The sequence below is a fragment of the Tuber melanosporum genome (genome assembly GCF_000151645.1).
Source record: "Tuber melanosporum whole genome shotgun sequence assembly, scaffold_4, strain Mel28".
Lineage (NCBI taxonomy): Eukaryota > Fungi > Ascomycota > Pezizomycetes > Pezizales > Tuberaceae > Tuber > Tuber melanosporum.
In genome coordinates this window covers 408,420-480,508 of record NW_003299084.1, presented here as the reverse complement: position 1 = coordinate 480,508, position 72,089 = coordinate 408,420, and the positions used below count along the sequence as shown (strand labels likewise).

The window sequence follows — 72,089 nt, the reverse complement described above, 5'->3', positions numbered from 1 at the left end:
CACCAATGGGGTATGATAGTGGGTAGACTTGAGATCTGGGCGCTTGGCTAGGTTTGTTTTCCGCGTTCGCAGCATGGCCGGCGCAATTAGGGAAATTGGCTTCAGTATTCCGACTAACCACTTCTACCTATTTGCGGGTTTTGGTTATATACAGTATCTCTTGTACGACGGGTAACTTGTACCTATTGTTTGCGATGCAGTAGCTATAATCCGGATCCTCAAACCATACTAGTACAATTTCAGCGAGTACAGTACTAAGATCCTCTCAGGATGCTCACGCTCTCGTGACCTATTAGCACCCAGCGACCCCATACACCACCCTCATCAATTCAGTAAGCCCATTCCCTATAATGTTTCTGGATATGGACCATGCCCTCTCTGCCAGTATTTCTTTTGACCCTCCATCTAGTATATAACTCCCCAAATCCAGAATTTAGATAATACTTGTAGGCATCTATCTGCTGAATGACCCAATATATGTGTTATACCGGTATTGCACTACACCATTTACACAAAAAAACCGACGAGGCTACCTTCCCGGTGACCCGCTGTACCCAAAGACCTCCGGAATGAAAGTACCACCCTTCAAGGACTGATTCCCAGGCTTACCAATAGGTGGCCTGAATTAATCCCAGTTGATGCGAGCGAGCTGCGAGATAGTGATGAATAGAGCAAGCTGAGGAGCGACCTTGGTGGACTTCCTTGCTTTTGGTTACGTAGAGTTTTTCACATCGTATTTACGTTTAGTTTAGTCTTTACCGTTTTATTTGGTATCGCCCTGCCTCCGTTAGCTGTCGCTTTCTAAAAGAAACCTGTACATTGCCAAGTATATCATACCATTTGACCACCAGCTTTTATTCCCTTCTATTTTTTTATTTTTTTTTCTTTCTTAATTACCCCTCAGGTGAGAAACGTACCGTATCATAAGCTTATTATGTTAACTTAGACCCCCCTTCTCTGGGTTCCCGAACAATCAGTGACTCAAGGTTTAATTAAACAAGGCGACTCACTAAATGAGCCAACACCTCCATTGCAAATAGGGTGCCTCCCACACTACCGGTAGTCACCCAGCCTGTCATGCCATATCTGAACCCATGAAGGCCGAGCCCCTGTTTGTCCGACATAATACACCCCACATAATGCACCGTGCCCAGGAAGCCCGAGACGCGCGATTCTCAGAAATCAAGGGGCTAACTAGAGCCAGCACTATACCTAATGACGATGAAACGACATGGCGGTGGCTAAATACGCTGTTAAAACTCTGCACAACCAAGGGCGGGGAAGTTTACCAAGGTCGCTTCGCAACTCGCTCTATTCAACGACTCACTCTCACTTGCTCCACTGCTCCACGACTAACTAAAATAACTAAACTAACTGACAGGAACAGACAGGAGTATAAATGAAAGACGGGAATCTCCTATCCTATCCCTCCTGCGATCACCGCATACCGGTATCTCTAACGTCTCCCATACCCATTTCTATTTCTCCTGTGCGCACCCATGCTATCAATCAAGCTAAGAAAAGAGAGAACAAACAATAGACTCCATAAAAGTTCTCCAATTGCATTCCGCACTCCCATTGCCTTACATGCTCCAGTGCTAACAAAAGAAATACAGGAACAAAGACTCTCGACAGTCTATAACTCCCTTGTAGTTAATATCCTTCTCCATCACAAGCGCTTTTCCCAAGCACACAATGAGAAACTCCACACTAGCAAAGCAAATGCGCCAAAACAACAAACAACTGGCGGGACGGGAGCGAACATGCAGGAACGGACAAGCGAACAGGGGGGAACGGACAAACAGCCAGCTCTGGGAACGTACAGCAAATATATAGACGGGTAATAAACGAACGGGTAGAGATGCCGACGGACGGATATGCCGGCGGACACGGGAACAAACTCATGAGCATGCAGAGCAGCCCACATGATTTCCAATAGAGCTATCCATAGTTTGAATCACATCCTTCATATTGCCTTGCACATCTTAGTCTTGCATTCACAGAATATATCTAGCAGTCGGTGGACCTGCGAAGATCAAATAAAATAAATAAAAATAAAACTTATAGTATATCAACTATGAAAATACTCCAAAACATCCCCTAAATTCCTCAAACAGCGACCCGCCTGCAATACCCCCCCGGCCGTCTCTCTCTCTCATCCTGGCTCATCTTCAATTCAAGAGCTAATAACTTAGACCTTAACTCCCCTCAACTCCAAATCCTCCGCGATCCCATGCATCTCATCGTACATCGGCTCCAGTATCCGATCGAGCTCTGCGCTGAGTGCGGAGATGGCATTCGGGGTCAGTCTAGGGTCCGCTACAGCATTGCTGTGAGCTTCTAGGAGATCATTGATCTTCTTTCTGAGTTGGCTGTGAGCGGTTTTGAGTTCTTGGATTCGGGGATCTTGCATTTTGTTTGTTAGAATTGATTAATAGGTTGGAGGTGTGATTATATAGGTGATGATAATGATGATGATAGCTATGGTAGTGATGGTAGATGTTTGGTTGGTAGATGTAGAAGGTGGATGAGGAGGAGGAGGGGGAGTGATGGCTGTGCTTGTAATAACCGTTTATATACTACTCCTTGCACGATGGACTAGTACCTAAAAAAATTGAAATTGTAAGATATAATGTTTTGCAATTGAGGTGTAAGACAGTAAACATTCAAGATCACTGCCCTGCAATATATTGCTCTTTATAATGTCTTACACAGTAGTCCTTTTGTGGTTTCGTTGGTGAGGTACCAGCTCGTGGCTTAATCATGATGTATCACATCGTAACGAAACCAACTTTCTGCTTCGACATGGGTGACCAAGCAAAGCACAACTACTTGCCCGAGACTAAGAATACTTGAGGTTTGTGTGTGCAATGTATTCATAGTCTTCTGGCTCGCGGGGGGGGGGGTGCATAACATGTCTGGAAATTCTAGATATGGGAGCAATGTCCAGATTTGGTATATACAACTTGTAGGCGCGGTTAGGCTTAAGGCTCAGGTTGTAGCTGTGGTAGTGCTGGCACATCATAATAACGCACCTGCTTTCCACTCTCCTCCTTACCGCTTGAGGGATACACTATTCGATGTTTCAAGTTCGAACCTACTTCTTACTCATGCGTCATCACTCGGTATAAAACCACTGAAATTTGAATAAACTTGGGAAACTCAGGCTCTGCCTAATAAAAAGCGCGCATAGACCAAGGTAGTACAATAATGTAGTCTTTGGGAGGCTGCTATACAAGAACGCACATGGTCCTAGCTAGAAAGTCTGTTTCCTATTTCTATACAACAGCCACAAGGAAGTGGTGAAACTTGTCCTGCACTGGAAAAACCTGGACCCGAACCGGCTGGACGAGGAAGGTTCATCCCCGATCGCGCTATCCGTGCAGCAAATTAGGGGCGAAATCTTCCAGCATCTCATGAGCCGCGAAGACCTCATTCCCGACCTGCCCGACCTACTAAGTCAAAACCCGCTCATCTGGGCCGCCATGGATGTGGGCAAACAGATGGCGAGACTCCTATTCTCATGCGAAGACGTCGACCAAAGCGCTCTCAACCACAACGGTCAAGTGGCTATCAGCTGGGCAGCCAATTACCGCAACGCCGGCGTCATGAGGGTGCTGCTCGTGATGAAGGGGATAATGCCGGACCAACCGGATAGGCACAGGATAACGCCCCTAGCTTTTGCATGTCAGATTGGAGATCAAGAGGCGGTGGGGATGTTACTCGAGCGGGATGATGTGAACTCCGATTCGGTGGTGTCGGAAACTATGTTGCAGAAGTTGACTCGATGAACGATAATATGCTCGTAGTTATTTTTATTGAAGAGAAGAAAGGAGACAAAAGGGAAAGAACTGAACCAAAGGATCAGAAGGAGGTATAAGGGAATTGCCATTCCTCAGACAACCCCGGCCAGTGCTGCAGTGAGCGTGTAATTATCGATGCATATATCCCACAGATGTAGATATCCCATCGAGTATGTAAGAGACACCATACTCCCCAGTATAGTCCCAAGTCCAAACACACTCACAATCCCAATTTCAAAAGCCTATCAACTCTTCTAACAGGTGGGGTAACAAGTGGGGTATCGCCGGCCAGCGCCGTTGGACTGGGCTGCTATATATATACACGAGGAGGTTGTTAACACGCTCCTGGGGACTGGGGTAGTCCAACCGGGGATGGTGAATTCTACGGGTCAGGCGGCGATCGATTGGGCGAGTCACTATGTGCATTTCGGTGTGGTAAAGTTATTGGATCGATATGGTGACAAAACGAGAAAGGCACCGACAGGGTGTGATACTGGGTAGACTTGCTTTCTGCGCGCATGGCTGGTTTTGTTTTCCACGTTCGCCCCATGGCTGGCGCGATTAGGGACATCGGCTTCAGTATCCCCACTCACCACTTCTATTTGAGGGTTTTGGTTGTTGAAAATCACGAAGCTTCCATAGTTTGGAGGATCAGGCGAAGGTTGTTTGGCAATGGTTTGGAAACGCAATGGGGGAACAAGCTAAGGAAAGGGTCAGCGTAAAGTAAGGGCGTATGAGAACCAGCAGTTAGTGCAAGGAGAAGTGTTTGAAAGGTTTCGGGAATTAGCACTAGGGATACCGGAGGTAACAGGTTATGTTCCGGAGGTCTTGAGACAATCAGGTGTCGTACTATAAGAGTTAGGAAACCGGAGAAGAAGAAGCACAAAGGTATCAGGACTGTCAGGAACAGCTATAGTTTAGGGGAAACATTTTGGGGGAAGTTGGAAAGAGTTGAGCTAAAGGAATGGTATGGCATTATAATGGAAATGCGATATGGAACTCTGCGAGGTTGATGGACAAGGAAGAAGTTTGCAAAGGAACAGTTCGTGTATATATAGGACACTTCCGGCAGCATGGAAAGAACAAGAACCGCAGACACTCTCTACCTATCATAGCCTTAGTATTTGATTGGCTATATATCTGCTGTACGATGGGTAACTTTTGCCTATTGTTTGCGATGTAGTAGGTATACCCTGGATCCTGAAAATATACTAGTACAATTTCAGCCAGTACAGTACTAAGATCCGAGCAGGATTCTCAAGTGACCCATTTGCACCCAGAGACCCCATCCACCACCCCCTTCAATTCAGTAAGCCCAATCCCTAAAAGGTTTCTGAATCTGGATCATGCCCTCTCTTCCGCTATTTCTTTCGACCCTCCGTCCAATATACAACTCCCCAGGTCCAGAATTCAGATAATACAGGAGGCATCAATCTACTGAATGACCCACCACATGTGTTATACCGTTATCGTACAATACCCTTCACACAACAGGACCAACAAGGCTACATCCTCGGTGACCCGCTGTACCCAAAGATCTCCGGAATGAAAGTACCACCCTTCAAGGACTGATTTCTAGGTTTACCAATAGTTAGTTTGAATTAACCCCTGTTGATACACCATTATCAAGCATCGTAACCAAGGCCTTTCTAATACTACAACCGCCATCACAGGCGCCAAATACAGATATCCCCCAGGCTGCCCACCAGTCGAATCCAATGATATGCTTTCCCGCAGTTAGTATTGATGGAGCTGGGTTGGCTGTACGATGCCAGCCACCATCGTCCGGGTGCTCTAGGAAACTGTCCAGCATCACGAAACCCCCCCCCCACCCTGGCCCCTCGCAATCCCCATAATTAATTCCCTAACCCTAGCCCTATAACCCACAACCACATTAGCTACCGCTCAGCCAGTGCTCCTTGAGTTGTCTACAAATTCTTGTTTTCGCTGCCGTGGCTGCAGCGTTCTATCACCCCCCACTCACTGCGGAGGCGAGCCCAACAGTTCAAACCCCATTGCGCGGGCATCCGAGAAGGATTGCGGCACCGCCCTTGTATGACTAGCAGTTGAGTACTCCCATAAGATAGATACTTAATCGGTCGTGCGTCTTCAATAAATCTAATGTATTATATTGCCCCACAGGACTCTACCGACACGGCGGGTGTTCAGAAGATTGAACCGAGGGAGCCGTGTACGTTTTTTTGTTGGAAATCATGGATGCTGCTCGGCATGCTCATGACATCGTTCTCTTGTCCGTTGGCATATCTGTCCGTCGGCATATCTACCCATCCGTTTACCGACTGTCTCCATATTCGCGGTACTTTCCCGGAGCCAGTCGTTTGTCCATTCCCGCCTGGTCGCTTACCCCCCCGCTACTCGTTGTTTTGGCGTATTATCTTTGTTCGGGCGGAGGTTTTGGTTGTGCGCTTTGGAAAAGCGCTTCCGATGGAGAAGGATATGAACGGAAAGGGAGTTATAGACCGTCAGGAGTCTCTATTCCTATATTTCTTTTGTTAGCGCGAGAGCGTGAAAGGCAGTGCGAGCGCGGAATTTAATGGGAGCACGGAAGGTAATTGCAGAGTCTTTGGGGAGTCTATTGTTTGTTCTTTCTTTTGTTAGTATGATTGATAGCATGTGAACGGACAAAAGGAGATGGAGACGAGTGTGGGAGGCATTAGAGATACCGGTATGTAGTAATGGCAGGAAGGATAGGATAGGCGATCCCCGTCGTTTATTTATACTCCTGTCTTTTCCTGTCAGTTAGTTTAGTTACTCGTGGAGTAGAGTCAGAGAGCGAGCAGAGAGAGAGAGTCGTTGAATAGAGCGAGTTGCGGAACGACCTTGGTAAACAGCGCATTTAGTATCGCCATTACTTGTACGTCGCCATTCGGTATCGCCCCGCCTCCGGTTAGCCGTTGCTTTCTAAAAAATTTCCCGTGTCTGAAATCAAAGCGAGCCGATGACTAGTAAGGATGGTTAGCCAGCGAAATAGTTCGTCCGACCAGTGTATGATACGGAATATGACTGAATTACCCCGCAATCTTGGCAAGCCTCATGTCCTTTTCCCCCAGATTGTCATTTATTAATGCATTTTATATCCAGTTTGATATAGTACTGTGCCGGTCGCCGACCAAATTGCAAAGTTTGTAACCCACTACGCTGCCCAATTGTGTGAGATACTGGCGGTCATAGTCGGCGATGTTCCTTTCCTTAGTAAACAGATCCCCCGTCTTCAAGAGGTGGTCCCCATCGTTCTGACCATTGAGTCCTTCTGTCAGGGCTTGCAGAGGCTGGAATGAGGTCAAAAAAGCTATTGAGGAGGCTATTACTGCTTGTTGGGAACTTCTTGACCCAAAGATTTTTGATTCGCTAGCAGGTTCAATGGTGGATAGGATTGAAGCAATTATTAAGGCAGATGGATGGCACACTAAATATTGATTTCTACTATGTATTTACATTTCTTTAATTTTTTTTGTTATTGTGATGTTGAGGTTGGTGAGGGGGTGGTTATTGTACGATCAAGTTATTTTTCCGTTCGTTGTAGTCGGTTATTTTTGTCAACGAACAATACTTTGTTTGCATTTCTTACCGGCTGAGGTTCACACTAATTTATGAACATATCATACAAGTCCAAATTTAGCTTGAATTAGCTTGTCCTCCCAAGAGTTATTTCGGTATGATACGAGGAGACTGCTGCCTTGGCGGTAAGAGCGCGCCACGTTTATGACATACTCACAGAACTTCCCTATTGGTTTCGGCGAATGTGCTTGACCCCTCAGCCTCAGCCAACTTTTCAAGCAGTCTAACTTCATCCTAATCAACGATATTCATATCCATCGACCTCCTTACCGGAACTCTCTCCCCTGCTATTATTGTATAAGAAATATCGCAGACTCCGTGGGTTTGATCCTCTCTATTGATGTAGATTCCACTCATATCTAATGGGGAGGGTTGGCATGTCGCAGGCTGATTACGTTCCCGGTTCAAGCGAAAACCCGTTAGGAAGATCAGGAGGAGGCGGAGGAGGAAAACGCAACAGTAGAGGTCAAAGAGTGAGTGTACTGACTGAGTAAGTGCAGCCTTTGCACTGAGAGTAATTTCGGGTTTTAGCCGGTGTTCTCGGGAACAATCGATAAAACTAACTCTTTACAGTACCGAACGCTAGTGCTCTAGTAGGAATAATTCCCAATCGCGCCCAAGGCCAATTCAAATACTCCCGAACAGGCCAACTGTGACCCCTAATAGTTGAGGAAGCTCGCTTTTGGGACGACCGTGACGACAAGTTCGGAGTTTGGTTCACTCGTGGCAGTAGAGGGGAGACTTAAGCTGCAAAATCCGCCCACCCAAATAACAGCTTAGGGCGTACTGCGGGATAGAAATTATGCGTCGGCTTATACGTGCAGGCGTGGAGAAGATACGGGGCACGGATCACCCGGATAGCTTAAGGGAAATCAATGACAAAGGTGTAGCACTGAGGCAGCAGGGAAAGTACGAGGAAGCTGAGATTTTGCATCGACGTGCGCTGGCGGGTAGAGAGAAAACGCTCGGGCTAGATCATCGAGATACCCTACAGAGTGTCAACAATCTCGGTTCGGCCCTGCGCAACCAAGGAAAGTACAACGAAGCTGAAATCATAGATCGACGTGCATTGGCGGGCAGGGAGAAAAAGCTCGGGCTAGATCATCGAAATACCTTAGAAAGTGTCAACAATCTCGCTGCGACTCTGGGCAATCAAGGAAGGTATGAGGAAGCTGAGATTTTGCATCGACGTGCATTGGCGGGTAGAGAGAAAACGCTCGGGCTGGATCATCGAGACACCTTGCTGAGTGTCAGCAATCTCGGCGAAACTTGGCGTATTCAAGGAAAGTACGATCAAGCTGAGATCATGGATCGACGTGCATTGGCGGGCAGAGAGAAAATTCTCGGGGTAGACCATCGAGGTACCCTACGGAGTGTCAGCAATCTAGGCGCCACTCTGCATTGTCAAGGAAAGTACGACGAGGCTGAGATTATGCATCGACGTGTATTGGCAGGCAGGGAGAAAACGCTCGGGCTAGACCATCGAGATACCTTACAGAGCGTTCATGATCTAGGTGTGGCACTACATTTTCTGAGAAAGTATAGCGAGGCTGAGGGAATGCATCGACGTGCATTGGCGGGTAGAGAGAAAATACTCCGGCTAGATCATCGAGATACCCTACAGAGTGCCAGCAATCTCGGCGACACTCTGAGTAGTCAAGGAAAGTACGACGAGGCTGAGATTATGCATCGACGTGTATTGGCAGGCAGGGAGAAAACGCTCGGGTTAGACCATCAAGATGCCTTACACAGTGTCAGCGATCTTGGTACGACTCTGCGTAGGCAAGGAAAGTATGCCGAAGCTGAGATCATGTATCGACGTGCACTGGCAGGTAGAGAGAAAACTCTCGGGCCAGATCATCGATATATATTACGGAACGTTCAAGATTTAGGTGTGGCTTTGTACTGCCAGGAAAAATACGACGAAGCAGAGGTTATGCAGCGGCGTGCTTTTGCTTTCCTAGCGACAACCCTAGGAGTGGATCACCGATATAGCTTACAAAGCGCCAGCACTCCAGGTGAGGTGTTGCATGATCAGAAAAACAAAAGGGACGTGGAGATTATGCATCGACCTTTAGCAGAGGGTGGGGGAAGCCCGCATAGATTACGCCACCCGGACGCCCTACTAGGTGTTATTGGACTAGCTGTGACGCTTTTTGCTGAGAGAAAATACGAAGAAGCTGAGATCATGTATCGACAGGCCCTAAGTGCTATGGAAAAGGCTCTGGGGCCAGATCATCCAGAGACCCTTGGCAGTATGAATATTCTCGGAGAAACACTACTTGACCTGGAAAAGTATGACGAAGCGGAGGCTGTGTGTCGACGTGCATTGGCGGGAAGAGAGAAAGCTCTTGGGGTAGATCATCCAGCTACACTTACAAGCGCCGATAACCTTGGTCGGACACTTTATCATCAGAGAAAGTACGAAGAAGCGGAGATGATGTTTCGATCTACACAGGCAGGTAGAGAAAAGGCTCTTGGATTATATCATCCCGACACCGTACTAAGCGCCCTTCGTCTGGGTGTGACGCTGCTTGATCGGAAAAAATACAAAGAAGCTGAGATCATGTATCGACATGCCCTAGGGGTTATGGAGAATGCACTGGGGCCCGATCATCCGGAGGTTCTCGAGAGCATGAATACGTTGGGCGAGACGTTGCTTGATCTGAAAAAATATAGCGAAGCGGAAGTTATGTGTCGACGTGCACTGGCAGGCAGGGAGAAGACGCTTGGACCGGACCATCGGGATACCTTACTAAGTGCCAATAATCTTGGTTTAGCACTGTGCAGGCGGAATAAGCACCACGAAGCGGAGATTAGTTATCGACGTGCAATGGTGGGTGCCGAGAAAAAGTTTGGGCTTGACCACCGAGATACCCTAATGTGCATCTATAATCTGGCTGGGGCGTTGCACAGACAGAGAAAGTATGATGAGGCGGAGATGATGCATCGGCGCGCGCTAGCAGGGCGAGAGAAGATTTTGGGGCTGGGTCATCGACACACCATTCGTAGCCTGATTAAGCTTGGTACAATACTGTACGAGAATGGAAAGTACAAGGAAGCGGAGATTATGTATCGGCGTGCTGTTACTTCGGTAGAAAACGCTAGGACCGGACCGTCCTTCGGCTCCTAAATTTTAACCACCCCTCGGTGTTTCTCCATGTCCGGACGACGAGTGCCTTGGACACTAGTATCTTGGCGAAGATGAAGGGTTTGGGTTTACCCAGGGATCAAATTATGCCGGCTATTTTTGTATGCATCTTAACCCTTTCATTTTATCTTTTTCCCCCAAAAAATTTATAATTCACTTCAGGTTCCTTTTCTACCTCTGGGTTGAGGCGTTGAATGGTTTGGTTTTTCGATTGGAGTTAAGTTATCTTGGTGATTAGGGATCTAGTGATAAATTCTTCTGTTATCAATACCCTTGTTCATTATGGCCGTCCAACCGACTTCCTGGAGCCAATTGCTCCTCCAGTTTCTTTTCAGGGTACATGAGTAAAGCGGCGCCCTCCCACTTAGTTATGAATCTGTGCCAACTATGATATCAACAAGCCTTCTGTGACATCCGATGCTCCTCAAATAGGTCCAGGTATATTCACGATACATTTTCCCATGAAATGGAATAGACTTTCCAGAAAAGTGTACTAGGAGGTCAAGAGCGAACGCAAGTATCGCAATTAAAGTATCAAACCCTACCCGGCGCTCTTTAAGATCCACGACTAAAGCCAGTACCCCGCAAGCACCCCCATAGCCCACAACATGAACTGCTACGAGGAAGGACACACATATTGTAAAATAAATACACCACACGAGACACCCCGTGGGAGAGATATACCCCTTGCATTCCACAGCTAAGCCATAGGACACCATGCGCCCGGGATTGCCGACGCAGTCCACTCCTTTCTATGCACCTGTGATCCCAACCTTCTAAGTTACCGTCTCCTTTAAAACAGGGAGGAAAAGGAAGGAAAAAATCGAATCGTGCTATCTAAGGCCTTAGTCCCGTCGGGCGTCCGGGTAAGCGTACTCGTTCTGTGTATGCATTCCTCGCTTGGGCAAATATAACCGGGATAGGACAATATAGCTTCCCTCCAAACTTCCCATCTCCGTAATCCCCTACACAAAACCAGACGTTATTGGTGTGATCACCGGAGCTCACTCGGGGTTCACTGCCGATGTTTTTCTCCCTTGCGCTTAAGATAAAGTTGTGGCTGGTGCAGCTACTAGGCAGCAGTGTTTGTGATCTAAGACGCGATTGCGGTTGCGTAATGGGGGACCGGGGTGTGTGGAGGATAGTGGGATTGTGTGAGAGCGAAATGGCGGAGCAACACTCTTCAAAAGTATTTCAAAAATCAAGTCACAATTGAGCAGTAGGAACTATCAACTATTCTGCGCAAGGGCTAAATGAGGTGCAAGTCAGCAAATGAGAACTGAGCTGACGGCCCAATGGTACCTGATAGGCGACTTTCACTCCCTGTTTGTGAGTCCAAATCACTATGCCACCGCAGATCTCTCGGACACGACCAAAAAGCACAAGATACGGCAGAAGCCCTTTTTAGAAAGCAATGGGCTGACCGGAGCCAGGGCCGAAATGAAACGGCGACGAAACGGCGATACGAAATAAAACGTTGATGACTAAATCTGCTGTGAAAGCTCTTCACAACCAAAAGCGGGGAAGCTCACATTATCGCTCCACAACTTGCTCTATTCCACGACTCACTCTCTACTCGCTCTCTCCACTTCCACAACTAACTAAGAGGAAAAGGCAGGAGTATAAATAAATGACAAATCACCCCCGGTGCTTCCACCGATCACCGAATATCTCTAACACCTCCCCACGCTCGTCCCTCTTTCCTCTAGGCGCTCTCATGCTATCAATAATGCTAAGAGAGAGAACAAACAATAGACACTATAAAGAACTCTCCAATTGCCTTCTGTGCTCCCATGCTAACAAAAGGGATATAGCAACAAAGACTCACGGCGATCCACAACTCCCACTGCCCTGCCGCTCACATCCTTCTCCGTTGGATGTTCTTTGCCAAAGTGCATAACCAAAACCTCCGTCCCAACAAAGCGAATGCGCCATCACAACAAACGAGTGGTGGTGGGGGGGACGGACGGGTAGGAATGGAAGGGCGGGAACTGACGGGTGGACGGGAATGGAAAAGGAAACGGCTCCGTGAAAGGACAAACGACCAGCTTCGGGATCATACGGCTGATAGAGAGACGGACGGATAGCAATGCCGACGAACGGATAGGAATACGGGAAAGGAAACTGAGTTATGAGCATGCCGAGCAGCATCCATAATTTCCAACAGCCCGGCCTAGCGCCTTTGAAAAGGCATGGCTCGGCTGTCCATGACAAAGATTTCTAAAATTACCACTTTCCAACTTTGCACAACATGAAGAACATCACCATAGATCTCCACTCACGGGATCGACCACGTTTTCAAGTGGCTATGATGTGAGGCTTTGGGAGAGAATGGGTTCAAGATCTGGGACACCAAATAATATTTTCTTATGTGAGCCGGGTTAGGGTTTTTTAATTAAACCCCCATCCGCTTCGGAAAACATCCAGAATGCAAGCCAGCGAGATTTATTTTTATGTATGATATCGTTGAAATTCCGAGAAAAGGTTAGGGTGAAGAATCCGGAGACTGAAATCCGGGACTCCGGGGGCGTGACTGTAATTGTGCGATGTTGCTGATGTCTAGAAGGGTGTGGAGGGGCAGGGGAGATTATCGAGTGGTGGGGGGCTCACATGCCTGGACAAGGAAACCGGTAACCATAATACTGGCCCGATAATTTAGAAAAACGCTCTTCTCGGTTGTCGGTCTTTCCTCTTCTGAATGGTTTTTGGAATTTTTTCTGCCGCACACCCTGTCTTCCTAGATTGACTGACCATTTTGAGGGAAAGAATAAGAATGAAAGTGGATTAATCGGCCCAGATGCTGGCGGAACTCTTATAGGGCGTAAGGAAGGAATAACGATGAACCTCACGGATGCGAATTTTCACCCGGTAGCTTAGGAATGTGAGAAATGTTTCCCCAACACTACCTCGGAGTTCGCTGTAGGTGGTCCACAACCCCTGGGTTCCTGTACAAGTGTCCACAAATCCACACAGTTGGGATACCTCGATTGTGCACAACACGGAATAGCATCGGGTCCAGACACCTCCAGTCCGACAGCCCGAAAAAACCTTCACCAGAAACGAGTGACCATCCATGACACAACTAACGTCGGGGGCAAAAATCAAACTTCATCTCGAGCCACAAGCTATTAAAGCCTATAAATCCTACAAGCTGATAGACTCAAGTCCAACATCCCGCACAATTCCAATCCATTCCCGAGAGAGCACTAATGAAGGAACTAAAGACTCGCTCTAACCACACCGGGAAAAACCAGGGGGTCGGGGGCGGTCATAGATCCGTTGGCGGAGTGATCGGACACCTTACAGGAACTCGCTTGAGTGGTTACGCTTTATATGCTTTTGAGTCTGCTTTCGTTGCTTCGTTTCCGGGGCTCTGCTGCGGCTCTTTTTTGGTGTTCCTGGATCGGGATGGCTTTTTCGGGGATGCCAGGTTGGCTACTTCAGCTCTATTGGCCTTCTACACCTAGTGTTGGCACTTGTTCCTTGTATGGTAGCATACCATTTCCTGAATTTACCTTTATCATTTCGTCAGTTTCTCCGAAGCGTGCATGATAACTAATTGTACCCAATAAGTCACGATATGAGCTAGGATAGGATTTTCAAGTCTATCTTGAATTTCGCTCGTTTCTTCCCCGTCTTCTCCTTTTGCACCGCTTTCCAGGCCCTTACATGTGTGACTGGATGGATTTCGTTTGCGGAAGTGGCGCTTATCAGGTTCTGACTATGGCAAAAGCGTTGTCGGTTCGTGTTATTCGGTGGACCGTGTTGGGTCTTCACCGGGGCGGGTTTTGAAATGTGTGGTCGTGATTACCATCGTATGTTCTACCGCACCGCAGGACCCCCGTACGCTCTCAACTATGTGCGGCAAATAACAGAGTGTTAAAGATTACTCGATATCTCACCAGACCTTCTTTCCTTCTGCCTGCGAACAACAGAACACCCTAGGTATTCTAGACGGATAGAAGGAAATGAGGGAAGAAGGGCTCAAAGGCGCATCAAACCGCCAAGTATCGAACAACCCTCCTCTCGACATCCCCGTGTTACTGACTTGCTGCATGCTCAATACAAGCACTTAAACTCGGATGGAGTCAGCTTGCAAAGATACGATGCAACGGAATCTAAGCTAATGAGGTGAATCTCCCTCACTCGGCACTCGCCCCACGGTGCTTATTATCCTCTTGATCTTTAACTTGATTGAGTTCTTACCCAGCAATAGGGTTGTGAGATGAAAATGAGTACAGTACTGTATACATAGTACCCGGAAGGACGCGTGGTGGGCCGAAGACTGGACAAGCCCAGCCCCTCGCTGGGCCGGACCATCAGGAATACTGAAGAGATAGCGCCGAGGGGATGAGGAAACACCCCCCGAGCCAACAAACAGATAATCCATTCATGGAAAATTGCAAGCTGCGACAAAAACCCATAGTATTAACCCAATGGAATAACATCAATGGCGATACCGCAAACTGTCATCAGCTGCGAGATGTATCAACCACCATAATCTCTCCCGATGCTCAGGTCATGTGCTCAAATACTTGTTCAACTTTTATAATATTCAGAGGGGTAGTTCAATTCACCGGTCTCAAAACCACATACCAGAGGAACAATTTGTTACCGTGAAATGAGAGTTACATATTATAATTCTCCATATTTCAAAGTACTTACTGATGAACTCTTAAGGTGTACGGCTTCATTTATAGAGATGCCCAAATGTAGGATTGATTTCACACTGGTTGCCACGAGTGACCGATGAGTACGGTATATCCTGGATCATTAGGCTGTGCGGGTGCTAGTTTTAAATTACGACGACTTTTGAAACCGGGACGATTAGTAATGTAACGCGAAACCGGTGTGTGTATGAATCGCAACAAAGGCATCCTCTTATCTTTCCCCCGTCCCCCGATTGCTACCCATATCCGCTCCCATACGATACATGCAAGTCTCCCTTTCCTCTGTGCACCCCGATGCTAACGAAAGAATGACGGGCTTCAGAAAGACTCCCACTGTTCATAGCCTCCGCTCCACTTGGTCCCTTTGACTCTGCTATACTACTTCCGACGAATACTTGATTTGCGTCCGGCTGATCCAACGTTTCTTCCCATTGATGCGTTAATCCAAAGGTCATCTCCGAAACCTTTATCCGAACAAACGAAACAACACGCTGAGCATGCCGAGCAGCATCCATGATTCTCAACCACTAGTTTTGCAAGGCGACGACTCTCGGACCGGTGAAAGCACGGGGGCTGCAATGACTTGTCTGATATTGTCCGGGGACAAAATTAACTAGCTGTCAACGGCCGGAAAATCTTCGGTGATGACAACCACACTCCCCCACCAACCCACTATCATGAAAACCCAAAAGAAAATAAAAAAATATAAATACATAGTAGAAATTAATATTTAGTATACCATCCATCAGCCTTAATAATTGCTTCCACCCTATCCACCATTGATCCTGCCAAAGTATCAAAAACCTTTGGGTCCAGAAGTTCCCAACAATGAGTGATAGCCTCCTCTATAATTTTTTTGATCTCATTGACAGGGCCCTTCAGGAGAAACAGCTCAGGATAGTGCTTATGAAGCTTGTCTTTCACCAGAGACCAAACATTTTCAATTGGATTGAGGTCTGGTGAATAGGGAGGAATTTCTATCAGAGAAATTCTATTTCTCCTGAGCCATCTCCTGAAAGGCAAGTGAGTCTTAGCATTGTCAATGATCAAAAATACCTCTTCCTCCCCAACATGCTCCTTGATATCCTCCCATATCCCTGGAAAGTAATATTGATCATAAACATCAATAATTGACTTTCCAGTCACTCCACCTCCAGCAGAAGTAGGATCAGGAAAAACAGGTAAAAAAAGACCATGAGTTTGACCATAGAAACAACCAGTCATCATCTGACTAATCTTTCTCTCTCCTTTCCTAGCAGTAGGTTCAACACAATCCTTATTCCACTTTTCTTTTGGACATCTAAATACCCATTTTCTTCTCTTTCCTCCTCCCCTCTTCACTGCTACCTCATCCCCCCATATTGCCTTCCTTCTCCACATCTGCCTTGTCCAATTCCTATGAGCTAATGACCATTCCAATCTATTTTGAGCTAGATCCTCATCCAAATAAACCCTCTCTTATGCCATCCACTTTTTAAGATGCTTTTGTGCAAGTCTTCTCTTCACAGTCTTAGCAGAAACATTGGGAGCCACTGCTCCTTCAGCAATTTCAGAGTAGCTGGTATGGCGATTTTTGAGAGCTTCCTCTACCATAGTATCATCCTGCACCTTGGTAGTTTTAGGATGTCTTCCTCTACCTTCATTCTCCTTGCCCTCTTGATCTCTCTTTGCAAATGTGCTTTTAACAGTACTGAGAGGAATGTCAAAGTAGTGGGAAATTTGGTGATTTGTCATCTGAGGCTCGTGTAACCCGAGAATTCGTCCCCTTGTAAACTCAGAAAGGTGCTTGGAGGGAATAGGCTGTTTGGCATAACTGCGAAGAATAGGAGGCATAGTTTATTGAAAAAAAAGAATTAAGTAAATTGGTTTGGTTTTGGTTGGTGTAGAGCAATTTCTTTAGGAAGTGTTGAGGGAGCGGGGTGATGAGGAGGGGAGCGTTGCCATTGCCATTGAGAGCTAGTTAATTTTGTCCCCGGACAATACCGAGACAACGAAAACGACAACGATTGAACACCTACCGTAAGTACCTAATCAACACCTAAACCGCTGCCACGACCAACCAGCAAAATGGCGCGACATCCAGAGACGAACACTGGAGTGGCGGAATGGCGAAATGACGATCGTGATCAAACAAAGAAATGGCGGCGAATAATGTGCAATGATTAAATGGTGAAACGGCTATCCATACGGCGATCAGGCGGCCAAAACGACGAACCCAGAACGACAGAACTATCTCAAACTACGAACCCTGAGCTATCAACCGTTAACGACGGGAGGGCGGAACGGTGATACTTGGGAAACAAAACGAAGAGATGCTTAGTAAGGTTAAAAAATTCTAATTGCCAACGCGTGACTTCAGACCAAGAGAGTGGGAGGTATTCTATTCCACGCGCTCAACACCTTCACTCAACAGCTCGCTCTATCGCGCCAGTTTAACGACATACTAACTAACAGGAATGGGAGAGGCATGGACATAGGTCAACCACGATAAGAGCGCCCACTTTGTTTCCACCGATCACTACGCGTAACATCCCTCTTCCACGTCACTATCCGCTACTCGCACTCAAGCTAACAAAAGGAAAACAACCTTCTTAAGGATTCCTCATATCCGTTGCCTACGGACAGTTACCGTTCCGTCCCTCGACACTTCCGCTTTCGACGGACACCCCTTCCTTCTACCGATGCGCTATTCTAAAATCTGTTGCCGAAATCTCTATCCGCACCAAGGGAAAAACTACAAAAGAACGAACACCCCGCGCGTACGAGCAGGCCCTGAGCGTACGAGCAGGCCTAAATATATTGGCTTAAATACATTGCGCATATTCGAACCATGTCGGTAGGTTCTGAGCTTTGTCGAATGGTTTCGGGGCCCATGAAACGGATTCCGAGCATGTCGAGCAGCATTGCCGGTTTTCGAAGATTTCCAGCAAACAGCACGATCAGCGTCTACCAGGATCCGGGTGGGATGCCCGCATGACTGATTAGCACCTGGGTACACCATCCACCACGCTTCAATTCGATAAACCCAATTTTTATTAGTTTCTGAAATGTGGATCATGCACTTTGTACTGCTGTTTCATTAGGTTCTTCGTTAGCATAATAAAGCTTCGCAAATTTCGATCATTTTTCGGATAATACTGGGGGCATATATATCTATTGGACGGTTTACTGTGCGTGTTATACCTATCTTGTGAAACACCCTTCATACACTAAAACCGACAAAGCTAGATTCTTGGTTGACCCTCTGTACCCAAAGACATCTGGAATGAAAGTACCACCTTTCAAGTACTGATTCCAAATTTACCGATACTAGCAGTTGCTTACTTTGAATTAACCCCGTTCATACACTTCTAGTCGAGCCCATCATTTCCTTTCTAATACTACAAGTACTTACCGGTATCACGGGCCCCAAATATGGATATCCCTCGGGCCGTCCAGCAGCCAAACCCGATGATAGGCTTTTCGGCGGTTAGCATTGGTGGAACTGGGTTGGCTGTACGGTGCCGGATACCGCTCGTTTCGTCATATTGGATCCGGACACAAGCCCCGACTAGCATCGTTCGGATGCTCTGGGAGGCTGTTGCGTATTGCGAACCCCGCCCCCCTGGGCCCCTCGCAATCTCCCCCATCAATTCCTTAATCCTAGCCCTGTAGCCCATAACCACATTAGCCACCGCTCCGACTAGTGCTCTTTGAGTTGTCTATATACAAATTCTTATTTCCAGTGGCGGTGTCTCTGGTGTACGCCTATCGCCTCCCACCCCGCTCTTGTATGGCCAGAAGTGGGGTACTGTACTCCTACATAATAGATGCTTAATCGCTCGTGTGTCTTCATAAGAGCTAATGTACGACATTTCCCCACAGGATTCTATGGACGAGGGTGGGAATTCAAAAGATTGAACTGTACGTTTCTTTTCTCGCGTTTGAAAGCAAAAGCGACCTGATGGCGAGTGAGGAGGGATGGCGAGTGAAACAATTCGTCTGCTACCGGTATTGTACTCGTACTCGTAGAATATGTCCGCGCTACCCCGCAATCTTGTGACTTTTCTTTTCTTTTTTTTTTTTTGCAAACATTATTTTTCCCCAGATTGTCATTTATTTATAATGTATATTTGAGTCCAATAGACTCTACCAGTACTGTATTTGGAACCGATAGCTGACCGATCTCAAACTTTGTAACCGTGACCTACTACGGTACCTGGTTGTGCAGATTGTGAGACAATCGCGGTTGTTCCCCCACTTCAAGAGGTTCGGCGGGATAGGATAAATACTCATGAGAACTAAAGCATACCATACCAGATGCGATAATAGTTTTTTTATCACCATCCGGAATATTCACCTACTGTACTGACAGCCTGTAAGTTATGGAATGCTTGGCCAATTGGCTACTCTGTTTACATTGCCTAAAGGCTTAAGTCCACGCTAGCTCACACTACCGATAATTCATAAACTACAGTATACAAGCTCAACTTTCGCCTGGTTCCTGGTCTGCACTGGAATTACGATAGCTTGTTTTCAAAACCGTATTTGGGGAGTAGGCGATGGTTGCCGTGGTTGCCGTGGCAATAGGAGCAAGCCACGTCCATGACTTGGCCACGGAACTTCCCGACCGGTTTGGAGGGATGCGCTTCACCTCTCAGCCTCAGCCAGCTTAGTCGAACGTGTCGAGCAGTCCAACTTGATAATCGACAATTTTTGTATCCATCGAGCTCCTTACCAGTACAGTACACTCTCCCCTTCTATTTATGTGTGCGAAATACCTCGGATCCTATTTTACATCTTACCGTAGGTTTGATCCTTGCTATTGATGTAGATCCTACTTGTGTCTAACGCTGAGTGTTGGGGTGTTGCAGACCGATTAGACTCCCGGTTCGAGCGAAAAACTGTTTTGCAAGATCGGAAAGAAGCAGAGAAAAAAAGAATAGGTGGGCGACCCGGGTAAGTGTAGCCCTTGCACTGAAACTAAGCTTGGGTTCTAGCTAGTCTTCTCGGAACAATCCATAAAACTAACTCTTATAGCGCCAAACGTCAGGGCTCTCTCCAATAGGAATAATCTCCGATCGCGCCCAAGGCCTAATAGCCGGTTACCCTCCTATTCGGTTCCCTCATAACAAGCAAGCTCCAAAGAAAGGGCTAATCAAGTCTGAACTTCAAGTCCATATCCTAATCCAATCCTGGCGTACCAAACAGGCCCTTTAAGTGATGTCGCAGATGCTGCCCAACTTGTTTTGTGCGAACACAGGTGCAACAGTAGGCCTGCATATTGAGAGATTGTGATGTTGCAAAATATGACAGGGCAATGGGTAGAATATTTTGCATCACAATTTTCCTTACCCGGGAACATTGGGACCTCCGACTGTGATTCCTTTCCATGGAATAAGGAGACGAGTATCTGCTATATGACTGATATGAATTTCTCCTTTGGACTTTGGCAATTAGGAAACATGCTGTTTTCCAAAATATATAGTTGAGAAACGCTCTTTGTAAATAGATCAAGTCACAATTGAGAGGCAAAAACTAGCGACTATTCCACATAAGGTCTAACTAAACGAGGAGTAAAGCGGTGAATAAGGGGCGCATAGAAGGAGCTGACGGGTCTAATGGTACTTGGTAGACGGCTTACTTTTCCCAGTGAATCCGGACGGCCAGTCCCCCTGCCTTCGGTACGGCCGGACTGACCCAGGCTATTTCAGGGACGGCCAGGCAGGACTACAGGAAAGTTGACTTTTAAAACCAAAGAACGGCCCGGCCTAGCGATTGCCTGGGCTCCGCCGAACTTTAGCAGCTGCGAATAATTCCGACCGGGCTGACCCAGGCTTTTAAAAAAGCTAAGGCCGGACTGGCCGGACTGCAGACCCATGGTCCGAACCAGCCACTTGGGATCACTGCCTTTTCCTGAGTCCATCCCACCGTGCCATCTGGGGATTTCACTGACCATGCCATCGAACAGCTGTGATATTAGGCTTTGGGCGGGAACGAGTTGGAAATCCGAGTCACAAAATATATTTTCTACCTGAGCTGGGTTAGGGTTTTTTAAACTGCCATCCGGTCGGAAAAACATTTATCGCGCGGGGCGGAGAGGTATATTTTTACGTATCCTCGGCAAATCTCCAAAAATTGCCCAGGGCAGCAAAGAATCGGGAGACTAACTTAAAATCCGGGACGCGGGGGGGCGACTGTTATTGTATGATACTGTTTACGGCTACCGCACTATCCTCTGCCGCCCAATAATGTGAGCAATTAGAGCAATGCTGTGGAGGCGTTATCATAGAAAAAGGTCCTTCACAGCCGCTGTTCATTTCCCTTCCGAATAGTTTTTTAGCTTTTTATTGCTGAAAAAGTGCTCATAAATTCTTAAGGTGGTACGTCTATCACTTACAGAGATACCCAAATGTAGGATTGATTTTTACCCTGGCTGCCACGGGTAAGCGGTTACTGGGTGATGATTGGTTTTCCCGTGATTACATGACTTACAATTCCAGGGTCTGGTTATATATCTGCTGTACAATTGGTATATATCGTTTTGTTTCCAGTATAACCCGGATCTTTAACGTATACAAGTATTGTACCAGTTTTGGGTGGCGAGGACTTTTGAAAGAGCGAAGATCAACAGTGCAACACGGAAGACTCCAGTCGCCAGGTCACAGCTTTGGGATACCGGTAACTTTACCAGATTGAAAGATATTTTGATTTTCTCTCTATTAGTTTGAAGCCAATAGGCAATTCTATCACCTAATGGAGTTATTTTTCTCAAAGATGTTGTTGTTGGTACACCTTTAGGTTTTGACTTTCTACACCCGACGACCTCGCTTAGTGTTCCGAGTACAGAGTTCCCTCACCATAAGAAGGATTAGCGGTTGCCTAACATGGTATAGCCAAAGCCACTTTGCTGTAATGGATCTGATTAACCTACTTTCGAAATTCGGTTAACTAATTTAGCTAAGTTAAACTTATCTGGGCTAATATCGCGATTTACAGGTACATTAGTCACATGTCTGAGATGGCTCATTTCAAGAGTTTTTACGGGTATTCCAAACCTTTGCGCAAGAGCATCTGAGAAGAATTGTGGCATCAATCTTGTATGGCTAGCAGTGAAGTATTTACGGTACCCCCGCATGATAGATGCTTAATCGCTCGTACGTCTTCATAAGAGCTAATGCGTGATATCGTCCCGCAGGAGTCTACGGAAGGGGGGTGGGTATTCAAAAGATTGAAGCGAGGGGGCTGTGTACGTTTTTTCTCGTATTTGAAAGTAAAAGCGACATGATGACGAGTGGGGAGCGATGGCCAGCGGGATAATTCATCGGTCTAGTGTACTGTACCCAATATGTCCGAGTTACCCCCGGAATCTTGGGGCCTTTTGTTTTTTTTGCAAGCGTAACGCTTTTCCCTGGTTGATGTTTATTAATGAATCAAATTTTTATATTTGGGTCTGATACACTGTACTGTGCCGGTGCTGTATTTGGAATCGGTTGCTGACCGATCGCAAAACTTCATAACCCACTAGGATACCCGATTGTGGGATACTGTAGTCAGTCGCGGTTGTTCATTAGTAAAAATATCCCTCCCCCCGCTCTTGAAAAGGTAGCCTTATCGTTCTCGGAATCGAGTCCTTCTGTCGGGGCTTGCCGGTGCTGGAACGGACGCTACGGGTACATGAGTACTGTCGGACTTGCAGATGGCCACGCTATTGGTTACGGCAAAAGGACGCGGTCTTGATACTATAAGTAAGAGAGGCTTGGGGTGGATCCCCATAATCTATTTAAGCCCGGTTATTTGCGCTGTATCATATCCCGAGAAGAGCAACTACGGTACTCGTACCCCTTACTTGGGCCAGGGTTGTGGCGCCCAGTCACAACCTTGGTAGGAGGACCACGTTACACAAGAGGTCTTCCACAGTACTACCGTAGTAAATACGGTTGCCTACCGTGTTAGAGGAATACAACGAGGAAACCAACTGGTCAGGGAGGTTCTGCTGTGTGTGAACTTGAACCAGAAAGCTGTCTTGCGTTATAAACAGACCAACCTGTGCATGGAGAAAATGAGGTTCTGCGAGATTGGAGAAATATTCGTAGGCTCTTTAGCATACCCGCAAGAGCTCGAATAATTGGACCATGTGCCAGGACGTTGGACTTGCCTCTCCTAATAGTCTGGTGTTTTCCCTGTTGCCCCCCCTACCTGTCCCGGACGTCTGATTTTTTTGGTGTTCTTTTCGCCCCTATTCTAGAGGAGGAAATTTTGGACTATCATACATAGTGCATGGGCCAATTATTCGATTTTTTACGGTGCCGGTACGTGATAACTTCATCACCATCCAGAATATTCAAGAAATAATCCTCGGCCAATCAGCCACCACTGTATTTAAATTGTTTACAGGCTTAAGTTTACACAAGTTCACACTAATTCATGAACACACAAGTTCAACTTTAGCTGGGTTCATAGTCTGCAGTTGAATGAGCTTGTCTTCCAGACTGTATTTGGGTACTGTACCGTACTCGAGTACTCGTACAGTGCTAAGAACCTTCTGCAGTGCCAAGGAGAGCCAACCGAGTTGATACAGTATAATTTGGGCAAACCCGGAATGCCCCTAGATCAGTCAAATAAGATGTGGCTCAGTAAGCCAGTGGGGTTTGCAAGAAGGTTCCTCCATAGGGTTAGATTCTGGCAATGATTCGCCACAGCATGCTTTTTCTACCAAGGCTGTTATTGTACATTTCGGCAGGAAAGAGTTAAATTTACCTGTACTCGAGTAGAGGTTTACTCTCACGCGCTATGCTGGCCAAGCTTTCTTTGGCTGCTCTAGTGGCATTTCGAGTTTTGCCCAAAATAGCGTACTGGTCACGGAACTTGCCAATTTGTCTTGGCGGACGCGCCTTGCAGTATCGTACGGTACAGTACGGGAGGTCTCAGCCTCAGCCTACCTTGTCAAGCAGTCTGACTTGATCCTAATCAACCACTTTCATATCCATCGAACTCCTTACCAGAACACTTTCCCTCTCCGTTACCGTATGCGAAATATCCGGATTCTGCTTTACATCATACTGTAGGTTCTGTCCTCGCTATTGATGCAGATCCCACTCATATCTGAAGTTTAGTGTTAGCGGCCGATTAGACTCCCGGTTCAAGTGAGAAACTATCAGGAAGATCGGGAGCGAGGCTGGGGAAGGGGAAGCGGACGGGTTAGTCTAAGTCAAGGATTAAGTGTACGAACTGGGTATGTGTAACCCTTGCATGGAGGGTATTCTTGGGTGCCAGCTAGTGTCCCTAGGGACGATCCCTAAAACTAACGCTTTATAGTACCAAAAGTCAGAGCTCGAGCAAGAATAATTCCCAATCGTTCCCGAGGCCTACTTAAGTACTCCAGAGAAGCAGGCCAACAGTCACGCCTAATAGCTGAGGGAATTCGCTATCGGGACGGTCCCAACGATAGGTTCTGTGGAAGCTGAGGGTTCGGTTCGCTCGTCGCAGTAGGGGGGAGACTTGAACTGAGGAATCCGAATATCCAGCTGATAGCTCAGGGGGTGTACTTCTCATTAGAACTTATGTTTCGAGTTATGTGGGCAGGGGTGCAGGGGAGAGACGGCCTTTATCACCCGAATAGCATAAGGGACATCTATAAGCAAGGTGTAGCACTGCACCAGCAGGGAAAATACTACGACGCTGAGGTTATGCATCGACGTGCACTGGCGGGCAGACAGAAAGCGCGCGGTCAAGACCATCGAGATACCTTACAGAGTGTTCGTGACCTTGGTGTGGTGCTGCATTGTCAGGGAAAGTATGACGGGGCTGAGAATATGCATCGACGTGCATTGGCGGGCAGAGAGAAAACGCTTGGGCTTGATCATGGAGATACAATACAGAGCGCCAACGATCTCGGGACAACTCTGCGCAGGCAAGGAAAGTATCACGAAGCTGAGATCATGGATCGGCGTGCGTTGGCGGGTCGAGAGAAAACGCTCGGGCTAGACCATCGAGATACCCTACTGAGTGCCAACAATCTTAGTGTGACTCTGCATAGTCAAGGAAAGTACGACGAAGTTGAGATCTTGGATCGACGTGCATTGGCGGGCAGAGAGAAAACGCTCGGGCTGGATCATCGAGACACCTTGCTGAGTGTCAGCAATCTCGGCACAACTTTGCGTTGTCAAGGAAAGTACGACGAAGCTAAGGTCATGTATCAACGTGCATTGGCAGGCAGGGAGAAAACACTCGGGCAATACAATCGAGATACCTTACAGAGCGTTCGTGATCTGGGTATGGCGCTACATTCTCTGGAAAAGTACGGCGATGCCGAGGATATGCATCGACGTGCATTAGCAGGTAGAGAGAAAACGCTCGGGCTGAACCATCGAGGTACCTTACAAAGCGTCCGTGATCTGGGTGTGGCGCTACATTGTCTGAAAAGGTACAGCGAGGCCGAGGATATGTATCGATGTGCGTTAGCGGGTAGAGAGAAAACTCTCGGACTAGATCATCGAGATACATTACAGAGTGTTCAAGATCTAGGTGTGGTGCTGTATCGCCAGGAAAAGTACGACGAAGCGGAGATTATGCACCAGCGTGCTTTTGCTGTCCTAGGGAAAACCCTCGGGTTCGATCACCAGGATAACTTACAAAGTGCCAGTACTCCGGGCGCGGTGTTGCCTGATCAGAAGAAGAAAAGACAAATGGAGATTATGCATCGACATGTAGCGGAAGGTGGGGGAGCCCGCATAGATCACGCCGCCCAGACGCCCTGCTAGGCGTTATTGGGCTAGCTGTGACACTTCTTGCATCGAGAAAATACGAAGAAGCGGAGATCGTGTATCGACAGGCCCTAAGGAATATGGAAAAGGCTTTGGGGCCAGATCATCCAGATACCCTCGACACTATGAATACGCTGGGCGAAACGCTACTTGACCTAGAGAAGTATGACGAGGCGGAGGCTATATGTCGACGTGCATTAGCGGGGAGAGACAAATCTCTAGGAGGAGATCATCCAGCTGCCCTTACAAGCGCCGATAACCTTGGTCGAGCATTGTATCATCAGAGAAAGTACGGAGAAGCGGAGATGGTGTTTCAATTTACACAGGCGAGGCGAAGAAAAACCCTTGGACTATATCATCCAGATACCATACTGAGTGCCCTTCGCTTAGGCGTGACCCTTCTCGATCGGAGAAAGTATGAAGAAGCTGAAATTGTGTATCGACATGCCCTAGGGGTTATGGAGAATGCACTGGGACCTGATCACCCGGAGGTCCTCGATAGTGTGAATACGTTAGGGGAAACACTGCTGGATCTGAAAAAGTATAGCGAAGCGGAAGTTATGTGTCGGCGCGCGCTGGTAGGCAGGGCGAGGACGCTCGGACCAGATCATCGGGATACCCTACTAAGTGCCAATAATCTTGGTTTGGCGCTGCGTAATCAGAATAAGCACCACGAAGCGGAGATCAGTTATCGACGTGCAATGATAGGTGCGGAGAAGACGCTTGGGCTTGACCACCGAGATACCCTAATGTGCGTCTATAATCTTGCTGGGGCGTTGCACAAGCAGAGAAAGTCTGACGAGGCGGAGATGATGTATCGGCGTACACTGGCAGGACGAGAGAAGATTCTGGGGCTGAGTCATCGACACACTATTCGCAACCTGATTAAGCTAGGCACGGTACTGTACGAGAATGGAAAGTACAAGGAAGCCGAGATTATGTATCGACGTGCAGTTGCTGCCGCAGAAAGCTCTGGGGCCGGGCCGTCATTCGACTCTGGAGATGTTTAACCACCTCTCGATGTTTCTATATGCCCTGACGACGAGTGTCTTGGGTGTAGCACCATGACGGGGATGGGGGGTTCGGATTTACTCAGGGATAAAATTATGTTGGCTATTTCTTTATACATCTTAACCTTCTATTTGTTTCCCCCCCCCAAATATCCAACTGCTATAACGTCGGGTTCTTTTCATACTTCTCGGTGGAGGCGTTTGGTTGTTTAATTTTCCGAATGAAGTTAAGTTAGCCTCGTAATCCGGAATGGGGTGATTTATTCTTCCATTGGGTCAAGACCATTATTCATTATGACCGGTACACCAACACCCCAACGGACTGGTCGAGGCCAATAGTTCCTGCGGTTTCTTTTCTCACCATCTATCCCTGTAAAATAGAGGTTGTGGTATATGTGGGTAGGGTCGCAGATCAGCGCCAGCCGTATATACAAGTCTTCTACGACACCTGCTGTTCCTCCAGGGGACCCAAGTATATGCTTCATCTTTCCCCGAAAGAAAATCACCCTTCCGGAAAAGTGTACTAGGGGGTAGAGAGTAAGCGCGGATATCGCGATTATAGCACCAAACCCTGCCCGGTGCTCTACATGATCCACAACTAAAGCTAAGAGCGCCCAAGCACTTTCACAGGCAGCAGCATGAGTTCCCCCGAGGAAGGGCACACAATTGTAAAACCAACACACAACACAGGACAACCCGTGGGAGGGAGAGTTATATCCGTTGCACTCTGCAAGTAAGCCACGGCCCACCATGCCTCTGCATTACGAACGCAATTCACCTCCCTCTGTAAAGCTGCGATTCCAACTTTATAGTGCCCGCTGAAAAACAAAAAAAATAAAAAGCAAAGGAAGCTATTACATTTTCCTATTCGAGCCCTTATACCCATCGCACCGCCGAAGGGCTTACTTGTTTTGTGTATATATCCCCTTGCTTGGATAGATGTATCTGGGATGCTGTGGGATTCCCGACACAGAACGAGACGTTATATATGTGATCGCCGAAGCTGGCTGTGTTGTTCTCTCTTGAGACCGAGATAAGTTTCTAGCTGGCACAGTCCACCGGCAGCAGTGTCTATGGTCTAAGGCGTGTTTAGTTACAATTTCCCAATGAGGGCCCGGGCTGTGGGGAGGATAGTGGGATTGCTGGAGAGCGAAATGGTCGGGAAACAGTTTCAAAAATAAGTCAAAAGTCACAATTGAGCAGCAGCAACTAGCTACTATCCATATAATGTCTGAACGAGGGGTAATGTAGTGGATAAAAGGCAATTGAATGAGCTGACGGTCCAATGGCGCTCGGTAGGCAATTCCTACATGTGTCAGTGAGTCTACCTCACCGCCACTAGCGGATCCCTCAGACACAACAAAGATGCACAAAATACCACAGAACCCCTGTCTAATGCCTCTGCAAAGATGTAGCTTGATGTTCATGTCAAAAATTTCTGAAATTGCTACAGTCGAATTTTCCTCAATTTGAGCAATTCCCTACACATATTCCAGTGACGAGACAATTATGACATCAACCACGCCTTTGAAATTCTGCGATGCTTGTCTTTGTTCTGGAATAGATGCAGAATCTTAAACACCGAATACATTTTCTATGTGAGTAGGGTTAGGCATTTTTAAACTCCCATCCGATCCGGAAAACATCGGTAGTGCAGGGCAGAAGAGTATATTTATTTTTGTCAGGTCCCGAGCAATTTTCTGGTGCAGCGAAGAGTTCGGGAGACTGAAATCTGGGGCAATGGGGAGTAATTGTGCGATGTTGCTGATGGCTTAGCGGGTGTGGCGGGGGACGGGAGATTATGGAGTTATAGGGGCTCACATGCCCTGACAAGGAAACTCGTATCATAGCCATGATGCTGCCCAAGGCCACCCAAATATTTGAGGAACCAGGGCAATCTTCTAGAAGCCTTTTCAGAGAAAGCCCCCTCTTAGTTGTCGCTCATTTCTCACACGAATGGTTTTGGCTTTTCCCTCCTAGATACCTCTCATTTCAGATTTTTTGGCCATTATCGAGGGGAAGAACAAGGTCGAAGGTAGATTAATTTACCCGGAAACTAGCAGAATCGCTGTGGGGCGTAAAAGAGGTGTCACTATAAGCTTCTCGGGTGAACATTTTGGCCCTGCAGCTCAGCGGTTTCGAGAACACTCCTGCCGAGTGGCTTTATGACACGCATTTTACAACACCTGAATTCTTCTGCGGGTATCCGCAATACCACACAGTGGGGATTCCCCTATTGTGCAACACACGATAGGGCATTAAATCCTAACTCTTCCAATCTAACATTCCAATAAAAACTCATATCAGATGCGAGCGACCATTCCCGACACAACAAAAACCTGGGCAAGGTCAAGCTTCATCTCGAGCTACAAGCTATTCAAGTATATTAATCAGACAAGTCGAGCTGGCTTACCCGAGCCTCCCATACGGCTCATTTTGAGCCTGTTAGCCCGGGCACTGATGAATGAGTAGAAAGCCTTGCCCGGACAACGCAGGGAAAAATTCCCAAGTCGGGAGCCGTCATGGGTCCTTCGGCGGGGCGACCGTGAGCCCCGCAGGAACCTATATGGGGGTTTGCATTAGAGATTTCCCTTGAGGGTGTTGGCACTTATGTTTTGTGTATTGTACAGTGCCGTATACTATCCCTAGGCTTTACAGTCTTCTGTTTTATTATTTCCCCTTCTTTTCCAAAGCGTGTCTGGTAACTTGATTGTTTTTGGGAAGCCACGATATAGGCTAGCCTAGGATTTTCTGGTCACTATGGAACTTAAGAATTTGGTGGATTGCTTCCTCATCTTCTCCTTTTGTATAGCTCTTCCGGCTCATACATGCTTGAATGGATGGATTTCCTTGGTAGAAGTGGCACTTGTCAGGGTTTGGCTTTTGCTATAGTGTTGGTTCGTAGTATTCGGTGGATTTTTTTGGGTCGTCACCGGAGTAGGTCCTGAGATATGCGGTTTGTGCTTACCGTGGTATATCCATTGGACTCTAGCACGCGGTAAATAATGGGAGGTAACTAGAGAGGCTTTAAAAGGGCTGCTCAATATCTCGCTTTACCCTTTTCCTCACAAACAATGGAGCATCTTGGGTATTCTGGATGGGTAAAAGGGAGGGGGGAAGAGCTCTGAAGCGCAGCTAACTACCATGTATTGAAGAACCCTCCTCCTTAGCCTTCCATATCATCGACGCCTGGCGTGGTCAATGCAACCATGTAAAGCCGTGATGGAGTCAACTTGTTAAAGATATGGTGTACTATACCAGAATCCAGTTTAACGAGCTAAATTCCTCGTCACTACCCACTCGCCCGAGGTGCCTCTGGTGCCATAGAATCTTGCGTGCTAACCTAATTGAGCTCTTACCCGATAATCTATGTTGGGGGAGGAAAACATGTACCGTACCCAGAAGGGGGCACGATAGGTCAAGGACCGGACGGGCTACTCCCGGCGCCGTGCCAGACCGGACTATCTGGAGTACGGAAGAGAAAGCGCCGAGACAATAAAGCCCCACCGCCTCGAACCAACAGAAAATCTACATAAAAACTCCCTGGTATTAACCCAACGGGGCGGCGTCGATGGCGATACCGTAAACTATTACCGGCTGCGAAATACATCAGCCATCATAATATCTTTCTATGCTCCGGTCGTGTGCTCACTTTACGTGATTTTCGGCCCCAATATAATTCAATAAACTGATCTTAAAGACACCATGTTGGAGGATCAATTTGTTATTGCGAAATGAGCTACATTTATAATTCTCCATATCTCAAAGCACCTACCGATAGGTCTTTAAAGTGGTATATCTAAATTATTATTTATAGATATACCCAAATGTAGGATTGATTTTACACTGATTTCCACAGGTGATCAGCTACTGGATGATCGGTTTCCCCGTAAATTACGTTATATACCTCTAATTGGACACTTTTGCTTGAAACTGCGAGGATTAGTAATGCAACACAAAGGACTCCAATACCCAGCGCACAACTTTGGGGTAAATGAGGAATCGCTCAATCTCATTCAACTCTTCCTCTGCACTTTCGCTCAACTCAACCAACTAAACGGTAAAGACAGGGGCATATATGGATCGCAATGAAGGCGTCCTCCTATCTTTCCATCGATTACCACACATATCCACTCTCTTCCACGCAGGTCTCCCCTTCCTCTGCGTACTCGGACGCTGACAAAAGGATAACCGGCTTCATAAGGACTCCTACTGTTCGTAGCCTGACGGATACATCCTTTCCTCCCATGAATGCGTTAATCCAAAGCTCATCTCCGAAACCTCTATGGGAACAAATGAAACCACACCCGGAGAATACCGAGCAGCGTCCATGATTTCCAAAAACTAGGACGATCAGCGACATGGAAGATGCAGGTAAGGCGCTCACGTGACAGATTAGCACCTGGGTACGGTATCAACCACTCTTCGATTCAAAAAGCCCAATTTCTAATGCATGTCCGAAATGGGAATCATGCCCTCAATACCGCTGTCTCTTTGGGCCCTTAGTTAAGGATATAACCCTCGCAAATTCTGAGTTGAAATAGTACTAGGGGCGCATGTCTACCAAACGACCCACCACGTGTATTATACCCGTATTCTACCGTAAGACACCCTTCACCCACAAAAACTCACAAAGCCACATTCTCGGTCCGGAATGGAGGCACCACCTTCGAGAACTAGTTCCGAGTACCAATAGTTAGCTTGAATTAACCCCTGTTCATAAACTTCTATCGAGCCGATCATAACTCTGGTCTTCCCAATGCTGCCGTACAAGTGTTGTCACAGGCGCCAAATATATATATATCAGACCGCCCAGCAGTCGAAGGCGGTGATAGGCTTTCCGGGGGTTAGAATCGCTCGCTTCGTCATACCGGACACAAACCCCAACCAGCATCGTCCGGGTGCTCTGGGGGACTCTCTGTCACGTATTGCGAACCCACCCCCTCGTAATCTCCATATTCAATTTCCTAACCCTAGCCCTATAGCCTACAGCCATATTAACTACCGCTTCGACTAGTCCTTTTTTGAGTCGTCTATAGATTCTTGTTTTCTGTGCGGTAGATGTGGTGTGTGCTTACCTCCTGCACGTCGCGTAGGCGTGTTCTAGATTTCAAAACCTTTGCGCAACGTTATCCGGGAAGAATTGTGGCATCACCCTTGTATGGCTAGCAGTGGAGATGCCCGATAGCTCATGCGTCTTCGCAAGAGCTAATGTATGAGATCATCCCTAGGACTCTATCGATAGGGCGGGTATTCAGAAGATTGAACCAAGGGAGATGTGCACGTTTTTGCCCGTGCCTAAAAGCAAAATTATGATGATGGCGAGTGATGAGGGATTGCGAGCGAAATGATTTGTCTGTCCAGTGTATAGTGCTAGATATGGCTGAGTTACCCCGCAATCTTGGGCCCCTTTTTCTTCAAGAATGATGCTTTTTCCTCAGATTTTCATTTATTACCGTATTTTATATTGGGTCTGATGTATTGTGCCGGTACTGTATTTGGGATTGCTCGCCAGCCGATCGAAAACCTCATAACCCACTACCGTACCCAATTGCCGGACACCGGTAGTCGTAGTCATTGATGTCCATTTGCAAGAAAGATCCCCCGATCTTGAAAAGGTGGCCATGTCGTTTCAGGCATTGAGTCCTTCTGCCAGAGGTTGCCGAGGCTGGGACGGATTCTCCAAGTGCTTGAGTATGGTAGCCTACCATATCAGACGAATAAGCGGAGAACCAAGTGGCTAGGGAGCTTCTGTTGGGCATGTGTACTTGAAATTGAATGCCGCTCTATGCTATAAACATAAATGGACTATTCTGTGGATGGAGAAAAAGAGAAATATTTATGATAACTTCAGCATATGTATAACGTGGTAGCTTTATCGCCATCCAGAGCAACTTATTCACCTACTGCTAGCTTGTATGAAATCGCTATCCGCCAATTACATTGCTTACAGACCTAAGTTACATTAATTCACTTGCGGTACCGGTAGCTCGGTTCTTACTCTGCACTGGATTGCAGTAGAATCCCTTTCAAACCGTCTTTGGGGAATCGAAGGTTGTTGGTGTGGCAACAAGAGCAGGTCCCGCTCACAAATGCTCAGGGAACTTCGGTGAGTTGTGACGGGTGCACTTTTCCCCTCAGCTTCATCATAACACATCCAGCAGTCTAGCTTTTTCACCGATCAACGACTTTCATATCAATCAGTCTCCATACCAGAACACTCCCCCCTTCTATTTTTGTGTGCGAAATATCTCGGATCCTGCTTTACACCCTACCGTACGTTTGATCCTCGCTATTCGTGCGGGTCCCGCCCATACTGGTGTCTGGAGCTTAGTGTTGGCGTATTGCAGGGCGATTAGAGTGTCGGTCCAAGTCAAGAGCTGCGGTATTAGGAAGATCGGAAAGAGGCAGATGAAGAAAGCGGAACGGTACTAGTACAGGATACAAGTCAGGAAAGAAGTGTACGTGCTGAGTAAAGTGTGGCCCTTGCACTGAGAGTAATTTTGGGTTGTAGCTAGTGTTCCCCGGAAAAATCCCTAAAACTAACTTTTATAGTACCGAACGTCAGAGCTCTAGCAAGAATAATTCCCGATCGCGCCTAAGGCCTACTCAAGTGCTTTAGAGAAACAAGCCAATAGTTGCTCCCCAATATACAAGAAAATTCGCTTTCGGGACGACCGCGACGATAGGTTCAGTGCAAGCCAAGAGTTCCGGCCTCCCGATAGCCCAACGGACTGCCTCAGGCTGATAGTACTTATGGTTTCTTTTCGCACCATCTATGCTTGTAAAATTGAGGTTGTGGTGTATGGGGGTAGGGTTGTGCTCCCATTCACTCACGAATCAGTGCCAACCATATAAACAAGTCTTCTGCCACATCGGCAGATCCTCAGGTGGACTGAGGTACATGCTGCATCTTACCGCAAAAGAGAATAGACCTTCCAGAAAAGTGGACTCGGAGGCCGAGAGTAAGCGAAGATATCGTTATTAAAGCATTAAGGCACGCTCGGCATCTGCACGATCCTCAACTGAAGACAATATTACCCAAGCGCATCCATAGGCTACAATATAAATTCTTACCAAGAGGGATACACATATTGTAAAGCCAGCATTTGAGACAAGAGACCCCGTAAGAGAGACATATACGTTGCATTCCACAAGTCAACTGCGGGACACCATTCCCTCGGGATCACTAACTTAATCCTCCCCTCACACGAACCTCTGATTTCAACCTTTCTTCGCCCCCGAAGGGCGTACCAGCTCTATCTATAAATTCCTTGCTTCGGCGTATATATCTGAGAGACAGTAATATCTCTTCCTTCCTCCAGACCTCCCACCTCCACAATTCCTTATTCAGAACGAGACGCTATAGGGGTGATAGCCGGAGCTCACTTGGAGTGCTCATTAATGTGTTGTTTTCCCTTGCGCTTAAGATACATTTCTGGCTTGCGCAGACACTCGTCCACAGTGTTCATGATCTGGGACTCTCTTAATTGCAATTAGGCAGCGCGGTTCTGGGCAGTGGGAGGAAAGTAGGGCCGTGGCAGAGTGAAACGGCCGAGAAACTTTCTTTAAAAATAAGTCAAAAATCAAGTCACAATTGAACAGTAAGAACTAAGAATTAGCTTGCACAAGGCTAAATGAGGTACGAGTTGGCCACTGGGTGGCATGTGGAATGAGGTGACAGCCCAATGGTACCAGATAGACGGCTTCCTTTCTTGTCGTGATTCCACCTCACCATGCCACCGCAGATCTCTCAGACACGACCAAACAGCACAAGATACCATAGAAACCCGGTCTAGCGCCTTTGCAAAATGCCACAGAGCCGGCCATAAAAAAATATCAAAAATTGACACTTCCCCCAACTTTACACAACATGAAGAACCTCACCGATCCCCACTTATGGTGCCGACCACGTCTTTGAGCGGCTGTGATTTTAGGCTTTGGGCTAGAATAGGTTTAAAATCTGGGGCACCGAATATGCCTACTAAGTGGGTAGGAGCTGGAGATTTTCAAACCCTCATCCCATCTGAAACACGCATACTGCAGGACGGAGAGGGGTATTTTTGTGTAACTTTGACAACTCCCGCAAAATTGCCCAGGACGGCGAAGAATCCGGGATAACAATGCGCGACTTTAGATACGTGATGCTGATAGCTGAGAGGGTGTAACGGGACAAGGAACGTTATCAGGTGATAGGGTTTAACATGCCCAGACACGGCAGCCCGTACAACTATGATTCTGTCCAGGAATATGATGTGATAATTTGAGAAACTAGGGCGATGTTCGGGAGCGTTACCATAGCAAAAGGCCCTTCTCAGTCGTGTGTCGTTTTACCTTTGAATTGCTTTTCGGCTGCTCTGTGTTGGATACCCCGGATTTCAGAACAATTGACCACTATCAGAAGGAAGGGCAAGGATAAGAGTGGACTAATCGACCTAGACGCTGGAACGATCGTTGTAGGGACCAAAAAAGGAACCAATAAATGAACTTTAGGGGTAGGCATTTTCTCCAGGCAGCTTAATGATTTGGGACATATTTCACCAGTGCCCCGGCCACGTGATTGTACGTACTGTACCTAGTCCACAAATTTTTCATTCTTCTGCAGGTATCCACAGTACCACACAATGGGAATATCCCCACCATGAAACACACAATATAACATTAAACCCAGGCGGTTCCAATCCAATATTCCAATAAAAATGTTGAATATATTGTTATTCATGTTTAACAAACCTTTTCTTCCCCGGTGCCTCATGTATTACCTTCTTGTCATATATTATTCCTCTATGTTGGGTTGCATTCATTTCGGTGATTGGGAGGTTTTTATTGGACACCGGTTATTCGGCGGCTAAGTCGCGAAGGTTGGGTATCTTTTTGAGTATACTCGTATCGGTGTAATTATGCCTTAGGAGCTGACGGTAAGCAACAGGTTTCCCCTGCTGATGGATAAGGCCATTGCCGCCCTCTATATATGTTCGGGCATTAGACCTTACCTTTAGTTTCCCCGGAGTTATCCAAGTCGTTCGACTTCAAGTGTCCAAAAAAAAAAAAAGTACTGCAATCCTCTTCGAAAATATCTGGGCTCGTCACAACAAAAATGTTGAAATTCTTGATTGAGGTTGTATTTTTCTTGCTTCGTTATACCCATCCCCGAGGGTCCGTAGGGCCCTATTTATGCTATAGGGAGGCGGACTTAAACAATACATGATGTATGGCAGTGGTAAGAAAAAAGGGAAATGTCAACAACAATGGTGTTGCATAATGTAATATGACAGGAACAGAAAGGAAAATCCTTCTTTCCTTTCCCCTGCAACCAACTAAGCATCCTAGAAATTCTAGATGGGTAGAAGATTTCGGGTTAGGGGACGACAATCAAATAGCCTAATGACGAAAACTGAGAAATAGCGACTTTAACGAAACGAGACGAAACAAAACAATCAGGAATATAATTTGCTTCCAACTGATACATGTTTTCCTTCCACGGATGCGCTATTCCAATTGGAATCTCTGAAACATCTACCCGAATGAGCGAGAACCAGCGTTCTAAGCATGCGAGCAAGTTCTGAGCATGTCGTTCATGTTCGAAGCATAACAAGCAGCATCCAAGATTTCCACCGAGAGGCAAGGGGGGAAGAAGGGATCAAAAGCGCAGCAACCCGGCAAGTATCGAAGAACCCTCCTCACAAACCTCCCGTATTACGGACTCGTGGCATGCCGGTTACAAGCATTTAAAACTGTGATGGATCAACTTGCAAATGTGTGGTGTAGCAGGATCTAATTTAATGAGCTGAATTCCTCCCACTCCCCACTCGCCCGAGGTGCCTCTTGTGCCATAGCTTTTCGTGCTAACTTGATGTATCTATTAACAGGGCAAACCCGGTTGGGGGTAACAAAAATCGCAAATTGCATCCTCATCCCTTGATCAATTAAAACAAAAAATATACCAAAAGATAGCTGACAATCTAGGGACTCTGAAATTTATATTTTTTTGACAAAGTCATTTGTTCCGTGAGCAGCTCTCAGTACTTGGTGTGACCTATCCTAAGATCTAACCTAACCACCAAGAATTTGTATGACCTCATACAAGATGATACTTGCTCCCAAAATCACCAGTTTCATATCACTATAGTTCACATAATACTGAACCATATGCTTCAAAATTTAAATCTCAGAATCAGAACGTCTAAAATCATTATTTCGGGAAGAATTGAACTACTTCCACCACAGGTGGTTGAATTATGGCGTAGCGAAAAACAGCATTTTTGGTGTAAAAGGGGCAATCAACGATGACCTTTATCACCGAACTGGTGCAAGGGTAGATCATGAATTCATGGTACAGAGCAGGGGTGGTTGTCTTCCGTGTCGAGGTAATCTCGGAACACTGGAAAAGCATACATCCCAACCCAAGGACATGAATGAGTGATGAAAAAGGTGAAAGGAAAAAAATAAAGTCAGAAACTGTTAGCTATGATTGGGATGTATTCGGTTCTTTAGTCTCTAGCTCTCTTGAGTTAAATAACTCCGATCTAAATGGCATTTCGGTACCTATATTGCAAACACTGAACTACTATTGAGCGGCTGATCCCTGCTCTATACGAGTACTTGTACCACGAATTGATGATCTACCCCTGTAATTGGGTTTCTAAATTTATTTATCATTAAAAGGGATGTCTTGTCGAGCATTCGTGGGCTGTGACCCTCAGTCACAACCTTGGCACAAGTATTGATTTGGACAGGTGCGCTTTCTCCCGCCAGCCTCATCCTAACTTAATCCTAATCAACGATTTTCACATCCATCGAGCTCCTCACCGAAACCCCCTTCCCTAACATTGTTTGCGAAATATCTCGCATTTTGTTTTACATCATACAATAGGTTTGATCCTCTCTATTGATGTACAAGAAGATCCCACTCATATCTGACGTCGGGTGTTGGCGTGTTGCAGGCCAATTAGACTCCCGGTTCAAGCGAAAAACCAATTGGGAAGATTGGAAAGAAGCTAAGAGGGGAAGAGCGGTAGAAATCAAAGAATAGGTGTATGAGCTGAGTAAGTGTGGCCCTTACACTGATAGGAATTTTTGGTTCTTTCAGCTATTGTTCCCGAGAGCAATCCCTAAAACTAACTGTATAGTACCAAAGGGCGGAGCTCTAGTAAGAATAATCCCCGAACTCGCTCAAGGCCTACTCAAGGCCTTTAGAGAAACAAGCCAGCAGTTACTTACACTCCAAATAGACAAGGAAATTCGCTTTCTGGACGACCGCAACGACAAGCTCAGCTCAAGCCAGGAGATCGATTCGCTAGAGGGAGTGCAGGGGAGACTTGAGCCGCAAAACCCGCATATCCAAATAGTAACCTAGAGGGTGTACGGTATTACAGATTGGAAATTATGCGGCGGTTTATGCGGGCGGGCGTGCAGAGGATACGGGGCCCGGATAATCCGAATAGATTAAGGGCCATCGATGACAAAGGCGTGGCGCGGCAAAAGCAGAGAAAGTACGGTGAAGCCGAGGTGATGCATCGACGTGCATTGGCTGGCAGAGAGAAAACTCTAGGGCTGGATCATCGAGATACCTTACAGAGTGTCAATAATCTCGGTACGACTCTGCATAGTCAAGGAAAGTACGAGGAAGCTGAGATTATGCATCGACGTGCATTGGCGGGCAGAGAGAAAACGCTCGGGCTCGACCATCAAGATACCTTACAGAGTGTCAATAATCTCGGTACAACTCTGCGTAGTCAAGACAAGTACGACGAAGCTGAGATCATGGATCGACGTGCATTGGCGGGTAGAGAGGAGTTGCTCGGGCTAGACCATCGAGACACTTTACAGAGTGTCAATAATCTTGGCATGACTCTGCGTAGTCAAGGAAAGTACGACGAAGCTGAGATCATGGATCGTCGTGCCTTGGCGGGTAGAGAAGAGGTACTCGGGCTAGACGATCAAGATACTTTACAGAGTGTCAATAATCTCGGTACGACTCTGCATAGTCAAGGAAAGTACAAGGAAGCTGAGATCATGGATCGTCGTGCATTGGCGGGTAGAGAGGAGTTGCTCGGGCTAGACGATCCAGATACCTTACAGAGTGTCAATAATCTCGGTGCGACTCTGCATAGTCAAGGAAAGTACAAGGAAGCTGAGATTATGCATCGACGTGCATTGGCCGGCGGAGAGAAAACTCTCGGGTTTGACCATCAAGACACCTTACAGAGTGCCGATAATCTTGGCGCGACTCTGCGTAATCAAGGAAAGCACGACGAAGCTGAGATCATGGATCGACGTGTATTGGCGGGCAGAGAGAAAGCGCTCGGGTTAGATCATCGATATACCTTACTGAGTGTCAACAATCTCGGTACGGCTTTGCGTAGTCAAGGAAAGTACGACGAAGCTGAGATCATGTATCGACGTGCACTGGCGGGTAGAGAGAAAACGCTCGGACTAGATCATCCAGATACCCTACAGAGTGTTCAAGATCTAGGTGTGGCCCTGTATCGCCAGGAAAAGTACGACGAGGCGGAGATCATGCACCGGCGTGCTTTTGCTGTCCTTGAGAAAACGCTCCGGGTGGATCACCTGGATAACTTGCATAGTGCCAGTACTCCAGGTGCGGCGTTGCACGATCAGAAAAAGAAAAGCGAAATGGAGATTATGCATCGAAATGCAGCAGCTGGGGGGAGCGCGCATAGATCACGTCGCCCGGACGCCCTCCTAGGTGTTGTTGGACTAGCTGTGACGCTTCTTGCTGCGAGAAAATATGAAGAAGCTGAGATCATGTATCGACAGGCCCTAAGGACTATGGAAAAGGCTCTTGGACCAGATCATCCAGATACCCTTGACACTATGAATACGCTCGGCGAAACGCTACTTGAGCTGGAAAAGTATGACCAAGCGGAGGCTATATGCCAACGCGCATTAGCGGGCAGAGGCAAATCTCTAGGAGGAGACCATCCAGCTACCCTTACAAGCGCCGATAACGTTGGTCGGACATTGTACCATCAGAGAAAGTACGAAGAAGCGGAGTTGATGTTTCGATCTACGCAGGCGGGCAGAAAAAAGGTCCTCGGACTATATCATCCAGATACCATACTGAGTGTTCTTCGCCTAGGTGTGACACTACTTGATCAGAAAAAGTATGGAGAAGCCGAGATCATGTATCGACATGCCCTTGAGGTTATGGAGAAAGCCCTGGGGCCCGATCATCCGGAAGTCCTTGACAGCATCAATACGTTAGGTGAGACGCTTCTGGATTTGAAAAAGTATAGCGAAGCGGAAGTTATGTGTCGACGTGCGCTGGTAGGCAGGGAGAAGACGCTTGGACCAGACCATCGGGATACCCTCATAAGTGTCAATAATCTTGGTTTGGCGCTGCGTAATCAGGATAAGCACCACGAAGCGGAGATCAGTTATCGACGTGCGGCGATGGGTGCCGAGAAGACGCTTGGGCTTGACCACCCAGACACCTTAATGTGCATATATAATCTGGCTGGGACGTTGCACAAACAGAGAAGGTACGACGAGGCGGAGGTAATGTATCGGCGTGTGCTGGGAAGACGAGAGGGGGTTTTGGGGCTGGGTCATCGACACACTATTCGTAGCCTGATTAAGCTAGGCACGGTACTCTATGAGAATGGAAAGTACAAGGAAGCGGAGATTATGTATCGACTTGCAGTTACTAGGGCGGAGAGATATGGGGCCGGGCCATCCTTCGACTCGAAAACCTTTTAATTACCCCTCGACGTTTCTTTATGCTCGGACGACAAGTGCCTTGGACGCAGCATATTGGCGAAGATGAAGGCTTTGGGCTTACTCAGGGATCAAATCATGTTGCCTGTTATTTCATGCATCTTAATCTTTTAAATTTCTTTTTCCCCCAGCGTTTCCAGCTGTTATAACGTCTAGTTCTTTTTGGTGGTGGAGATGTTGGGTGATCTAACTTTGCGATAGGAGTTAATTTAGCTTTGTAATCTAAGATCTAGTAATTTATTCCTTCCATGTGATCAAGACCCTTCTTCATTATAACAGGTCCACTGATAACCCAACGGACCTGCTAGAGCCAATAGTACCTGCGGTTCCTTTTCACATCACCCATCCCCGCAAGTAGAGGCTGTGGTGTACATGGGTAGGGTTGTGCTCCCGCTTGGTCACGAATCAGCGCCAACCATATGAACAAGTTTTCTGCGACATCCGCTGTTCCCCCAGTGGACTCAAGCACATTCTGCATCTTGCCGCAGAAGGGAATCAAACTTCCAGAAAAGTGTGCTAGGGAGGTCGAGAGTAAGCGCAGACATCGCGATCAAAGCATCAAGGCACGCCCGATGTTCTGCACAATCTAGAACCGAAGACATTAGTGACCAAGCGTATCCAGAGGCCACAACATGAGTTCTTACCCAGAGGGATACACATATCAACACGAGAGGCCACTAAGGAGCGGGACATATACCTTGCGTTCCGCAAGTCAACTACAGGACGCCATTCCCTCAGGGTCGATAATTCAATCCACCCCCTCCCATTAACCTGCGATACTAGCCTTTCCCTGCCTCCCAGGGAACAAGGAAGATATCGGATCGCTTTATAGGAGCTCTTGGACCCATTCCGCTGCCGAAGGGAGGACCAGTTCTGTGCACAAATTCCTTGCTTGGATAGATAATGTAGCTTTCTTCCTCCAAACCTGCAACCCCCGGAATTCCCTGCACAAAACGAGACTTTATAGATGTGATCACCGGAGCTCACTCGGAGAGCCCACCGGGTGTGTTGTGTTCTTCCCTGCGCTTGAGATACGTTTGTGGCTGGTACAGACACTCGGCAGCCGTGATCGCGATCTTAGACCCGTTTAATTGCGATTGCGCAATGGGGGTCCTAGCGGTGGGGAGGATGGTGGGATTGTGTGAGATTAAAATGGTCGGCAAGTACTCTTCGAGAATTCTGGTCATAGTTGAGCAGCGACTAGTAACAATTTTATATAAGGTCTAAACTGGGGATAATGTAGTGGATAAAAGGCACGTTGCATGAGCCGGCGGTCCTATGGCTCTTGATAGACGGCTCACCTTTCCTATCAGTGATTCTACCTCACTGGCCTATCGCGGATCTCTCAGGCGCGGCCGAAAAGCACAGCATAGCACAGAATCCCGGCCTAGCGCCTTTGCAAAGATATGGCTCCGCTGTTCCTGACAAACATTTCTGAAATTGTCGCGGTCCAATTTTGCGCGACGTGAGCTATGCCCCCATATATCTCCCAACGATGGGACAATTATGGCACCAGCACAGTTGTGATGTTTGCCTTCGCACTGGAATAGGTACAGAATCTTGGACAACGAATATACTTTCTACGTGAGCAGGGTTGTGCATTTTGAAACTCCCATCCGATCGGAAAAAACATCCGGAGTGCAGGTCAGAGAGGTAACTTATATTTTGATCTATCTTTTACAGATCCCGAAAAATTGTCCGGGGTAGCGAAAAATTAGGGAGACCGAAATCCGGGATCACGGGGGGTAATTGTGCGATGTTGCTGAAGGTCGTGGAGTGATAGGGGCTCACACACCCGGACAAGAAAACTCGTATGATATCGTGGCCATGGTATCTTACTGCCCAAGGCCACCCAATAATTTGAGAAGCTAAGACAATCTTCTGGAAGCATTGTCGTGGAGAAAGTCCCCTCTTAGTTGTCGGTCATTTCTTTCGTGAATAGTTTTGGCCTTTCTTTCCCTCCTGGATACCTCATATTTCGGGTCGATTGACCGTTTGGAGGGAAAGAGCAAGGACGAAAGTGGATTGATCGACCGGGACACTATCAGAATCGCCCTGGGGCGTAAAAAAGGTGTCACCATAAACTTCACGGGTGGGCATTTCCGCCCGGCAGCTCGGCGATTTGAGACTTGTTTCCAGAACACCTCCGCCGAGCGGCCCCATGATACGCATTTCTGGGTTCTTTGGCGCCTATTGCTTGGTGTTCCTGGATATGGGCGGCTTTTTCCGGGATGGTAAATTGGCTACTTAAGCCCTTTCTAGACCTACTATTGGCTTTCTACACCGGGTGTTGGCACTTGTGTTTTGTGTATCGTGCGCAGCCGTATACTATCCCCAGGCTTTACCGCCTTCTATCGTATCCCCCCTTCTTTTCCAGAGAGTCTCTAATAACTTGATTTGCTTTGAGAAGCTACGATATAGGCTAACCTAGGATTTTCGGGTCACTATGGAATTTAAGAATTTGGTTGATTGCTTCCCCATATCCCCCCGCATGGCTCTCCCGGCTCATACATGCTTGACTGGATGGGTTTCATTGGTAGGAGTGGCGCTTGTCCGGGTCTGGCTTTTGCAAAAGCGTTGTTGGTTCGTAGTATTTGGTGGATTATGTTGGGTCTTCACCGGGGCAAGTCCTGAAATGTGTGGTTGTGCTTACCGCAGAATGTCCGTTGGACTCTGGCATGCGTTAAATAATAGGAGGCAAATAGCGAGGTCTTGAAAGGGTTGTTCAATATCTCACCATTCCCTTTCCCCCGCAAACAACGGAACATCCTGGATATTCCGGATAGATAGAAGAGAAGAGGGGAAGAAGAGCTCGGAAGCGCAGCCAACTAGTAAGTATTAAATAACCCTCCTCCCGAGCCCTCCATATAATTGACACCCAGCATGTTCACTGGAACCATGTAAAGCTGTGATGGAGTCAACTCGCAAAAGATGTGATGTTGCAGAATCCGATTTAATGAGCCTAATTTCCCGTCACCCCCCAAGGCGCCTCTGGTGCCATAGCATCTTGCGTGCTAACTTGATTAAGTTCTTACCCAGCAATACGGATAACCAGAAGAGCGCCTAGCAGGCCAAGGACCGGACGGGCTAGTGATGGCCCGCTGCCAGACCGGGCCACCGGGGATACCGAAGAAATAGCTGTTGGAAAACGCGGAATCTGCTCGATATTCTCGGAGCCCTCTCAACATGCTCAAAATCTTTTCGACATTTTCCAAACATGTTCAGCATGCTCAGAGCCTACTCGTGCGCGCAGGATGTTCGTTTTGCTGGTTCGTTTGTTTGGATAAAGGTCTCGGGGATACGTTTTGGAGGAGTGCGCCAGTGGAACGGAAACATGTTCCCGGCGGAAGCAGGGCGGAAGTATCCCAGAGACAGAATGGTAACTGTCCGGAGGCGACGGATAGTGGGAGTCTTTGAGCAACCAGTTTTGCTTTTGATAGCATGGGCGTGTGCGGAGAGGGGGAAAACTTATTATATGTGGACAGTGTAGATCAGAATGGATATGTCGGGCGGGGGGGTGGAAGCTGGGAGGATATCTTTAGACTACCGTGCTTTGCCTATACCCCCGTCCACACCGCTAGCTAGCTAGTTACGGTCGCGCGTGAGAACGAGTTGTCGAGCGAGAGCGTTGAGAAGAGTACTCGTACCTCTCCTCTCCAAGTCACGTGCAGGCGATTAGAGTTTGGTTATCCTTACTAAGCATCGTCTCGTTTCATCCCCTTAGCATCACCGTTTCGCCCATAGTCGTTCGCAGTTCGTCATTCACGGTTCAACGTCGCGCCCTCTTTGTCTGTCTGATCGCCGTAGCCGGTTTTTCTTTTGCCGTGTTATCGGCATCGTCATTCCGCCGTTTCGCTGTTACGCCATTTCACCGCTTGATCGTGGTAGCCGTTTCACTGGTCGCTCCGCTACTCAAAGGGACGTTGACGTTTTCGTGTTCTCGCTGGGTCCAAAAGTCGCCGCCGTTTAAAAATAGCCCTGAGACAATACAGTCTCTCCTCTCGAACCAGCAAATAATCCATTCATATATGCCAGATCTTTAAACTACTTGTGTACAAGTACCAGTCTTGAATGGTGACGACCTTTGAAACGGCGGTGATTAGTAATGCAACACAAAAGACTCCGATCGCCAGAGGACAACTTTCCGGCAAATGGGGAAGTTCGCTTGTTCTCACTCCACCCTCTCCGTACTATCGCTCAATCTAACTATCTAAACGGGTCCCAGCAAAGGCATCCTCCTATCTTTCCATCAATCACCGCACATATCCACTCTCGTGCGCGCAAATCTCCCTTGCCTCTGCGTACTCCGATTCTAACAAAAGAATTGTAGGCTTCATCGAGACTCGCACTGCTCGTAGCCTCCGCTTTGATCGGCCCCTTTGACTCTCCCGTAGCCTACTGTTTCCGACTGATGCATTATTTCCCCCCATGGGTGCGTTAATCTAAAGTACATTTCCGAAACATTTATCCGAACAAATAAAACAACATCCTGAGCACGCCGAGCAGCATCCATGATTTCCAACAACTAGGACCATCAGCGACTACCAAAATCCGGGTAGGACTCTCGCGTGACTGATTACCACCTCGGCACAGTACGCCATCCACCATCCTTAAATTCAATGGGTCCAATTCCTAATAGTTCTCTGAAACGCGGATCATGCCCTCCGTACCGCTGGAGGTACGTATCTACTGGACGGCCTACTGTCTGTTATCGGTATTCTGCATCATCCTTCCAACACAGAAACCCACAAAACTGCATTCTCGGTGACCTGCTGTACCCGGAGAGATTTAGAATGAAAGTACCACCTTCAAGCACTGATTCCAGGTTTATCAATAGTTAGTTTGAATTAACCCCCGTTCTTAGACCTCTATCCATAGATTCTTGCTTCGGTGCGGTGGCCGTGGTGTATGCTTAATAATTCGTCTGGCTAGTGTACTAGATATGACCAAGTTACCCCGCAATCTATGGCCCCCCCTTTTTTTTTTGCAAGCGTAATGTTGTTCTCTAGATTGTCGTTTCTTAATGTACATTGTGAGTCTGATATACTGTGCGGGTATTTGGAACCGGTAGCCGACCAATTGTAGACTTCATAACCCACCACAGTACCCAGTTGTGGGATACTGGTAGTCGTAGTCGCCGATGTTCATTAGTAAAAAGATCCCCGCACTTCAAGAGGCGGTACTGCCGCGCTAAAAACCGGGTACTTCCGTCATGGCTTGCCGCGGGTTGAACAGAGCTACTAGTACTTGAGCGCGGTAGGTAGCCTGCCGTATCAGAAGAATAATTTAAGCGGAGAACCACTCTACTAAGGAGGTTCTATTGCGTGTGAACTCGGGCTCGCCGCATTATGTTGCAAGCTGACTGGCCTGTGCTTGGAGGAAAAGAGGCTCTGCAGGGTTGGAGAAATATTCAGCACATGTGATAGCCGGTAGCTTTATTGCCATCCAGAGATATTTATTCGCCTACTGCTAGCTTGGAAAGCTTAGGTTCACACCATTTCATGAACTACTCGTACAGGACAAGTACAGGACAAGTTCAACTTTAAATTTGCGGTAGCTCGGTTCCTAGTCAGGACTCGAATTGCTGTAGACTAGCTTGCCTTCTCGACCGTATTTGGGTAATCAAAGACTGCTGCTGTGGCAACAAGGGTGGTTCACGTAGACTGACGGAACTTCCCTATTGGTTTCGATTGGTGCGCTTTACCCCTCAGCCTCAGCCCCACGTGTCGAGCAGTTTAGCCTGATCCTAATCCACGATTTTCATATCCATCGAGCTTCTTACCGGAACACTCTCCCCTCCGATTATTGTTTGCGAAATATCTCGGATTCTGCTTTACATCATACCGTAGGTTCTGTCCTCGCTATCGATGCAAATCCCACGCATATCTGACGTTGGGTGTTCGCGCGTTGCATGCCGATTACTCGAGTAGACTCTCGGTTCAAGTGGAAAACTATCAGGCTGGTTGGAGAGAAGCAGAGAAAGGAAACAGAACGATTCAAGTCAAAGAATAAGTGTACGACCTAGGTAAGTGTAGCCCTTGCGCTGAGAGTAATCTTGGGTTCTATCCAGTGTTCTCAGGAACAATCGCTAAAAACTAACCCTTTGTAGTACCAAACGTCAAAGATCTAGCAAGAGTAATTCCCGATCGCGCTCAGGGTCTACTCAAGTGGCCCAGAGAGACAAGCCAACGGTGACACCTAATAGTTAGGGGATTTGGCTTTTGTGACGACCGCAACGACAAGTTTAGTTCAAGCCAAGGGTTCGATTCACGCGTCATAGCAGAGGGGAGACTTGTGCCGCGATCGCATATCCAAGTGATAGCTGGGGGTCATACCGCAGATTGGAAATCATGCGCCTGTTTATGCCGCAGGGCGTGCGGAGCGCGCGGAGAGTGGGCCGTCTGAATGGCTTAAGGAGCATCAATGACGAGGGTGTGGCACTGCGCCATCGGGGGGGAATAACGAAACTGAGATCAAGGATCGGCGTACATTGGGAGAAGGAGAGGAAACACTAGGGCTAGACCATCGAGATACCTTACATAGTGTCAACAACCTCGGCACAACTCTGCATAGTCAAGGAAAGCACAGCGAAGCTGAGATCATGTATCAGCCTGCATTGATCGGCGGGGGGAAAACTCATGGGCCAGATCATCCAGATACCTTACAGAGCGTCAACAATATCGGTACGGCCCTGCATAGTCAAGGAGAGTACGACGAAGCTGAGATTATGTATCGACGGGCAGTGGCGGGCAGAGAGAAAATGCTCGGGCTATATCATCAAGATACCTTACAGAGTGTCAGCAATCTCGGGACCACTCTGCATAGTCAAGGAAAGTACGACGAAGCTGAGATCATGGATCGTCGTGCATTGGCGGGTAGAGAGAGAACGCTCGGGCCGGATCACCGAGATACCTTATTGAGTGTCGGCAATCTCGGAACCACTCTGCATAGTTAAGGAAAGTGCGATGAAGCTGAGATTATGCATCGACGTGCATTGGCGGGTAGAGAGAAAACGCTCGGAGTTGACCATCGAGATACCTTATTGAGTGTCAACAATCTCGGTACGGCTCTGTATAGTCAAGGAAAGCACAACGAAGCTGAGATTATGTATCGGCGGGTATTGGTGGGAAGAGAGAAAACGCTCGGAGTCGACCATCGAGATACCCTATTGAGTGTCGGCAATCTCGGAACCACTCTCCATAGTCAAGGAAAGTGGGATGAAGCTGAGATTATGCATCGATGCGCATTGGCGGGCAGAGAGAAAGCGCTCGGAATCGACCATCGAGATGCATTACAGAGTGTCAACAATCTCGGTACCACTCTGCGTAGTCAAGGAAGGTACGGCGAAGCTGAGATTATGTACCTACTTGCATTGGCGGGCAGAGAGAAAGCTCTGGGGCTAGATCATCCAGATACTTTACAGAGTGTTAGGGCTCTAGCTGTGGCTCTGTATCTTCAGGAAAAGTATGTCGAAGTGGAGATCATGCATCGACGAGCCTTTGCGGTCCAGGAGAAAACACTCGGGGTAGATCATCGAGATAGCTTACATAGTGCCAATAATCTGGGTACAGTGCTGCAAGATCAGAACAATAACACCGGAGTGCAAATTGTTCACCCGCGTGCGGCAGCAGGTGGAGAGAAAGCGATTGGATCACATCGCCCAGACGTCCCACGTGGTGTTTTTCGACTAGCCATTTCGCTTCTTGCCGAGAGAAAGTACGAAGAAGCTGAGATCATGTATCGACATGGCCTAGGGGCTGTGGAAAAGGTTCTAGGGCCAGATCATCCAGATCTCCTCACCAGGCTAAATACGCCCGGCGAAACGCTGTTTGATGTGGAACGGTATGAAGAAGCGGAAGCTATTTGTCGACGTGCATTGGCGGGTAGGGGAAAAGCTCTAGGGGTGGATCATCTAGCTACTCTTACAAGCGCTGATAACCTTGGCCGGACACCTTATCACCAGAGAAAGCACGAAGATGCGGAGATAATGCTCCTGTCTACGCAGGCTGGCAGAACAAGAGCGCTTGGACCATATCACCCAGATACCCTGCTGAGCTCCCTTCGCCTAGGTGTAGCGCTGCTTGATCAGAAAAAGTATGGAGAAGCTGAGATTATTTATCGACATGCCCTTGGGCCCGATCATCCAGAAGTCCTTGACACTATGAATACGTTGGGCGAGACACTGCTGGATTTGAAAAAGTATAGCGAAGCGGAAGCTATGTGTCGACGTGCGCTCGTGGGTAGAGAGAAGACGCTTGGACCAGATCATCGAGATACCCTACTAAGTGTCAATAATCTTGGTGTGGTACTGCGTAAGCAAAATAAGCACCACGAAGCGGTGATTAGTTACCGACGTGCATTGATGGGGGCGGAGAAGACACTTGGGCTTGAATACCGAGATACCCTGATGTGCGCCTATAATCTGGCTGGGGCGTTGCACAAGCAAGGAAAGTATGATGAGGCGGAGATGATGCATCGGCGTGCGCTGGCAGGACGAGAGAAGATTCTGGGGCGAGGTCATCGATATACCCCTCGTAGCCTCATCAAGCTGGGCACAGTACTGTACCAGAAGAGGAAATACGGTGAAGCGGAAGTTATTTATCGACGTGCAGTTATGGAGGCAGAGCGAGCTCTAGGGCCAAGCCACCCTCTGACCCTGAAATCCTTTAGCCATCTCTCGGTGTTTCTCGACGGCCGGACATGGGTACCTTGGACGAAGTATCATGACGCAGATCAAGTGTTTTGGTTTGCTTAGGGATGAGATTATATTGACTATTTTTTCATTCATCTTAGGACCTTTTCGGCGTGTCGGCATGTCGCCGTGTTTTTTACGATAATATTTTTGAAAATAGCACCTTTGTTGCTGGGTAGTGCTAGAAGCAGGGCTTGTAGGGTGGTGCGATAGATGGCGTAAGGGCAATGTAGTGGATCATAGAAGATACCGTGCTATTGGAGGAAATATCTCGAGTGCTAGAGTCTTAGTGTTGCCTTTCTTTTGTTGTGATGGATCTTGAAGAATTTTCTTTCCTTTGTGTTTGTAGGTGCTGCATGGAGGAGCTATAATTCCTGTAGGGAGGGGGACATGGTTTTGGAGTTTCTTATCTTTTATGATACTACAACCGGTTCTATCTTTCTCGCACATGTTAGGTAGAGAATGAATCTCATATAAGAAACCTAACGTAATATCATCATTCTCTCTTATCTCATCATCTCTCATCCACACACACTCTTGGCTGCTCACACTTAATACCACTGACAATATTTCCTGATACCGAAACCAAGCTAACTCCGAAGAAAAAGCTAATCTCAAGCCTCGACTTCAAGTCCGAATCCTACTCTAATCCTAGCATACCCAATGGGCCCTCCGCGTGATGTAGTAGATGCTGCTCCACTTATTTTGTGCGAATACAAAGGAAACGCGACGCCTGTAGCTTGAGGAGCAAGGAGAATTGTGATGTTGCGAAATATGACGGGGCAATAGGAAGAATATTTTGAATCACAATTTCCCCCACCCCTCAACCTTGGGACCTCCGGCTGTGCTTTTCTTTGCGGAGAATAAGTAGAGGAGTATCATACCTGCCATATGGCTGTGATATGCATTTCTTCTTTGGAAATTGGGTATTAGGAAACATGCTGTTCCCGATTATTATTTTTAGAAAATATCTGGCTGTTATAACGTCTGGCTGGTTTCTTGGCAGAGTTATTGGATATTTTAATTTTTTGATTGGAGTCAAATTAGCTTCATAACCAGGGATCCGGTGATTTGTTCCATTGGATTGAGACACTTGTCCATTTTGGCCGCACCGCTGATATATAATACCAACGGATCAGCTAGGGCCAATTGCTCTTAAGGTTTCTTTTCACAACATCTATCCTTGTGAGCTAGAGGTTGTGGAGCACGTTGGTAGAGTGGTACTGTGGGGGAGAATTTTGAATCACATCTCGCCCGAACTGGACAACTCTGCTGTATCATGGTGAAAATTTTTAGGGTTTTGTTTAGGTTGATTTCTCGGAAAGTCTCGTTCGAGGGGTGAGTGAGGAAAGTTTTTCCTGTATCATACATAAGGAGAAATTCCTCCACCTTTTCCTCTCATTCTTGTAAACAAGGGACAAATAGTGGAGAACCATGATGAGGACATCGAATGCTAACATGATATTTTCCAACAACTGAAAGAACTCAACTGAATTGAACGTGAACACTAACGAACCTATGACTATGGAAGTGGGAATTAGCCAAAGGGCCATGCTATTCCAAGCTATCGAGGAACATCATTTGATTTCACTTTCTCTCTTTCCTTGTTCTTTTGTTTCTACGGATCGCCATCTACCATCAGTCGACTGAGAAATTCATGTTCTGGCTCAGTAAAGGTTTTCTTCACATACCTTTACATTTTCTTCTACCGACCCAAAATCGTTCCTTCAGTACTCTTCCACTCAGTCATGAATCAGCCTCAACTTTAGAAACAAGCCTTCCGGGACACCCAATGTTCCCAAAGGGGACTTGGATATGCTACATCTTTCCGGGAAGGTAGACCTTTTAGAAACGCGCACTAGGGGGTTAGGAGCAAACGTATATATCGCGATTAAAGCATTAAACTCCGCATGGAACTTTACATGATCCACAATTGAAACCAATGGCGCCCAAGCGCTTCCATAGGTCGCAACACCAGTCCCTATAAAAATAGGCACACATATCGTACCACAGCCACACGGCACAAGACACCCGGTGGGAGGGACATGGATGTTGCATTCTCCAATCTAAGTTACCGGACACCATGCCCCGAGATTACCAATGCAATCCGCCCCCTTCCACGAACTTGCGATCTCAATCCTACATTACTCTCTGAAGAAAGAAAAAAATCGCACTACTTGATCAAGCTCTTTCTGTGTATAAATTCTTTTCCCGGACAGATATAACTGAGTTACCATACTATAACTTCCTTCCCCCAAACCTATCACCCCCGCAATAGTGATGGACACGGGCATGATCGCACATACTCGAGTATGACCGAGCAGTGACCATGCGCGAGCATGATCTGATTGTGTCCATCACTACCCTGAAATTACAAATAAAATACAAACAGGACTTTATAGCTCTGGTAACTAGAGCTCATAGGTTGCATTGTTCTCCTTTGCACCCAAGATAGGTTTCTGGCTGGCCCAGCTAGCCGGCAGCAGTGTTGGTGGTTTGACCCGAGATCTGTTTGATTGCCATCTCGCAATCGGGCCCGGGATGTGGGGCGGATGGAGGGATTGTGGGTTTCATTGGGCGTTGCCAACGATAAACACTCAGGATCTGCGGTTATTGGTAGGCTTGTGGGCGCGGTAAAGAAAAGAAATTGTTAATTAAACAAAAAACATAGGGGTAGAACATGATAATTCCAGCGGTGTTGCACCGCGCTGCCCCGGGTGGTCAAAATTCTGGGCACACTATCCAGGACAAAGGAGCATGTAGCTCTACCTAGGCACCTGGCAGCCCTGCCTTGACATCCACAGGCTTTACTTGGGAATCTAGCGGCGTTGGCTTAGGTTGCTGCAATATTGGACCTGACTATTGCCTGTGCACCACCGATCTTTAGCGGCTGCGAATAATTCCGACTGGACTCAAGCTTTTCAAAACTGTTGCCGGACCGGGCGCGCTGTGGACCCATTGTACGGACTAGAAGCTTTGGACCACTTCCCTTTCCCGTGCCCACCTCACTGTCCCATCAGTGCATCTCACCGACCAGCTGTAATGATAGGTTTTGGACGATAATGTATAGAAAATCCGGGACGAGGGCGTGATTATATGATATCTCTGATGGCTACCGCACTGTCCTGGGACGCCCAATAACATGGGCAACTAGGGTAATGCTCTGGAAGCATTATAATACCATGGAAAAACGCCCTTCTCAGTTGTCGGATATTCCTCTTCTGAACAGTTTTTTAGCCTTTCTCTGCTGCATACCTTGCATTTCAGACTAATTCATTGAATCTTGGTTGTTCGGCGGTTAAGTAGTATAAGCAGAGAATCCATACCCATTGCCCATACCCATTAGGCTTGATGGCGTATACTAGTGTGGGTGTGATTATGAGTGAAGATCGGAAAATGAGAAACAGCTTTCCCATGATGCTGGATGAGGACATTGATGCTCTCTACCTATGTTCGAGCATTAGGTCCTTTCCTTTAGTTTCTCTAAGAGTTATGGAAGTCGTTCGAGTTCAAGTTGCTAAAAATCCTACGATTCTTTCCGAGCATATCTGCACTTATCATTACAACAAAATAATTTTACCTGATGCGAGTGACCATCCATGATACAACAAAACCTTGGGCAAGATGATCTTGGGTTACAAGCTGTTCAAGCCTATGAATCCTAGAGGACGAACTGTCCAACCTGATTCAAACATCCGGCCCAGTTCGAACTCGTTCGCGCAAGGAACTAATGAAGGAACTGAAAGCTCGCTCCGGCAATGCAGAGGTTACCAAACAAGGGGCGGTCATAGAGCCTTTGACGGAGCAACCGGACTCTCAGCAGGAACCAGCCGAGGGGGCTGCCTTAGGATTGCTCCTAGATCTGCTCTTGGTGGCTATTGCTTGGTGTTCCTGAATCAGGAGGGGGCTTTTTATGAGATGGAAAGTTGTCCACTTCAGCTTTGTTTGCTTTCTACCAATGGTGTTGGCACCCACGCTTGGTACACTGTGCATTAGCATATGCAGTTTCTGGAGTTTACCATCTTCTACCGTACCCTCTCGTCTTCTTTTCCAAAATGTGCCCGATAGACTGATTGCGTCTGAGAAGTCACCATAAGAGCTAGGCTAGGATTATTGGGTCTCTTTGGAATTGAAGATTTTCCCGCTTTTCTTTCCAAACTTCTCCTTTCGTATCGCTTTTTTCGTTCCTATATGCGTGACTGGATGGGTTCCGTTGGCGAAGTGAGATTTATCTGGGCCCGGCTTTGGAAAGAGGTTGCAGGTTGTATGGTATTTGGTTGACAACGTCGTGTCTTCACCAGGGCTGGTTTTGAAATGCGCGGTCATGCGTACCATGGTATTTTCTCTCCCGCACCATAGGACTAGTGCGCGCTGAGATATGGGAGGCAAATACCGGTAACAGGGTCTTGGGGATTAAGTTACTCGGTACCTCGCCATTCTTCATTTCTTTCCGGCTGCGAACAGAGCACCCTGGATATTCCAGACGGATAGCAGGGAAGGAGGGAATAAGTGCTCAAATGGGCAGAAAACCGCAGAGCATGGAAGAAGCCTCCTCCAGAACCCCCCCGTTATCACCGGCTCGCGACATGCTCGGTACAAGCATGTAGACCTGAGATGGAGTCAACTTGGAAAGATGTTGTCTCTCAGGAATTTAATGAGCAGGAATTCCCCCTCACTCCGCTACTTTCCCAGGGCGCCTCTGGCGCATAGCATTTTTGGTGCTAACTTGCTCGCCCGACCCCCCACCCGGCGGTCCGGGTTGGGGGCGAGAATACCAAAGAAATAGCTCCGAGGCAATCAAGTACTATCTCTCGGACCAGCAGATAATCCATGAATGGAAAATTCTGAGCTGCGACAAAAACCCCATAGTATTAATCCAACGGAATAAGATCAATGGCGATACCACAAATTGCCACCAGCTGCGAAATAAATCAGCTATCATAAAACCCTCCCCGATTCTTAGTTAGTTGTGCCCACCGCACATGTTTTTCAACCGTTATATTATTCGGAACAATTCTAGGGATGATCGAATGTAGCATTGATTTCACACTGGTTTCCACTGGTGATCTGTTACCAGACGATGATTGGTTTGAGATTCATATATACTCTTGTCTTTGCTATTTAGATACTCAAGTAGTGTGGGGAGAGAATTAGATGGGAATGAGCGAACTTCCCCATTTACCCGAAATTTGTGCGCCGGTGATTAGAGCGGTATTTCTGTTGCGTTTCTACGGAGGTACAGCCGGTAAGTTTTGTACATTCCACTAGCAGGGGGGTTGCATTAGCGCAGGTGGTGGGAGCAAATCTGGTATAGTGCAAGGAGCGAGGTGAACATGAAAATTTTTAAAAATCCAACATCGTGATCGTGATACTAGTACAGTGATTGCAACATGGTGATTCCAACTCAGTGAGTACCCCAAAATTGACGAAGAACCCAAGGCGATACCAGTACTGAAATGGAACATCCTAGGACTTCGAGTTCCCATCTGATGTGGGATCAGAGACGGGACTGTCAACTTTTATGCTCAGTTGGATGGCACTATGCCTAAATTCAAGAGAGAACCGGTCATACTCGTCGTCAAATCCAATATGCATGTACCTCACCAGCTACTCCAACAAAGAGACCAGGACGCCCTCCTATCCTTTTCCATGCCCAAATTGAGGACCTCATTGCTTATGTCTGCTCCTCAGCCAGGAACCGGTGTCTCTCTTTCCAACAACTTGCTGAAGATTTGGAATTAGATGTAGGGAAAACTGCAGTAAGATCAGCATTAATTAAGGAAGGATTTCACCGCTGTCTTGCTATGAGAAAACCACCAATCACTGAAATAAATAGAGTTATTAGGCTTCAATGGGCTCATGACCATGTCAACTGGACAATGGACTAGCGGTATTCAATCCTCTGGACTGATGAAACTTGGATTACGGGTGGAAGACATACAAGAACCTGGGTTACAAGAAGGGCTGGTGAGAAACGGGATCCAACATGTATTGTTGAAAAGCATTAGAGGAAGAAAGGATAGATGTTTTGGGGCTGTTTCCATGGAGATGTACAGGGTCCAGGAATTTTTTGGGAGAAGGATTGGGAGTCAATTAATTCAGAAACTTACTGTGCACATACAGTTCCCATTATACATGGGTATTTTGAATTGTGCCGGCGCAATGGGATCAATTTAAAACTAATGCAGGATGGGGTACCAGGTCATACAGCAGCTGATACAGCTACTGAACTTTAGGAAAGAGAAATTCATATCATTTACTGGCCTCCATTCTCACCAGACTTGAATCCGATTGAACGAGTATGGTATATTATGAAAAATTATTTGCAAGATAATTTTCCTGAAAACATGACATACAATCGATTACTGAATGCGGTAAAGGAATCATGAGATACTATTGCACCATCCGAATTTAGGGAGCTGATTGGATCCATGCCAGCAAGGTGTCAAACTGTAATTAATGCCAATGGCCTATTTACAAAATATTAAAACCTTATATGGCAATTGTAACCGGTACGGGTACTCAGTTATTGGTTTTGTTTTAAGTATCACTTTGATACTTGGTTTTGTTTTAAGTATCGTTTGATATATGGTTTTGTTTTATGTTTTGTTTTAAGTATCGCTTTGATACTTGGTTTGTTTTAAGTATCGTTTGATACTTGGTTGTGTTTTATATTTTGTTTTAAGTATCGCTTTGATACTTGGTTTTGTTTTATGTTTTGTTTTAAGTATCGCTTTGATACTTAATTAGTTTCACCAAAGTGTATTGATTGATACCTTTGATTAATTTCGTTCATGCTAGACATGAACAGATTTGTGTATTTAAAAGACCGTCTGTTTCTACGATAGAAAAGGCAGACTTCGACAGACAGTATTTCAATATACTTGGTTGAACGGTTACTTTTATTCCCCAGTACACCCTCGAAGCCTCCTTTAGTTCTCAGCTCTCACCTCCTCTCTGGAAGAGCAGGTCACCTGCCAACTATCGTACCCATTACCGATAACGTAATTAGCACCTTGCGAACACGTTACATTTTTTTAACCTCAGCAAGTGGTTAAGAACCTGTCCCCGGATTTAGGCCTAATCAACCTATCGATATCCACCTTAGAATGCTAGCGGAGAGACACGGCAGAATCACAGCACATTCGGCTTCGTCTCAAACCCAACATAGAGTCTTTAATGACCAGGAGTGGGAAGCAGATCCCACGACAAGACCTTACAAGAAACAAACAACTCCGGCGCTCTGCTAAAGAGCCAGGAGAACCCGCAAGTAGGGAAGATGTAACCGGTATGGGTACTCGGTTATTGGTTTTAGTTTATGTTTTGTTTTAAGTATCGCTTTAATACTTGGTTTGTTTTAAGTATCGTTTAATACTTGGTTTTGTTTTATGTTTTGTTTTAAGTATCGCTTTGATACTTGGTTTGTTTTAAGTATCGTTTGATACTTGGTTTTGTTTTATGTTTTGTTTTAAGTATCACTTTGATACTTGGTTTGTTTTAAGTATCGTTTAATACTTGGTTTTGTTTTATGTTTTGTTTTAAGTATCGCTTTGATACTTAATTAGTTTTACCAAAGTGTATCGATTGATACCTTTGATTAGTTTCGTTCATGCTAGACATGAACAGATTTGTGTATTTCAAAGACCGCCTGTTTCTACGATAGAAAAGGCAGACTTCGACAGACAGTATTTCAATATACTTGGTTGAACGGTTACTTCTGTTCCCCAGTACACCCTCAAAGCCTCATTTAGTTCTCAGCTCTCGCCTCCTCACAGGAAGAGCAGGTCACCTGTCAACTATTGTACCCATTACTGATAACGTGATTAGCACCTTGCGAACACGTTACAGCAATTCTTCACTATCTTCCACAAAGTCTAAGACCATCCCTCCACACAGATTCCAGCAGCCCATGAGTCCCCATTCCTGGCTGTCTCCTACAGCCCCCCTCCATTCCCAGCAGTCTCCCACAGTCTCTAGCAGTTCCCCGCAATCTCCCACAATCTCCCACAGTCTCCCACAGTCCTCCGCAGTTCTCTGCAGTCCTCTTTAGTTCTCCGCAGTCCCCCACAGTCCCCCTCTGTAACCGGTACAGGTACTCAGTTATTAGTTTTATTTTAAGTATTACTTGAATACTTGGTATAATGTGTTTGCAAGGTGCTAATCACGTTATCGGCCTTAGATATGATAGTTGGCAGGTGGCCTGCTCTTCCAGAGAGGAGGCGAGAGCTGAGAACTAAAGGAGGCTTTGAGGGTGTACGAAGGAACAAAGAAGTAACTGTTCAACCAAGTATATTGAAATACTGTCTGTCGAAGTCTGCCTTTTCTATTGTAGAAACAGGCGGTCTTTAAATACACAAATCTGTTCATATCTAGCATGAACGAAACTAATTAAAGGTATCAATCGATACACTTTGGTAAAACTAATTAAGTATCAAAGCGATACTTAAAACTAAACATAAAACAAAACCAAGTATCAAACGATACTTAAAACAAACCAATTATCAAAGCGATACTTAAAACAAAACATAAAACCAAAACCAGTATCAAACGATACTTACAACAAACCAAGTATCACTTTGATACTTAGTTTTGTTTTATGTTTTGCTTTACGTATCGTTTTGATACTTGGTTTGTTTTACCAAAGAGTATTGCTTGATATCTTTGATTAGTTTCGTTCATGCTAGACATGAACAGATTTGTGTATTTAAAGACTGCCTGATTCTACAATGGAAAAGGCAGACTTCAACAGACAGTATTTCAATATAATTGGTTGAATGGTTACTTCTTCGTTTCTCAGTACACCTTCGAAATCTCCTTTAGTTCATATGTCACAAACATGGCTTGACATGAAAGAGGTTTTCACGTGACACATGGTTATGAGTCACAGGTATGTTATTGTTTTACACATATGACTCATTCGGGTCATATGATTTGTTATGTGTGGGATTTGTGATGCTTTCGCACATGGCTCAAATATGAGTCATGGGACGTGCGCCTGGCGGGTATGCCTTGCGAGTGTGCCTTGCGGGTAAGCCTTGCATATATGATTTATGTTTCGCACATGACCTCGTTATGAGGTCATGGGTTTTGCACATATGACTCAGTTGAGTCATATGACTTGCTTATTGTGTTGTGATTGGTTTATGAGTTTTTGTACATGACCTCGTTATGAGGTCATAGGTTTTGAGCATGTGATCACTTTGGTCACATGACTAGTTTGTTATGATTTGGTTTCGCACATGTGACCACTTTGGGTCACATGACTACAGGCTGGAAGAATACTATATAAGGAGGCCGATGCGGCTGAGGAGGATAGGTTCTAAACACTTTGTTCTAAGTACTTTTCCTACTTATTACTTTAACGAATATAAAACACCTTTACGATCTTTATCTTTATTGTAACATTATCGTTACATCAAGGAAAGTCCTTCATGAAGAAGAGTTAGAGAAAGCTTACGATAGGTGTTCCTGATAGAAGACAAAGGTCTTGTATTATCGGTAATGTAGGCGGAGGCCTAAGACTATCATAAGACTCAAGAAAGAAACAAAAGAAGAGAAGTATAGTTCCCCATCGCCAAGAATTAACCATCCGAGGAGGGATTGTGATATTATAAAACATTACCTAGTGCGACGCCAAATGACACAAGACGGCATCCTTCAACCAAGATAGGGAAGGAGATATTGACATCCATGATCAAAACCTTAACCTAGGAGGATTCAGCGACATCTTAGATCATAAATTAGCAGAACCAGCGAGAGGAGCAAGTCCAATAACAGTAGAGAAAGGATCACCAGTCGATAGCTCTCCTGCAGGAACCCTACGACCCGAGAAAATGTTGGAATCAGCAGTACCTGGGCCACCGGCCCCAGCCACTCTGGCACCAGGAACTAGCATACCCGGAATGACTGAAAATCAGTTTCAGGCATTTCTCACAGCAACACAAAATACAGGACAAGGAAACATCCAACGACCAAAGGCAAATGAGCCTGACACATATAAAGAAGCCGAAGACAAGCTACGAATATTCTTAGTGCAATGTGAAGGATATTTTACCGTTAAGAGATATGGAGATCACCATGATGGGATCAAGATTTCATATGTAGAATCTCTACTCCGAGGACTCACGGGACAATGGATTATGCCGTTCCAAGATGGAAGAAAGCAGAGAGAATAGGTCACATACGAAGAGTTCAAGGTGACACTCTTTGAACAATTCGGAGATCCCAATGCCAAAGAAACAGCAATACGAAAGCTGGAAAAACTCCAATAAGGAAAACAGACATTCTCGGCATACTGGAACGAATGCCGACTATTGGAGTACGAGGCCGAGTTTGATGATGCTACTCTCTACATCATCCTCCTGAGAAACTGCAGCGAGAGACTCCAAGAGGCATGGGGAATCTCCGACTTGCGCTATACAACAGCAGAATGATTTGCAAGATGGGCGATCGATAAAGAAAGCAAACTAAACATGGTTCGAAGCAACTTGGAAAACACTATAGCACACAGGGTGGTCCAATCATCCAGGAATGTCGATGGGACCTTCAACCCGCAAGCAGCTCGAGGAGAAAGTCGAGCATTACCACCAGGCGAGCCAATGGAGTTAGACAAATCAAGAGCAGGACCTGCTCTGAACCTGTCTAAGGAAGAATATGTCAGAAAAATGAATGGGAAACTCTGCCTAAGGTGTGGAAAAGCAGGACATCGGATACGAGAATGTAGAAGCTGACCTGACAGCAGATACCAAGGGACCAGAGCTGCAGGAAATAATTGTTTCCAAAAACAAAAAAGGAGCAACATTTACAAAATGATTGCAGAAAATTGACAGGTGGAAAAAGAAGAGGGTCCCCAGTAAACGGTAGTCTGGGAGACCCAAGATGTGGACCTGAAAAACCCATCAATGTAGAAAACTACTACACGGTACTACACATGCAAAGAGGAGAAGAAGACAGAGATCATGTAATGATCAAAACAAAGATATACAACGAAGAAAACGAAGAAACAACAATATATGCAATGCTCGACTCTGGGGCTACAGAAGACTTCATCGATAAAGAAATCTGCGACAAATACAGCCTCCATACCAAACAAGCGAAGAAAGCGAGACAAGTCTGCCTAGCGGATGGGAAGCCAAGTGCTATGGGTCCTATAACCCATACGGTGACAGTACCTATAGACATTGACAGCTATAGGGAAACAGCAACCTTTCAGGTAGCAGATCTAGAAAACCATGAGATAGTCCTAGGGATGCCATAGTTACGAAAACATAATCCGACGATCGATTAGAATGAGAATAAGATGACCTTTACAAGTGAACTATGTACGACACGATGTCTCAACAGTTTGCCTGTAGTCTACTTAACACTGATATGAGAAGCGGAAGAAGAAACTTTGCATGCAAAGTTCACCAAGATGCAGCAAGATAAGAGAGTCCAGATACAAAGACTGGACCAAGAGGCAAGAGTGCCTTCCAAGGGTTCCAAAGGGGCAGCAGGACACAACCTGTATGCCAACGAAGGAATCAAGATACCTGCCAACGGGCAGGAAACAATAGCAACAGGAATAGCCATCGGACTACCAGAAGGCACCTATGGACGAATAGTACCCCGCAGTGGTCTAGCAGTCAAACATCAGCTCATGACCATGGCCGGGGTAATCGACGTCGACTATACAGGTGAAATCAAAGTGGTCCTGGCTAACCTGGCTCAAGAGGACTACCAAGTCCAAAAAGGCGATCGAATTGCGCAGTTGATAATCGAAAAAATCAACAAAGAAGATCTGCACGAAGTAGATCAACTGGAAGAAACCACAAGAGGAACCAAGGGATTTAGAAGTGCGGACTAAAACCAGCCCAATATAACAAAAAGAATTGAGATCAAAGAGATCACAGTACAAGCCTTTGGACGGTACTATTGAAGAGGAGATATAACAGGAATTCTCAAATGGACATACGAAGACGAAAAAACAGTTCTAGCGAAAATCAACATCAGCATAGAGCTAGCAATCCAGGATAAGAAATACCAAAGCAAAAAGGGATGGAAAGAATTAGTTCCAAAAGAATATCATCAATTCACAAACCTATTCCAAGAAGAGGAAGCTATGGAGCTACCACCTCGAAGACCAGGAATCGATCACGAAATTCAGCTGGACAAAGATGAAAAATCGGGAAAGACAAAAGAGATTCCCTACAAGAAGCTATACCCACTAGGAGAAGCAGAGCTCGAAGAACTTAGAAAGTACATCGAGCATAACTTAAAGCGAGGATGGATCAGGGACTCCTTCGCGTTAGGAGGATCCCCAATAGTATTCGTCAAAAAGAAAGACGGAAAAATGAGACTCTGCATGGACTACAGAGCTCTCAATTCAGTTACCAAGAAAGACCGATATCCACTACCCTTGATTGGAGAAGCACTGGATAGACTACGGTCAGCAAAATACTTCACCAAACTTGACATCAAGGATGCATACCACAATATAGGCATCAAGGCAGGAGACAAATGGAAGACTACATTCACCTCAAGATATGGAATGTTCGAATACTTGGTTAAGCCCTTCGGGCTAACCAACGCACCGGCTTCATTCCAGAGATAGATCAACAAGGTACTCAATAAGTACCTCGACATATGTTGCATCGTATACTTGGACGATGTACTCATAGACTCGGAAAACATACAATAACACCAAAAGGATATCAGCAATATCATGGCCGCAATACAAGGATCAGGAATGAAGATCAAACCAACAAAATGCGAATTCCATAAGGAAGAAATGGAATACCTCAGATTTATCATCAATTGAAGTGGGGTCAAGGTCGACTCTGTCAAAACAGCAGCCATATGGGATTGGGCTAAACCAAACAACAAGACAGATGTTCAATGCTTTATGGGATTTTGCAACTTTTCTCGAAGGTTTATAGAGGAATTTAGCAGGCTTGCAAAACCACTCTATAACCTAACAAAGAAAGACAAGAAATAGGAATGGGGAGAAACTGAACAAAAAGCATACAATGCAATACAAACACATCTAACATCGACACCCAGACTGGTTTATTTCAACCCAAATCGAAGAACAATGATCGAAATGGACGCCTCAAAATATGTATGCTCAGGCATACTATCGCAACAATGCGATGATGGAAAATGGAGGCCAGTGTCTTACTGATCCTAGACATTGACCCCCGCAGAGTGTAACTACAATGTTGTAAACAAAGAACTATTAGCAAGAGTTCAAGTATTAAAGGAATGGAGGAGATACGTTTTGAACAATGACCATCCAGTCCGAGTTATAGCCAACCACAAGAACTTGGTCCCGTTCATGACTACGAAAGAACTGAATAACCGCCAGATAAGATGGATAGAACACCATAGTAAATACAACTTCAAAATGGAATACCGACCAGGCAAAGAGAGTGGAAAGCCAGATGCTCTCACAAGGATTGCAAGCGACAAACCACAAACAAAAGAAGACGAAAGAATCAAACAAAAAACATGAACACTATTACCAAAAACCTACTTTGAGGCAATAGAGGTTATCCAATTCACATTAACGGAGGAAAGGGAAATTGAGAACGCAAATGAGAAAGTCAAAACAATTGAGGCAATAAGAGAAGCATTAAAGAAAGGAAAAAAGGAGATGAAAGGAATTGCTCTGGGTTTATGCCAATAGAAGGATGGAAATATGTGGTATGACAGAAAACAATAGATCCTGGAAGAAGAGGAGATAAGGACAGATATCATATGACAACACCACGATATCCGAACGGCAGTACATGGGGGAACGGCTAAAACCACGGAATTCATCACGAGGTCATTCTATTGGCCAGGACTGCGCGAAGATGTCAAATGATATATCAAAAACTGCAACATATGCCAAAGGACGAATACGGCTAAAGACGTACCATATGTAACGTGTTCGCAAGGTGCTAATCATGTTATGGGTAGTAGATACGATAGTTGGCAGGTGGCCTGCTCTTCCAGAGAGGAGGAGAGAGCTGAGAACTAAAGGAGGCTTCGAGGGTGTACTGAGGAACAAAGAAGTAACCGTTCAACCAAGTATATTGAAATACTGTCTGTCGAAGTCTGCCTTTTCTATTGTAGAAACAGGCGGTCTTTAAATACACAAATCTGTTCATGTCTAACATGAACGAAACTAATCAAAGGTATCAATTGATACTCTTTGGTAAAACTCCATAAGTATCAAAGCAATACTTAAAACAAAACGTAAAAGAAAACCAAGTATCAAACGATACTTAAAACAAACCAAGTATCAAAGCGATACTTAAAACAAAACATAAAACAAAACCAAGTATTAAACGATACTTAAAACAACCCAAGTATCAAACGATACTTAAAACAAACCAAGTATCAAAGCGATACTTAAAACAAAACATAAAACAAAACCAATAACCGAGTACCCGTACCGGTTACATTCCCCAAAACAAAACAAGTGTTTAAAACAAACAAAACCTAATAATCATCAAAAGCGGAGTCTGAGAAACTAAGGGCTTCAGTTTCCGCTAAAAGCTCCTCATCGTAAGTGTTACACCAGGGACAAGAGGAAACTTTAAGGAAACACTTAGACTCGAAGAAATCTAAATCACAGTAGTCACGAATACCAGATTCGCGCTGTACATCAACCCAAGGATGATCGCAATCAGGGCAGTAGTCTATCCAGAGGATGTCGAAGTAGTCTTCAAGTTGGATAACATTGCGGTTCAACAACAGTCCCACAATCTGTTGTCGCAGCCTCACATTGAGCTCCACATAGTTTGACATCGTTATGGTATTCGGATGGTGATTGGTGACTAGATAAAGTTGTCGAGGGCCTGCTCCATAGCTTGATTCTCCTCATCGCTGCTCTCGAATTCCGACTCAAGGTATGGTGCCCAAAATCCATCTCTAGTTTCGAGTTCTGCATGCCATCGCTCAGTTTCTGGCATTGTAGGTGTCCAGCACAAGGTGATATAATTGATTGTTGAGGGGAGGGATTCGTTTGGCAGGTTGTCTTTCTACCATCGGTTCACCATATCCATAGCGTGCACAAGTCCTTCCAGTGGTTCCCAACTGTTTTCGCTCGTCGGGTATCCTTTCCATTTAACTAGGAACTGATCATTTCCATGCCAAAGGCGGTGGTCTCGGATTTCTTCAACTTCCCATTCATCCTTCTTATCGATGATGATAGGTACAGGCCAAGGGTGGGTCCTTCCAGGGAACTTGGAGGAGTCATTTGGATGGAATCGCTTGACAGCTGAGGCGTGAAAGACCGCAGTATTGCGGCAGTACATGCGTCCATCCATCTGGACAGTGTAGTTCTCTGTATGCTCGTCAAAGAATATAACTTTGAAGGGTCCTCGCCATCGGGGTTGTAGTTTCTTGCTGTGTCCGACATTGGTAATGAACATGTTACCGTGTCCCATGAGCATGTCTCCTGGTAAGATGGGAATATGTTTGTGTCGTCGTTTCTGGGCAGTAGTGGTACTTCGGAATCGGGCAGCCTTAACAGCTTGGAAGGCATTGTTCCGAATTGCTTGGTGGCGGTTTAGTTGGTCATCAGAGGCAGGGACTGAGGAGTTCTTAAATAGTGTTGTAGGTAGGAGGGGGTATTGACGGGCAAAGACTGCCTTATATGGTGACATTCCCAGGGTATCTGAAAATCCGGCATTGATATATGCGGCCAGTTCAACTTGGGCTGTTTCCCAGTTGGTTTGTCGTTCATTGAACATGTTCCTAATTCCGGTCTTAACTTCGCGGATTTTTCTTTCTGCTTGGCCATTAGTCTCATGGTGTCCTCGGGCAGCCATAATGTGGTTTATTCCGAGGGAGGTCAAGGTTTGCTTCCAGAATCTGGCGGTAAAGCGGGGATCAGCATCACTGACAATAGATAAGGGGTACCAGTGGGGGGTAAACAAGTATCGTTGTAGGTTATTCCAGGTATCTTTGGAGGAGTCGGTAACCTTCATTGGTATTAACCAGGTGTATCCAGAGAATCGGTCCACAGCTACCAAGATGGTGTCATATCCAGCGGATTTGTTGAATGGTCCTGCAAAATCGATGGCATATGATTCGAATATTTCACATGGTAGTTGGAGGGTCTGTGCCTTTCCTTCAGGTAGTTGTGTTCGCTCTTTGTTTGCCTGGCAGAGTTCACATTGTTTGACGAAATCGCGGAAATCCTTGCGCATCTCAGGCCAGTAAACATATTCTGATGCATATTGAAGGTTGCGGTCCGCACTGTGGTGTCCTTTGTTGTGAATCTCGGATATGACATATTCTCTAATAGTCATTCCATTGAACATATCGCCCTTTGGTATGTATAGGCAATGTTTACCATAACGGGTGCTGGTATAGACCATTCCGTTTGATAGGTTGTAGGGGGTGAGGTCTCTATGCCAGGAGCTATCCATGGCTTTGAAGTAAATCGGGTCATGGCGGTATCCTGCTATCATTTGGCTTCGGAAAGAGGAGGTTGATTCTTCTGTGGTTGATCTAACATCTTGTTCATCCTCGATTAGGGATCCTCTTGTTGGTTCGATAGGGGCTTCCTCTTCCTCAAAGGTTTCGTAGAGTTGGCGCCGATGCTCGGGAATAGTAGGGGGTATGACCGAGACAATGGTTTCATTGTTGTATACTCGTAAGGGTCCACCATATAGTGGTCGTGAATCGATTATGGGAGGAGAGGATGGCGGGGCTGACTGTGGGGGGTGTAAATAGGATATTGCATCCACGTAGGCTGCTGCTTGTTCGAGTTCTTCAAGACCTTGGTATCGTGTTGGAACAGGATTAAGAGTATGAGGAGGTTGGGTCGATCCACCCTCATCGATCATCCCTTCTGCCCCTTCTATGGTGTCAAAGCTGGCGTCTTTGGAATCGTCAGCAGGCATATAGTACGGTCGCTGGTATCTGTTGCCGAACTTGATCTCAGTCTGGTGAAAAGGGCAGGTGTCATGATAACAGTGCGACCAGTGGAGTCTGCTTTGTTCAAGTTCGTGAGGAGGTGTGCTGCGGAGCGTGCAATTGTCTTTCCATTCTTCATCAATGTCCTTTCCTCGTTCTGTTCCGGCAGCACTGTACATGGTGTAAGAGAAAGAATTGGAGGGAGTGGCAGAGCTGGCGGTAGCCATCGATGGTTCTTGTTCATAGGAGGTGTCGTCAGGGCTGTCCTCGCTTTGTCTTGTGTGGTCGTGAACGAGAGGGGGGTCTGCGATGTCTTGATTCTGATATAGGCGGGAGAGAGCATCTGCTAAATAGTTCGTTCTTCCAGGGGTGTAGATAATTTTTGCATCGTATTTGCTGATTTCGCCTATCCATCTTGTTCTCCTTCTTCCAGGTATCCTTTCTGTTTTAAGATTAGTGAGAGGTTGGTGGTCGGTGACAATAGTGAAGGTATTGCCCATTAAGATGTGGTTAAAAGCGGCGAGAGCATCAATCACAGCAAGGGCTTCCTTGTCTGTTGTTCCATAGTTCATCAGTGAGTTAGTGAACTTCCTGCTGTGTAATGCCACTGGCCTTGCCGATTCATGGGAGGCCCCTTGCCCAACCCATACTCCAACTCCAACATCCGATGCATCAGTAATCAGCCATATCGGTTCCGGTTTACTATAGTTGATAGGTTGAATAACGTTGGCATTTTTAATCAATTCCTTGATATTGGTAAAGGCTTGGTCATGAGTGTGGGTCCAGACAAATTCTGCATTGCCGGTAAGGTCGGTGAGCAGTGCTGTCACAGTGGCGTGGTGTGGGAGGAACTGGGAAATATAGTTGACTAGTCCTAGGAATCGCATGAGTTCCTTTTGATTCCGGGGTATTGACCATTCCGTTAAACAGGCTATTTTTCCATGCGCTGTGTGTATTCCTTCATCATCTATGACATGTCCCAGAATGTCGAGTTTATCGGCAAACAGAATTGATTTGTTTCTGCTAGCGTAGAATTTAGCATCCCTTAGTTTGGTACAAACCAAACCTATATGGTAGGCGTGTTCTGTTGCGGTGTTCGAGAAGATGAGAATATCATCAATGTAGACCCAAACAAAATGGTGGAGGTACTCGCTCAGGAGGTTTTCCATAATTCGCATAAAGGTGGCGGGCGCATTCATATCTCCTTGTAACATAACTCGGGTAATGAAACTTCCGAAAAGTGTTTTGAAACTGTTGTAGCGTTTGCTTTCTGGATCTAACCTTGTTTGGAAGTAAGCATCGCTTAAGTCAATCTTACTTTGGAATCTAGCCCGTCCAACTGCATTTAGGATCTGGGTTTGGTTTGGGAAAGCGGAGTTGTCCACAACCGTGTTATCGTTCCGTAGTTTGAGGTCCACCAAGGGGCAGATTCTTTTTCCATCTGCTTTGAGTTGAACAAACATAGGAGCGGCCCCTGGGGCTTCTGCCCGGTAGATGACTCCTCGTCTTTGTTGTTGGTTGATCCAATCACAAAGTGGGCTTTTGTATGCATCAGGAATAGAGTAGGTGGGTTGGTTTTTGAGATTAGAGGGGTCCCAGAGGCGGATGTGGTGATTCACCTCTCTCATAGGGGTAGTTCTTCGGGTATTTGATCAGGGAAAACATCAGAGTACTCATCCAATAGTCGTAGGGCAGTCGCTTCACAGACTGCGGCTCGGTACTCTCCGCTTGTTGGCTTGCATGACACTCTAACCTTCTGCTCTGGGAAATCGATAGTTGATTCCCCAGACCTGATTATAGCTTTGTGGCGATTCAGGAATGGCATGCCTATCAGGGCATCGTATTTGGCTAAGTTTCGAACCAGCATTTCCTGGAGGGGTAGGACTGCAGAACCTAGTAGAATGGTCGCACTACAGGTTTTATGGCTTGTGGATCCTGATCTTTTTACTACCATATTGACTTGTATGGGTTGGTTAAGGTCTCGAGTGAGGAGTCCATGGATAGAGACAAAGGCATTACTGATCATATCTCTTCCGATTGCGCCACTGTCGAATATGACTTGAGCCCTTTTGCCATTGATCAGGATAGTACGTTCAAGAGCGGTGTGTGCTTTGAATGTAGCCGGAGGTCGAACACTGTTGCATTCCACATCGATATATCCGATATGGATCTCTTCATATTCACTGGATTGGGTGTTATCGCTTTCAACATTGTTGGCCGACGCCTCTTGCTTAATTGCCTTTCCTTTTCCTTTCTTCGTAGGACTGTTCTTTGCCATGTGTCCTGTTTTTCCACATTCAAAACATGCTCCTTTTTGCCGTCTCGATTCTTTGGAGGATTTTGTTTTCTTCTTGAAAACCCATAGGGTATCGTCTTCAGAGTTGCTGGAGGCTTTGGGTCGTGGCTGGCTGTTCCTGCTAGAGGATGACTGTGTTTTGTAGGCTTTGGTCTCATGGAGAATGGTCTCCTTTCGTTCTGCTCTTGCAATTATTACTGCAATATCATCGTCGTCTTCCTCGAGTGGTTCTGCTTCTCGCCGGAGGGTAGGGTGCATGGTGTCGTAGAATCGACCCTTCAGGATGTATTTGGAAATACTTCCTCTCTCCATCCGGTCCTTATACATTATTAGGTCCGTGGCCACATCGGTGATTAGCTTGACATGCGTTCCGTTAACTTGCTGGAGCTGGTTCAATTTGTTGTAAAGGAGGTGGCTGGTTATAGAGGATTGGAATCGTCCATTCAGGTAATCGAGAACTGTAGTTCCTCTTAATCTTACATTCCCGCCGAAATCCTTATAGCATTAGTGGTATGCGTCTGTTGCCTTCCCTTCACAGAATGATCCAATGATAAGTCTGGTTGTAGGGTCTTCCACATCTTTTCCTTGTAAGAGTAGGAAGTGTGAGAGTTCTGTTGCCCATCGTTCAAAGGCTTCAGGTTTGAGGTCTTTTCCTTCTCCTGTGAACTTTGCTGGGAGGTGGAGTTTAAACTTAGGGGGTTCAAATGCTGCGGGTACCTCCTCTTCTTCAGGCCTTGTCCGAGATTTCCCTCCTCCAGAAGACCCTCCTCCTGTGCAAGCCATATCTGATTCGCTACTAGATTCGGGGTCGTTTGGAGGTTCAAAGGAAGGCTTCTTTGCTGGAGTAGAAGGGAATTCTCCTGGAGGTTGTGTATGGTCCGTGTTTGCAGAATCGCCTGGCTCTTTCGCAGAGCCCCGGGGTTGTTTCCTTTTTGTAAGGTCTTGCCGTGGGATTTGCTTCCCACTCCTGGTCGTCAAAGACTCTATCTTGGGTTTGAGATGAAGCCGAATATGCTGTAATTCTGCCGCTTCTCTCCACTAGTGTTCTGAGGTGGATATCGATAGGTTGATCAGGCCTAAATCTGGGGACAGGTTCTTAACCACTTGCTGAGGTTAAAAAAATGTAACGTGTTCGCAAGGTGCTAATCACGTTATCGGTAGTAGATACGATAGTTGGCAGGTGGCCTGCTCTTCCAGAGAGGAGGCGAGAGCTGAGAACTAAAGGAGGCTTCGAGGGTGTACTGAGGAACAAAGAAGTAACCGTTCAACCAAGTATATTGAAATACTGTCTGTCGAAGTCTGCCTTTTCTATTGTAGAAACAGGCGATCTTTAAATACACAAATCTGTTCATGTCTAGCATGAACGAAACTAATCAAAGGTATCAATTGATATTCTTTGGTAAAACTCCTTAAGTATCAAAGCGATACTTAAAACAAAACGTAAAACAAAACCAAGTATCAAACGATACTTAAAACAAACCAAGTATCCGAGCGATACTTAAAACAAAACATAAAACAAAACCAAGTATCAAACGATACTTAAAACAAACCAAGTATCAAACGATACTTAAAACAAACCAAGTATCAAAGCGATACTTAAAACACAACATAAAACAAAACCAAGTATCAAAGCGATACTTAAAACAAAACATAAAACAAAACCAATAACCGAGTACCTGTACCAGTTACACCATCTGGATTACTGAAATGAAACGAAGTTCCAGAACAACCATGGGTAATAATTACGATGGATTTCATCACGCACCTACCGGTATCGGAAAATTGCGATAGCATCCTGGTCATAGTGGATTGTCTGATGAAAATGAGTCATTTCATTCCAATCAGAAAAGATGTCAACACGAGGAATTTTATACAAACATTCTTCTGAGAGGTCTTCCGACTTCACAGCCTCCCAAAAAATATCATTACAGATCGAGAAATACTATTCACATCGGGACTATGGAAGAAAGTAACTGGAGAAATGGAGATACACAACAGGATGAGCACGGCGTTCCACCCCCAGACGGACGGACAAACGGAACGGGTAAATGCCATACTCCAACAATATTTAAGAGCCTACATCAATTATTAACAAGATGATTGCTACAAGCTATTATCTCTGGCCAAATTCGCATAAAACAATGAAAAACAAGAAATGATCGGCACTACACCAGTCTTCGCAAATTACAGACAACATCCACAAAGTCAGACTACATATCATACGATTAATGATGTGATACCGGACAAAACCGATATGGGAAAGCTACACGAAACATTACAATACAAGATGAGTCAAGCCCAACAACGACAAAAAGAACAATACGATAAGCACCAAAGACCAGATCCGAAAATACAACCGGGAGATATGGTATGGCTAATACCATGCAATATCCATACGACACGACCATCAAAGAAATTGGACTACAAGAAAATTGGACCATTCAGGATATTGGAAAGAGAAGGTAGCCAAGCTTATAAACTCGACCTTCCCCCCTCGATGCGAATACACAACACATTCCACATCTCACTCCTCGAACTACACAACAACAACAAGTTTCCCTCACAAATACTTATTCCTCCCCCTCTAATCGAACTCAACGGAGAACCAGAATACGAGCTCGACAATATAGTCAATTCCCACTTCTTCCACGGTCACCTCCGATACCGACCCAAGTGGACAGGATATTCGCCTGAACACGATAAAACTTGGTACTTCGCACACAATATCGAACACGTACAAGATGCTATCTCAACCTTCCACTAGTGAAACCTAGGCTAGCTCGGCCCAGGTGACGATCACGTTCAACCAAGACAAAGGCGAGGGAAAGGCTCCCGTGCCGTTGCAATAATATGAGGGCTGGGGGGATAGCCCCCGCCAAACCATACCCACCAGCCTCGAATACTCATTGATGGAGCCGACCGACGAAGAACTCAAGGAAAGGGAAAAACAAACACAGCATAACGCCATGTCATGGACAGTATGCTATAATGACGGTTTGCCCAACACATTTTGGTGACAAAGAAGACTCGGGATGATTCCAGAGGGAATGTCGAAAGCGTGGCCCACATCCGGACCACTTCCTGAAGCAGTGGCAACACTGCTTCAGAAATGGGTGCAGGATGCACGGGGCACAGAAAATATCTGCGGGATTCTACCCGCAGAAGGATGGAAGCAGGAAAGAGTTGGAAGGAGAGGATGCCAGAAAGGCATGGGCCATGAGGATGCAGTCCAGGGAGGGAGGGGCCCAAAACTCCTTAGCAGACATGGAGCCGGATGTCAGGAGCCTACACAGGGAAATCCAGGGACTCCGAGAACAACTTGGCCAAGCCGAGGCCACAATTTCAGCAAACGACAAAACGATCGTGGAGCTAAGACAGCTGAATGACAATCAGCTGCACACGATCGAGATGGCGAATCTGACCCTAGAATCGGTAATGGTCAGATGGAGGACGGCAGATGAAAAGTTCTACAAGCTGAGAAGGACCATGCGCTCGGCAGGACGGGAACTA

At 46.3% G+C, this 72,089-nt stretch overlaps 2 protein-coding genes, besides 2 other annotated features; both read left to right on the top strand.

The window, feature by feature from the left end:
- Positions 1–37,748: 37,748 nt before the first annotated feature.
- GSTUM_00007839001 (uncharacterized protein) lies at positions 37,749–40,952 on the top strand. XM_052355794.1 has 3 exons: positions 37,749–37,831; positions 37,902–38,003; positions 38,109–40,952. Exon 3 carries the CDS (start codon positions 39,478–39,480, stop codon positions 40,678–40,680), a length of 1,203 nt encoding a protein of 400 aa, XP_052211760.1. The 5' UTR covers positions 37,749–37,831; positions 37,902–38,003; positions 38,109–39,477; the 3' UTR covers positions 40,681–40,952.
- A 3,534-nt stretch (positions 40,953–44,486) lies between these two features.
- On the top strand, positions 44,487–45,762 carry GSTUM_00007838001 (uncharacterized protein). XM_002839703.2 has 3 exons: positions 44,487–44,857; positions 44,929–44,972; positions 45,029–45,762. Exons 1-3 carry the CDS (start codon positions 44,770–44,772, stop codon positions 45,137–45,139), a joined length of 243 nt encoding a protein of 80 aa, XP_002839749.1. The 5' UTR covers positions 44,487–44,769; the 3' UTR covers positions 45,140–45,762.
- A 9,018-nt stretch (positions 45,763–54,780) lies between these two features.
- Positions 54,781–54,797: a sequence feature (Short protein (GSTUM_00007836001, CAZ83939.1) was converted to a misc_feature.).
- Positions 54,798–55,832: 1,035 nt separating this feature from the next.
- Positions 55,833–55,878: a sequence feature (Short protein (GSTUM_00007836001, CAZ83939.1) was converted to a misc_feature.).
- Positions 55,879–72,089: the final 16,211 nt, after the last annotated feature.

Coding starts and splice junctions, on each gene's coding strand:
- GSTUM_00007839001 (XM_052355794.1), top strand. CDS start 39,478: ATGCACCGGCGTGCTTTTGCTGTCCTTGAGAAAACGCTCCGGGTGGAT.
- GSTUM_00007838001 (XM_002839703.2), top strand. CDS start 44,770: ATGGTGACGACCTTTGAAACGGCGGTGATTAGTAATGCAACACAAAAG. Junction 44,858..44,928: donor ACTTTCCGGCAAATGGGGAA/GTTCGCTTGTTC, acceptor GTCCCAGCAAAG/GCATCCTCCTATCTTTCCAT. Junction 44,973..45,028: donor CACCGCACATATCCACTCTC/GTGCGCGCAAAT, acceptor AAAGAATTGTAG/GCTTCATCGAGACTCGCACT.